This window comes from Arvicola amphibius, chromosome 9, assembly GCF_903992535.2.
Source record: "Arvicola amphibius chromosome 9, mArvAmp1.2, whole genome shotgun sequence".
Taxonomy (NCBI): Eukaryota; Metazoa; Chordata; class Mammalia; order Rodentia; family Cricetidae; genus Arvicola; species Arvicola amphibius.
Window position 1 is genome coordinate 94253101 of NC_052055.2, and position 72089 is coordinate 94325189.

Below are 72089 nucleotides of genomic sequence, written 5' to 3' on the forward strand. Positions count from 1 at the left end.
AGAATTCCTTTACATTTCCCACCTTGCACTTCCTCACTCTTTTTCAAGCCCCCCTCCCTGCCGTGTGGACCCCTGGTTATGCTGACCTTCCCTTTTGCCCCCTCTCAAACATCAATGGCTTCCTTCCTTCCTTCTCTTCTTCCCTCCCAGGCAGCTCTGAGAGTCACAGCTTGCCTGCCCTAAGGATTTCCTTGTAGGCTCTAATAAATCATGCCCAGGCCTTGTTATGAGTCTGCTCTTTGTCCTCAAGCTTCTGTTTGTGTCCATTCTTAAATTCTTTTGTTATCAAAACTAAGTACCCCAAGAGTAGAGCCCGACTTCCTAGGTATGGTATGGTGGCTTCGTTGAGACACCCCAGAATTTCCAGTAACACTTCTTTCCTGTCCCTTCTTTAACTGGCATCAAAATCAAACCCATTTTCCTGTACCCCTAGATAGCACCAGAAGCATGGGCCAGTCATGATTGTGCCTGCTGCTATGTGACTAGAAACATTGATGGAGGAGCAATGAGAATACTCTACTCAATATCCAGGGTTGTTTTCAGGATCTAAAGAAACTGTAGGCACGGTATGATCTGTAAAGTATAAAGGGCCTGATAGAAGGGGTGTCATTTTTAGGGTAGCCAAGATGATACCCTGTTTGGGTATCATCAGATTAGGGGTGAGAGGGTAGGCAGCAAGCTAGATTGTACCTCACGAGCACAGCAGGGACTAGCAGGGTGACACCTCCATATATATCATCAGGGTAGAGTTGTGTGTTGGCACCTGGAAGTGAGTTTGTCATGATGGGAGGAGTCTCAAGGGCCCACTTCAACTTATTATACTAAACGTCAGTTCTGGGCTATGTTGGAGGTCGTATGTAGTAGGTTAACTATGAGCTTCCACAGGACTGGGAGGCGTAGCGGGTAGACTCGGAAACAGCTCCAGTTCCTCTTGGAACAGCCTAGGCTGGCTAAGTTCCATCTTCCCCTCTTTGCCCCTTGAGAAGAGCCATCCCTTTGACTTCTTGCCCAGCCAGCTGGCTTTCTTTTCCTGCACTGTGACACTTAGAAATCTATTGTAATTAACTTCTGCCTAATTATCAGCCCAATTAGGAGTCTCTTTCCAGGCTCTTTTGTACCTGCCCAAGGTTAATTTATGTCTTAGTACATTTTCTGCAGCTATAATTAAATACCTAAAATTGGGTAATTTATAAAGAACAGAAGTTGATCTAGCTTACAGTTCTGTGGGCTGAGAGGTCCAAGAGCACAATACTGGCAGAAGGGCAAGCATGCATTTATGTGACAGAGCCCAAGAGAGTAAGGACACTCACCACCATGACATGGTTCTTGATCTGTCACTGGGGGTGAAACTCTAATAGCCTAATTGCCTTTGAAGGCCCCAGATTTTAATACTGTTACAAGTAAAACAAACACCAACATGAATTCTGGAGGGAGCATCGCAGTCACAGCAACTGGCACCTGGGAAATCAGAACTGTTCTTTTTTTTTTTTTTTACTTATTTTTATTTTATTTTAGTTACACAATATACATACATATGCACATATGGGCAAAGAGGCCTGTGGAGGCTTTAAGAGGATGTTGGGTCCTCTGGAATCAGAATTACAGGCAGTTGTGAGCACTCAATGTGGATGTTGGGATCCAAACTCAGGTCCTTCCTCCCAAAGAGGAATGTAGACTCTTAACCACAGACCCATCATCTCTCTAGCCAAGAACTGTGTCCTTGTCTTAATCATACTGACTATCTTTAAGTCAGCTCCTTCTTAGTGACCCGAGGTCATTGGGTAGAACCTGTGCTATAGAGTCCAGCAGGAACAGGAAGGAGAATTCCTTACATCTCGGTGCTCAGAGGGGATCTACCACATGGTTCTGTCTTTGAGTTATTGAAAGGGAATAAGTGTTTGAACCTGAACCATAGGCAGTTGGCATTTTTTTCATGGGGTGCTACTCCATCTCTACAGCCTACCAAGTCTTATTAGGACAGGGCCAAAGATACGCTGCTCGGTGGCACAGTTTCTATGTTCTGGATAATTATAATTTCAATGCCAACCTTCATCTAAACATTGAAACCTGGCCAAAGTGGACAAGTCAGAAGGAATCCTAAGGACTTACATCAAAAGCCAAAGTGAAAAAGGAAACAGACACAATCTGAGGCCAGAGTAAAGGAAGGAAATGGTCCTTACAGACTTCATGTTGAGGTGAAGAGTGTGCTATGAAGGACGGAAACCACAAGATGCCATCCAGAGACAGCCTGACATAGAGAATTAGAAGACCTAAATCTAAATTGTAGTTCCACTGGAACGCACAACAATTTCAAAGCTTTAAACTTGTGAATAACCTTTGATAAAAACAAAGTTCATAAAATTTATCTCAAGGAGTCTTCTGAGAATTAAGTAGGATACCCGCTTAACCCCCTCTTTGGCCGGTCCCTAAGTCAGGGCATGGAGTAACCCCTGCCAGGCTGTCCTTCTATGACATTGACTCTCCTAACAAATCTTTAACAAAAGACAAGTCTGTCTTGGTGTCCCTCTCGAAAACCAGAGACTTCTTAATGTAATTTTGCCATAATTTCTTCTCTCAGGTCTTCAGCTACAGTTCTCATTAGAACTTGAGCATATTTGAAATGACTCTTTGGAAATCTTTTCCCACAAAATCCAATGTGCAATCATAATATTCATTTTTCTTGTCTACTTGCCTGTTTCCTGTATGAGTTTTTGTTGTTGTTTTGTAGAAACTGCTTATTGCATGCTGTACTAACTCTACTGCTACCGCCCACAAACACACAAACACACACACTGTTTTTTTTTTTTCTTAATACTACTCATTTAGTGACTGGCTGAATTATTTTGGGGAGATCTATTCCTGTCACTGTCACTCAAGTATGACGCCCCTGATGCTGTTCTATAGAGGTTCAGGCTTGGGTATGTTCGTGGTCACTTTAGGATAATGATGATTAGTTAGATTTGGCAGAGCTCTCTTTATTTTCTTTACTACACCCAGCTGTTAGCTTCACTAATTGCCAGTTGCTTTCTCTATTGGATTCATCAATGCCCAGCACACAGATTGCTTCACAGGCTAATCGAATCAGCTTTAGGATCCTTTGAAAAGGCATTTCTTCCAGCCAGTTTTAGAAGTTAGCTCTTTCTCATTCTGTTTTGTGCTCTCTTGAAAGCAACTGATCCACAGCTGACCAATATATGCAGTAAATGCATCTTTCTCTCCCAGATGCCTTTTGCCAAAAACCTGTACCCTCAGTTCCGACATGGCTCTGTTGCCCAGGACATCAGCCTTTCTGGAAGTCTTTGCAGCTTCCCAATATATATATATATATATATATATATATATATATATACACATATATATATGTGTGTGTGTGTATGTATGTATGTATATGTATATATGTATACATATAATACATATATACGTGTATATATATGTATATATGTATATATATGATCAGGATATGTACATATATATACATATTCACACACATATATGTTCACACCCAGGCATACACACACACACACACACACACACACACACACACACACCCCTCCTGTTCATATTCTTAGTGAAATCTCCAAGCTACTGTTCTAGACCTGGGTGTTTTATGATACATTTTATGTTTTATGATACATTTCTGGGGATATATGAACAAACATCTACTCACCTCAGAGAACCAATAACAGACCAAAGTAAGAATACCACCAAAGTCCAACTTGGTAAATCACCAAGTTTTATTGGAGTTACTTGCTGGAGCAGAAATGACTGAAAGACAGTTGTGCCAACAAATGCCAGCAGGGGTGACAGTTCACCCCAGTTCGAACCCTGGGCACACTGTATGACTTGGAGGCAGTTCAGCAGGTCAGAATGTGTCTTCTAGGCAGCTCAGGTGGGTTGAGCCTCTTCTGGGTTTGTAGGCTGGCATCCGTCTCTTTGAGACAGCTTGACTGGTCTGGACATTTTCTAGGTGCTTCACCATCTCTGAGAACATCTCTCAGCACTCCTTACTGATTATATAACCTTCGTGAGGAGGGGGCAGGGTCTAGTGAATCTGATTGGTTTCAGGGACTTCATGAAGCTACTGTGTGTGTTGTGCATTTCCTGAGTTTACAGAGTTTCTCTGCAGGATGGACTATTTCACTTCCCTTTATAGTTGTCCTGTGTCTTAACAGCTTCCCTCCAAGATAAACTGTTTTATCTCAGAGGAAACTACTAGGCAGCTGAAGATAATGGCAAGTTTTTCCCTAAGAAAGCTTAAGTGGTTGAGCATCTGGTCTCATAGCTTCTTCAGAGGCCAACTTAGATCACTCTGTTTCCAGTCTTCCTTCTAATACCCGTATGTGCTTTTAAAGCTGTACACTATATACCCACTGAAAGAAGCATGGCAAACCTGACTCGGCAGGCCTTGCCCTTCCCCCACTCTCCCTGCCTTGCTCCCCCAAAGTCCATTCTCTTATTTGGCTACTTCTTCCTTTAGAGGCTGACTACCAAGTTCCAGCTATTAAAGTATTGAAATCCAGAGATCAAAAGACCCCTTTTGGCCACCTTAATTAGTATGCCCAATCAAAATTATCCAACTCATCCTATCACAGTTTGTCTTTCACCTTTATAAACTGCCATTGGCCTATGGTCCATGTCTGTCCCCTTCTCTATCCAGAGGCAGTCAGTCCTTTGTTCCTTGGGGACAAATATCCTTCCCCCCTCCCTCTTTCCTTTTCCTTCCCTCATCCTCTATCTCCTCTCTTTGTCACTGTTCCCCTGGTCCAAATAAATCTCCGTTGTGCTGAGAACTCGGTCTTTGGTGTTTTGTTCAGATACTGGTCCCTTCAGCATCTGTGAGAGGAGGAGGGGAGAGAGAGAGAGAGAGAGAGAGAGAGAGAGAGAGAGAGAGAGAGAGAGAGAGGCTTCTATAGATGAGTATTGCCTGAGTCACCACAGCACAAACTCAATATGAAGTATAAAGTATCGAGTTATACAAGTATAGAACTCAGTAAACATGAAGGATAGTATTCAGTAAGAAGATGGAAGCACACACCCTCCTATGTAGAAATCATGGCAGTGGAAAGCAAAACAAACGAGAATCTCCAACAGAGCCTGAAGAGTACATTTGAACTGACTGACAGAAAAGAGCATCTGAAGATGGAGAGGAAAAAAAAAATGAGTGAAGAAAAGAGGCCTCAGAGAAACAGGCCGCCATTAATTGTGCCAACATACATTCAATAACAGATGCAGAGGGCAGAGAACAAGCAGAGCAGAACGTGTATGTGAAGAGGTAAAGAAAGCAAACTGTCCAAATTTGATGAAAATCTTCCATGAATGAATCCAGGCAGCTCCCTGGACTATAAGTGGGATAAACACAAGGATGCCCGAGAATACACACATCATAGTAGAACTGCTGAAAACAAATGACGATGGGCAGGAAGTCCCGAAAGCAGCCGGAGAGAAAGAACTTGTCTCTTAACGGGAAATCAGAATAAGATTGACAGCTGACTCTTCAGCAAACCGTGGAAGCCAAAGATGGTAGGATAAGGGATTTATAAAGCTCAAAGGAGACCCAGATCAGCTGCCAGCCCCAAGTCCTGTATCCAAGGAAGCTAAGACCCAAGAATGCAGGATAAACAATGCTTAAGGTATTTACTGCTGTCAGACGTTTCCCACACTGTAAAGAAGCAGGGGGCCACCAGGAAAGGAAATCATGTCACTATAAAATATTTTATAAACACATGGTTTGCCTCCTTTATTTTCTTAGCTTTTTTTTTTTTAAAGTAGTTGTAAAAGATAGTGTAAGTGGGAGGTATCATTGAGTCCTCTGCAGCGTGCGGGAATACTCACAATAACACAGCCACTAATCTAATAACAGGTAGGTAGTGACAGGGTTAGGGATTGGGATCCTATTGATAACAGAGTTACTGCTACATAAAACAGCCAGTTTCTAACAAAACGGCCCGGAAATGCAATAAGAGGCAAGTTGAGCATAGGGGAGAAAATGATGCCAGGTCGATCAAATGCAGAGAAACATTTGGGGAGAACTATAAATGAAGAATAAAATATGAATACAATAGGACCCTTTCTCTTCTTTCTTTCCTTAACTTCTGGTCTGACTCTCAAGGCACTGCAAAAAAGTATCACAAACTAGGAGACATAAAGTCAGAAATCTCCCTTTCTGGAAGCTGAAGTCTGAAAGCCAGGTGCAACAGAGAGGTCCTTGCTTCTCTCTTAGCTTTTGGGACTTGGCAATTGTTGACAAGATTTTTTTTATTACAATATAATTTTAATTACTTGCATTTGAAAACGTAGATAACTCATAGGATTATAAAAGTGTCCCCAAATTGGTTTAAAGCAATGTAGAAATTTGTACAGGCCAATAACTGTAGGAAGAGTTAAAAAAAAAAAAGTCTTTCAAAAACTTACTCTTAGCCAATATTTTCAGGCCTATTTGATAGCTTAAGGTTTGTCTTCCTAGGTTTCTGGAGAATGATAACTCCAGGAACTGACAGTGAACCACATACCCTACGCTGTGACAAGACAGCCCTGTACGGCCTTTCTCACTTTCACACGCTGGTAAGGTTCAGTAGCAGCCTGCTGCACACGCTTCTGATTTTCTACTCCTTCTGCCAAGGCTCTTCCTGTCCGGGGGCGTGGCACTTCTATATCATTGTGCTGTTTCCCACAGAGCATGCTGCTTCTTGATTTATCACTAGGTTTGAGATTCCCCTCCTCCCATGTCCTTGGCTGTCCTTCTCCATCCATGATTTCCCTCCAGCGAAAAGAGGGAAAGAGGGACTTCCTCCCATGTCAGGGGCGGAGCTGCTCATCTTGGAGAGACACTCCTTGTTCCTGCTCAGGGTCCTTAAGTTGTGACATCAGTAGATCACGGGCACCCTGTGTATCACCAAGTATGTCTAGTTGGTATAAGCTGGGCTAGAGGGCCAGCCCCACCAGGCTACTCTGAACCTAGTTTTCTAATCTATCACTTTGCATGTTGTGACATTCCCCTCCCAACCCCCCGCTGCTCCTTCTTTCTGATGCTCTTGAACCTGGAGCATCCTCCAAAGAGTGCACATCCTCTGCCACACTTCTGGCTGTGCGTGGGGAACTGTCATCACCTCCTCTGGCCTCCTTCCATCTGTTGCCAATGGTTACTCAGAATCTACATCCATCTGATAATAAGCCTTCCTCTCTCGGCTTTGCCACCGGGCTGCTCGGTAGAGATAATTTTCTGTGATTGCTAGGGAATTATCTTTCTGGGCCATTGTCTGCGGGGCTCTTTCATCGTCGTGAGGTTCACTGTGACCCTTTTACCCAACAGTAGCTGCTGTCCTTATTTGTTATGTTGATGGGATAATGGGAGGTATTACTGAATTGGAAGGCAAGAAGGGAGAAAAATTGAAAGAAATAATGACAGCAGACGGAGGGAGATGGGAGGGTGTGTGCTCAGTCTTCTCTCATTATCCAATTTTCCCATCGGCTCGCTCCCGCCACCATCCCTGTACCCGACCCTCTGGTGCCCCTGGCCGTGCGTCACACATCTCAACAACTCAAATTGGGAGCTCACATCTGTGGATTAGTAAAAATAAGTCCTATGCTAGGATTTAAATACTAACCCAGGTAATACTATTACTGCTTGTTGGCTAACACAGCTGCCAGCTGGGCTCCTCTGGCTTGTTTTAAATCCTGGCCCTTCTCCTTCTTCTCCCTGTTCTGTGGAGCACTGGGTGCTCTCTAGCTCGAACTCTTGATTCTCCTGCCTCTGCCTCCCAAATGCCGGGCTTGCTGGTGTGTGCCATCGAACCCAGCTCAAAAGAAAACAGGACGTAGTTGATTTCAGAGTGCATGTTCTATTCCCAGAATATAGAAGCTCCTGTTAGAAACTCTTAGCGCTCCATGGCTCATGCGTTGAGCCTTGAAGAAGTTCGTGCTTAATGGTGGTATTGCTAGGAGTAAAACTGTCCTTTACTTATTGCACCTTTCTGACAGGGGAGCTGCTTTTGAAAACCCAATTGCACCCACTTATCATCCACAGAGTGGAGAAGAAAACCATTGAATCTATAGCCTTATGATTTACTAAGGCACCCAAGGTCTTTTGGTGATAGGAGATGGTTTATTCCTTCTTCTTTTTAAAATTTATGTATGTATTTATGTATGTGTGTATTTTTTCTTCTCTCATACATTACATCCTGACTGCAGTTCCCCCCTTCTTCTCCCAGGCCCCCCTCTCCTCTCCCCTGTTCCACTCCCCCTGTTTCCCTTCAGAAAAGAGCAGGAAGAATACTAGGAGAGACAACTAGAATCAGGGGGGCATTTAGGGGTATGAGGTAGAAACCTAGTGCAATGGAAACTCCCTTGAATCTATGGGGGTGACCCTTGCAAAGATTCATAGTGATGGGGGATAAGGAGCCTGCACCGGCCAACTTCTGTAACCAGTTGATGCTTCCATTGGAAGGACTGGAACACTAACCCAGCCACAAAACTTTCTACCTACAATTGTCCTGTCTGCAAGACGTGCTGGGGTAAAGGTAGCACAGAACGTGTGGGAGTGACCAACCAATGACTGGTCCAATTTGAGATCCATGCCAGGAAAGAAAGCCCATCCCTGACAGTGCCTGGAGGGCCAGGACCCAGAAGCTGGACAGTTCAAAGACCTAGGATAGACCCAAATATGATTGGCAAAAAATTCAATAAAATGATTCCTAATGATATTCTGTTATACTCACAGACAAGAGCCTAGTATAATCATCTTCAGAGTGGTTTCATCTAGCAACTGATGGGAGCAGATGGAGAGACCCACAGTTAGGTGGAGGTTGGGCAATCCTGCGGAAGAGAGGGAGGAAGGATTATAGGAGCCAGAGGAGTCAGGGACACTACAAGAACACAGCTCACAGAATCAACTAACCAGGATGCATAGGGACTCACGGAGCCTGAACTGACAATCAGGGAGCCTGTCCGGCTCTGATCTAGTTCCTCTGCATATATGTTATGGTTGTATAGCATATGTTCCTGTGGGACCCTTAATAGTGGAAGCAGGGTCTGTTTCTGACTCTTTGCCTGCTTTGGGGACCTTTTCCCTCCCACTGGGTTGGCTTGCCCAAGGTCCTAAGAGCATTTTTAGGTTGCGTCATTTGCTAAACACTGAAATTGAAGGGACTATCAATAGCTCTGCAGCACAGCATCTCCAGCTAGCAGGCGGTGTTGTTAGGCCTACAGCAGGGAGAAATGATTAGTCACTTGTCAAGGCAGGGAAAGAACGGAGAAACCACTGTCCTGCTGCGCGAGTCAGCTCCCGTTGCTATGACGATACCTGAAGAAGTGACCTTACTTCTTCAAACTAAAGCGCTGTGTTTGAAGCTTAAGAGGGTGGCAGTCCACAGCTGATTGGCAGTGTGGCTTTGGGGCTTACAATGAGGCATTCCATCACGGCAAAAATATATGGCTGTGCTGTCAGGAAAGAGGAAGAGGAGGGGTAGGAGGAGGAAGAAGAGGAGAGACTTACACAGAAAGGGAAGAGATAAGAAGAGACAGCATGGTAGAGAGAGAGGAGAGAGAGATAGGTATGAGGGAGATGGAGGAGAGACACACAGACATAGCCTTTCCCCAAATGGAATTAACAAATGGATGAAATGAAACAAAAATATGTTTCAAAAGCATTGACATAGCTAATTCATCATCTTAGCTCTGGAATGTTAATGGCTAGAAACAACACAATTTACCACCGTTGGTATGGTTTAAACCATCATCACCCAATTTTCTCCCAAAAGCCCCATCTCTGAACACTGCTGCATTGGACCCTGATGTCTAACCATGAGCCTTTGGGGTCATTTAAGATCTGCCTCTAATAGCCATTAGTCTCTGATGTAATAATCCCTTGGTGGTGCTTCTTAATTTCACAATTGTTCCTACACCACAATTTTGTCAGGGAAACACATTGATGCCCAAAGAAAGGGTGGAGGATTCTTCAAGCATCAAAGTTGACCAGTGGATGGATAAGGAGCCCCGTTGGAGGATGAAGGGAGCATCAATGTGATCACTTCTTTTACTGAGTGGCCTTTGGCAGACAGTTTTTAGAACTGTGTGGAGTTCACAGTACTTAGAGCATATAAAAAAAACCTGGGGAACACTGACCACCTAATATATGCACAGTATGCAGTGGCGCCAACTGTGTGGAGCAACCACTAGCCAATCTCTCAGCTCAGAACCTGTTGAAGGAGTTGATCTCAGTTCTTATTAGGGGTGCACTAGATCAGACAAAACCTGGTGGCCTTCTCTTACCTTTAGAGTCCCCCCGATCTATGCCTGTACAGCATCACCGAGAATCTCCCCCAGAAGGTCCCGAGACACATGCTGCGTGAACAAAACACACTTAAGATCCCAACACATTTTCATTTCAAAGCAGCTCATACCTTGGCTTCAGAACCATCTGGTGAAGGAGCAAGCAAGCAGGGAGGGGGAGTAGTTCTACCCTTACCTACTCTGCATGCATGTTGGAACCTAGGTCCTTTCTCAGTTCTCCTCATCATTCATTTCTCTTGTCCATACTGCTGGACCCACCAAGGTGCTTCCAGATCTTCACAAACCCAAGCAGCTGCTGTGGGGATTTTAAAATCACCTGTCATTAAGATTTGTAAAGGCAGAATCAGGTGACCTCTCTGTATGGGTGACCAAAATCTCTGGTGGTTCAGGCCGAGGGTTATTAGTGAATGCCATTCTAACGATGGGGAAAGCAAGAAAACAGTCTCTGTGGAGTACATAGGGTTTAAATGAGGGGGGAACACCTTTGCATTACACAAAGACAAAGGGCACACCCATTTTATATCTCCTTGCCATGAATGGAAGCTGTTGGCTTACTGTTATCATATACACATACAGTTACATACTCATGAAGATATTTAAAGACATCTTGATTTTTCTGTTTACTGCGTCCCCCCCCCCTTCTTATAGAGTAATTATCCACAACTTGAATAGAAAAATTGCTCGCTAGTGCAAAACACTTAATCATCTCTCGGTCCTGGCTGGGCAGCTTTTGTTGACATTGATAAATATGCAATTCCAGATGGGTACAGTGAGACTCTCACCCAAAACCCTAAGAAGATCCGTTCAGGCTGAGACAGGCTGGGGAAGGCTGAGCATCCCAAGACCGTCCTTCCCTAACAGAACAGCTGCTCTGAGTCCACAGCTTGTCTCTGTTCGCTTCAGAGCAAGATACGGCTGTTGTTCCTGGACTGTTCCGGCAGGGTTGTGAAAACACAGTAAAACCGTACAGAGACCGACGGTACCTGCCGCCATGCCTGACAAAATCCTGCAGGTGCTGCCTGCCTTTGGCTGGGGATTACCTGGTGAAAGGGGAAGCTTTCTGTTGTTTGCTTTAAGAATTTACAATCCGATAAAACAGGCGGAATTTCCACTCTCACAGCTCAGAGCCTTTTTGCAATCACTGGAAACTTGGCTTTCTTTCTATTTCTACCTTCCCTTAAGCAAAGAAATCCTAACCCCGCAGATCCCGGGCCTAATCTCAAACAGCGGCGTTTTCTGACATCCTTAGGGCTTTTCAGTAAGATCTTAAGTGATTTTTGCCAAAGCGAATGAGTTTACAAAGGGAGCCAGCTAAGGAAGAGCAGAGCCCCCTGGAGGAAAATGGGGGCATGCAGCTGGCATGCAGCTGGCATTAAGCCTTACAGGTTGTAAGGCTTAAGAATAAGAAGATGGAGTCCAAAATAACATACAGATTTGAGGTCCCCAATCACTTTTATTGAGTGCCCATATTTGGTTTGGTTCTTTATATGACCAGTGAGAACCAGCGGGAACACTGAACGTGTGACACTGTGTGTACTTAAACGGATCACAGCAGGTTATGCAGGCTTTATGGAAAGAAAGAGAGGGGTGTCAGTCTCTTGCCACAGAGCAGTTGTCCTTGTGTCTTTGCAGTCCTCCTCGCCTTTCTGTGGGATGGCTCTCAGCCTAAATAAATAAAATAAAATGCTTGGCTACCATATGCTAGCCCTTCATTCAAGCCCTAGCATCCCATACATAGAATAAAAGTCTGCGACCCAGCAGCTAGCATTACACAATAACCTATACCCCACTTGCCACACCAACCGCAGGAGAATCTGTGTGACAAGTTCCACAGACTGAGGTGTTTGACTCCAGAAAGAAGAGGTCTCCTGGAACCGGTTGTGGAACTCTCTAGCCAGAGAGAAGTTATTGAGTCATAGTTCTCAGGGCAGCCTGTCTGCTTCTATTTCCTTTCTATACTTATGAGATGTTCCTGATAGCCTGGGCCGAAATTCTAAGCAGGAAAATTGGGTAAGAGGCCATCCCCTTGAAATGGGGTCACTGGCCATGATCTCTTCTCTAAGAGATTCGGCGCTTTGCTTCATAATCATTTACATAATTATAAAACAATACCTTGATAGAATATCCTCCCGACAATATATGAGTTTGTATGGCTATGCGTGTGTAGATGAGGTTGGCCTTGACATTGTGGCATAGAAAGCATTGCTTAAGTATAGTTTTAAATTGAACTTTGAGGATTTTTAAGAAGACAGAAGTTAGACGTTAGTTAAGGATTACACATGAAAATTTATGAACTTGATCAGGACCTAAGAGTCACTCATTAACTATAAGTGACTTTTTGTACTTGTTTGGTGTCATAATTGATTCTTTGAACCCATTGTTTAGTAACTAAGATGTTATCTGTTTTGGTCATAATTGATTCTTTAAACCCACTGTTTAGAAAATGTAATACCTGATTGATTTTATGCTTTCCTGTGCCAAATGATTATGATAATTGTTCTTTGTAACTCCTTCAATGAACACATCTTTTAAGAATTGTAATACCTGTTCTTCTTGTATAAAAACCCGTTTGAGAGCAGCAAAATGCACTCAGATTCAAACTGCCTCTGTGTTTGTTTCTGTTTGTCGTCACCGAATCCTTACCCACCTAGTCTTTGAGAAACCATGTCCCAGAAAACCCCATCCCTGGCTGGGGTGGTCGGTGGCACCCACTCAAAGATTTGCAAATGAGATTCTCACAAAGATTCTCACAACCACGAGAACCACTGGAATAAAGCCGAACACTGGAAACACCTAAAATAGTTATCAAGAACTGGATGGAAAAACTAAATGTGATTTTCCCCTTGCATGAACACCTACCCATGTAAAGAAGTAACCAACTATCCATAGATGCACAACACGGGTGACCCTAAGAGACTATGGCTGTGAATAGAAGGAATCTAGTCTCAGAATTTGTAACCCTAGGTGCATGGCATTTCTGGAAAAGTCAAAAGTGCACAAATGGAAAGGGATGGGATTTTTTTTTCAGGGGACACTGATGTTCATGGGACTCAGATTTGGGTCACCTAGTACCTGGCTCCGCCCTCTGATCCAAAGCTAATTTCATCAGTTGTCTCGGGACAATCAGAATGCAATCAAAATATCACATGGCAGTCGGTCAGTGTTCCATGGCAACTTTTGTAAAGGAAAGCATTTAATTGGGGCTGACTTACAGTTTCAGAGGTTTAGTCCATCGTCACGGTGGAGAATGTGGTGGCACACAGGCAGACACGGTGCCAGAGGAGGAGCTGAGAATTCTACAACCAGATCTGCAGGTAGCAGGAAGAGAGAGCTACAGGGATTGGACTGAGCATTCGAAATCCCAAGGCCCACCCCCAGTGACACACTTCCTCCAACAAGGCCACATCTACTCCAACAAGGCCCCACCTCCTAATCCCTCCCAAGTAGCTCTACTTTCTAATAACCAAGCATTCAATTACATGAGCCTACGGGGATCATCCTTATTCAAACCTCTGCAGAACATTGTTGAAATGTTCACATGTAAACAGACATGGTCTGTTATTGTCTGTGAGTATACATATCCACGTGGGCTCTTGAGCAGTGTGACCTGACTCCAGTATTGGTATGAAGCTATTCAGTTTGAGTCAGGAACTGCAAATCTATTTATTATGTGCAAACCAAGGAGGAATGCAGACGGGAGAATCTCCTTGAGCTCCTAGATATTCAGCATGTTTTCTGCAAGGACCTTGAAGCATTGCCCATGAGTGTCTCACCCAGGCACTAAGAACTGCATTTATCTGACTTACGCATACAGATAAATATCCTTGCCAGGACAGTGTTACTGGTGGTTTGTGGACTATGGGGACTTTTAAAGTTAGACTGAATGCATTTCTGCATTGTGATATGGTTACAAGCCTATGGGGGCCAGGGAGTGGGATGTGGTGGTTTGAAATTGGCTCCCATAGGCTCATAGGAAGTAGCACTATTAGGGGGTATGAGGTATGGCCTAGGTATGAAGTTGATGTTGTTGGAGGAAGAGTGTCACTAGAGGGGGTGGGCTTTGAGGTCTCAGATGCTCAAACCAGGCCAGTGGCTCAGTCTCTTCCTGCTGTTTACAGATACATATGAAGAACTCTCAGCTCCTTCTCCAGCACTGTGTCTGCTTGCATGCTGGCATGTCTCTCACCTTGATGATAATGGACTAAACCTCTGAACTACAAGCCAGTCCCAATTCAATGTTTTCCTTTATACGAGTTGGCGTGGCCATGGTGTCTTCACAGCAAAAGAAACCCTCAGACAGTATTGGGATGGGCAGCCACACTTCCTTTCTTCTGCCCCGCACATTCAGGTTCCACATGGGGATATATACTTCTCCCTTCTTTGAAGCAGCTGGAGGAATTCATCCAGGTCTCAGTCTTAATTCCAGCCAAGACTGGCTGGAGAGGAGAGTCCTATGCCCTAATTTCCAAAGCAGTGTGATATGACGTTAAGCTGCCCAATGCTCACGTCAGCTTTTTAAAACATGCACAAAGATCCCAAAGTGTATATTAAACTCATTAGTTTAAGAAATGATGGAAGTGAAGGGTGTCTCTCATCTCTGCTGCTTTTCGAAGGAAAAGAGTAACACGTGAAAAAGGAGAGAATACCCAGTTAGAAAGTGGCAACTATCAGGCCAGAGATGGGGCTCAACAGTAAAGGTGCTCGTTGCCTAACCTGATCCCTTGAGTTCTGTTCCTGGAAGCCACACAGTGGGAGGTGAGACCCGGATCCTCTAATCACCACAGGCCCATGTGTGCACACAGGTGCACACACGCCGTATTGCACACCACACACCCATGTGCACACACAGGCACACACACTGCAGTGGTTTGGATCACCACACGCCCATGTGTATACACAGGTACACACACTGTGGTGGTTTGAATCACCACACACCATATGTGTACACCACACACCCATATGCACACACAGGCATACACACTGCAGTGGTTTGGAAGAGAAATGTACCCCACAGGCTCCTGTATTCGAACACTTGGTCCCAGTTGGTGTGTTATTTGGAGGTTATGGATCCTTTAGGAGGTGCATCCTTGCTGAGAAGTAAGTCACTGAGGGTGGGCTTTTGGGTTTATAGCCTCTTGGTCTCTCTTTTCACTTCAATGTTCAGCAGAGATGTGATCTCTAAGCCTTCTGCCCCTGCCACTGTGCCAAGGCTTCCCCTCCTCTGCCACGATGGACTCTATCTCTCTGAACTGTAAGCTAAAGCACACTCTTCCTTAAGCTGCTCTTCCTCATGGCATCGTTGTCACAGCAACAGAAAGTGACTAATACACACAACTAAGTGGATGAAAAAACTGACATTTTCCTCTAGGGGCTGGAGTTGTCATTTTACACCACATCCCCACCCTCAACTTAAAAGATAAAGAAGATAGAAAACAGAAGAGTTGTTTCTGAATTTGGGAGATGCAGTGAAGGTAGACGGGGCTTTGGTTCCCGGCTCAGGCTCCAGCTGAATGCTGGCAGCAGAGGAGAGAGGAGGGGAGCTCAATGTGTTACACACACCAATATAAAGGGAGTGCCAAGGGCGTCAAAACACCGGACTATATATGGCCATACCCGGTCATCTTAGTGTTTCTGGAAGCTACAGAAATAGAGTCTGGGTCTATTGTGGATCAATGTTAAGACTTAAATCCCCTTTCCTGCTAAAATTCACAAGTTGAAGCACCAATCCCCGAGGGGATGGTGTATGGAGATGGGGACCCCTGGGAGATAGATTAAGAAGATGTCATGATTGTGGGGTGAAGTGAGATGAGTATCCTTTGAAGTGTGGGGAGATCAGAGCACTCCCCTTCCTTCTGCCTTTTGAGAACAGCAAGGTAGCTGCCTGCAAGTCACCAAGAACAGGGTCAGTCTGCCCTTCATCTGGAACGTCCTAGCCTCCAGAACAATGAAAAACAAACTGCTCTGGTTAAGCCTCCCACGCTACGGTGATTTCTTTCAGAACCTCAGGCAGAACAAGAGAGAAATTGGCACCGAGATTGCTGCTGTATTAAATAGTTTAAAGTGGGGGAGCAGCTGCTGAAAGAGATAATCAAGGATGGAGTTCTGGGGTGCATTCAAGAAATATGGACATTAGAGGATGTTTTATGAGGGTTCAGAAAACAGAGGAGCTTCTGTCTTCTTAGAGACAGCTGTAGAGACAGCTTCTGTCTTCTTAGAGAATATGCCATATACACTGGGGCCTGGAGAGATGGCTCAGTGGCTAAAAGCATCTGCTACTCTTGCAGAGGACCTGGGTTCAGTTCCCTGTACCCACATGATGGCTCCAGTTCCATAGGGTCTGACATCCTCTTCTAGCCTTCATGGGCACCTATACATACATATGTGGGTGCACATACACACTCAAGAGCGCACACACACGTTTTAAAGAAAAAATCCAAAATAATAGTTGGAGAGAAAGTAGTGTAAGGGCCATTCTGGGTGGTCTCAGAGAGACATCAGGTACACACTGTTGAAAAGAGAACATTGTACAGAGTGGTAAAGAACCTGGTTGGAAGGTATCTGTGTTGGAGATTTTGGTGGCAGGCAGAACTTGCAAGTGAAGAAATCAAATAATTCGCTAAGATTTCTGGGCAGAGTCCCGGGGGAGCGGTGTTGACGAGGTATACTCTTAGGGATATTTTGACTTCTTTTTCATTTTTCCTTTTTGCTTTCTGATGATGTGAAATCAATGTGCATTCTGTGAAAATTGTATTTTGAAATTTGATCCTTTCCCCAGATTAGCCATTCGCAATGCTGAGCAGCAATAGTAGTGAGCTGCCAATCACAAGAGCCAACAACTGGCGACCTACAATGTGTTGTGTTGCTAAGCTACCATGCCAATGGGTTATGGTATTTGATGTATTTTGACTCATGGTATTTTCAGTTTACAATGACTCTATCAGGAAGTAACCATTGCAAACTGAGGGCCATCTGTGTGATAAAACGTTAGCCCAGAGAGGGGAGTTCAAGACTTAGCTACTAAGCAAAAGGGGACCAAAATAGGAAAGCTTTGGGCATTTTCAACCTGTCAGGTGGTAAAGAATGGGAGACTAAGTGGAGACAGAACCTAATGGTGTGGCTTCTCAGCCACGACATGAGACGAACGTGGGTGTGAACCATGGTCCTAAAATTGGTCATCTCTTCAGAAGCTGTGATGGCTATCATTGCCTGTCAACTTGACTCCATCTGGAACTAACTAAGCCCCAAGCAGCTAGGTACACCTGTGAGGGATTTTTCTTAATTAGATTATATGACGTGGGAAGACTCACTTTTAGCACGGATCTTTTGAGGTGGGAAGATCCGCCTATAATCTGGGCCACACCTTCTGCTGGCAGCCTAGAGAAAGGATGTGGAAGAAGGAAGCTTTTGCTCTTGGCCTGCTTGCTCTTTTGGCAAGTGTCCATTCCTTCGATGGCATCAGAGCCTACTTCTTCAGGATTCTGGTGTGTCCTGAAGATCAGCCGAGACATCCAGCCTCATGTAGTGAACAACTACTGGACCCTGCATTGGTAAGACAGCTACTGTTGGACAACTAGAATAGCTTCTAAGCCGTTCTAGTAACACACACACTCTCTAAGCCATTCTAGTAACACACACACACACACACACACACACAAACACACACATATTCTATCAGTTCTGTTTCTCTAGAGAACTCTGATGAATACAAGGGCCAGGAAGAGTGATAAGAGCATGTTAGCAAAACCCTGCCTGTTAGCCCCAAAGAAAAACGAGACAATCAGACAGAAGGGATGGGGGCAGGCTGCAGACACCTGGTATGCATTGAGAAAAACAGCGGCCCGTAGACTCTTTGGAGATGGGAACAGCTTCTCTTCCTACAGCCTCAAGGACAGCAGGTGAAGCTGCCAATAGCAGTGGGCAGGGGCAAGGTCTGGAAGAGTCTTTGGGGCAAGGCACCTTCCACAGCTTGAAGCTGAAGGGGAAGGACCAAGCCTGAGGGCTGACTGGTCGGCTCTGCAGAGACGTGAAGTGACTCTAACACCCAATGGTTCTAGTAGGTGCAGCTGCTGCTCCCACCCTGCAAGGACAGCTTTTGAGCTACGAGGCCCTTTGTCAGTTCAGGCAGGCTGATGAGAAGGCTGAGGCCAGGCTTGGCAGCGCAATGTCCGACCGTGCAGCAATGTGGGGAGCAGAGCAACCGAAGCCCCAGCTGAAATGAATTTGGCAGTGGTTCAAGGGATACAGGGCAAAGGACTGCCTCCTTGAATGAAGAAGAACACGATTTGTGACGGACCTTCCAAGACCTTGGGAGAAGGGTATCAGGCTGAGCCACTCTGGGGATGCTGGCTGTCTGGGATCAGGTGTGCAGAGCTGGCTTGTTCCCGACTAACTGTGGTAGAAATAGTTACTTGTTCAGCAAAGTATGTTAGGAAAATGACCAGTATGGCAGAAAGGAGGGAAAGAGGAAAATCAGATCAACCCAGTCAGCCACACGAGAGAAAATGCCACTTTAATCAGGACTACCTGAAAGGCCTTAACTTTACACTATCAACACCATTGCCACACACGCTATTAACACTGTTGCCTGTCAAAAGCAGGGACGAGGTTGACGATCAGCAGTTTAGGTCTGAAGTGATTTTTTATGAAGGCTGTGCTAAAACTTCATTTAAAACCAACCCAATGTTACATTCTTGGCATTTCGGTTGACCAGGAATGGCTGAGCCTCATTCCAGTCTGTGGCCCCATCCCTGGCCTTAGCTTGAAGTCGTCAGGGGTTATCTGTGGCCCCGGAGTCCCCTCTCCACTGGTCAGAATTGGCACATATTTTAAATTTTATTTTACTTTCACATTTACACGATTATGAAGACTTTCGGAGAAGAGGGCTGTGGCCTTTAGGAAAAGCTAGCACAGTTTCTCCCAACCCTGGGCACATGCGTGTGCCAGAGACTTCCTCGGGTAGACTGTCCAGTCATCTTTAGCAGCACTTGGCTGCTGGTTGGCAGCTGACATGGCTGACGTGGCTTTCTTCTTACTGGAGTTGGCCTCAAAGCCTGGAGGGCATGTTGCCAGACTGGCCTCACCCAAGATTTTATTGCTGTTGAATCTGATTATCCAACCTGTGGCCTTTCAGTCTGGAATGGTGGCGCTGTTAGAACCGGGGCTGTCGACATGCGCGGACATGGCAGTGTGTAGACAGCACTGGATTCTGCAGGCCAGGCATGGTGTGGCCCGCTTGTCGTCAGCAGCTGCCTGGATCTATCCACTGGAAATGCTTAGTCTTTCTCCCCTTTCAGGACAGTGAGGTTCACGGAGGAGACAGGTGGGAAAGTCCCTGCTGCTCACTCCAAGATAAAAGCAGGAGCCAAGACAAAGGCACCTGATTCTACAGCAGCCTCTGTTCCCAGGACCATCCAGTTCTTCCTTCCTTGTGCCAAGTTCCAAGTCCCCAAAGACATTCCTGAAACCTTCTTACTTTCCAGAAGGGAATCATCTCTTCTGCAGAATGAAGCAGGTGCTTGGAGTGTCAGAGGTCTTAAAAAAAAAATGAGCTAGCCTGGATCTTGAAGAGACTGCTCACGCTGTTCTGGAACTATCCCCACCAAATGTCACAGGGCCTCAAGCTCGAGGGGCATATATGATCTGTGTCTGTGGTTATAGTTGTCCCAAGGCGGAAGAAAAAGGTATCATTATGACAGATTTGCGTCTGCATGGGCTCCAGTAACTTCTGCAGCCATTAAGCATCTCCATCTCTCTTCAAAGTGCTGGGTCTGTACAATCCACAGGTCACGGGTGACAGCACCTGGCCACTGCTGAGCTGCCAGTGCCAATGACAATGTAACACTGAGTGGAACAGCTTCTAACACTGTCTCCTCTGGGTCTGCCTGCCAGTCTGCAAACAGTCTCTGCTAACCTCTCATGGAGTGATGGCTAGTGAGTGACCTTTTAATGACACAGGGTGGCGGGGGTGGTGGTGGTGGATGCGACACAGGGCCCTCAGAGCATCTCACATCCAAGCTAAGACAATCAGAGCCCAACGTCATCTGTTCACAGAACCACAGGGATGTTGAAGGGAGTTCCATTTCTGTGCTAAGACCTCCAACTAGTCAGCCCCTGACCTAGCAAGAATTCAAGGGTCTTATGCATTAATTTAGCAAAAAATCTGGCTTCTGATACCCAAAGAGCTTAAAGTCCCCTTCAAAGCGTGCGTAGAGGCGCCGGATGTCTCGTTTGCTGATGCCCAGGAAGTAGTGCTCCACTTTAGTTCTATTGTACAAGGTGATGCCTGGAGGGATCGTGGGGTACGACACCAGGTGGTCTATGCCAGCCTCTTTCAGGATATACGGGGCATCCTCCTCCAGGGTCTCGTGGTGTCCGATCACACTGTACTTTATCTCACAGGGTGCACAAAGTTCTACGTAGGTCACCCAGTGGATGATATGGTCCCCAAACTGAAGGTCTAACCATCTGCGGTTTGGGTCACCCAAGTAGCGCACAAAATCTTCAAACTGGATCCCCCGGGTCTCTGTCCGGTCCTTCCTGTACTTTCTAATAATGCCAGGGGCAATCTCATGCCTGTACCAAGGCTCAAAGCGTGGATTGTGAACAAACTTATCCTTAAAGGCGGAAATCAGTCTTTCGAAGGGATCTCTTACAATAAAAAACTTGAAGTATGTTTTCAATCTGAGGAAAAACAAATAAGAGACCAAACTGATGCTCTGGGGAGGTAGAGAAGGTAGAGGAAGGAACACCAAGCTGGGCCCTATGAAACGTGTCCCCCACACAGTGTGCACTCTGTACTGTGCACTGAATGTTGCTATCAACCCATTCTATAGGTGAGGAAATAGAGACTTAGAAACCCACACTGGCGCTGAAGAGATGGCTCAGTGGTTAAAAGCAGTGGCAGCTCTTCCAGAGGTCCTGAGTACAATCCTAACATCTGCAAGGTGGTTCACAGCCACCTATGAGTGGGATCTGGTGCCCTCTTCTGGCGTGCAGGTGTATATGCAGATAGAGCACCACAGACATAAAGTCTTAAAGAAAGAAAGGCAAAGCCAACTGCTCAAAGCACTGGCACTCACCTTCTGGGACTGATGTGAAACTGTTTCATTCGTCTGGCTCAATCAAAAGCTTTTACAAGTCACCAGGGCTAGAACTGTAGGTCAGTATCAATGGAGGCCAGAGACTGATTTTATGGGCACAGCTTTAAAGACTGCACCCCCAGCTGCCAGCGGCAATCAGCATAAGAGGAAAGAACGGGAAGAAGGAATAGGAAGCCAGGGAAGGATGCCTTCCAATAGGGAAGGCATCCTGAGCGAGCTGCCCAGGGTGGCTGCTGCAGAGCAGAGGCACCGGGTTGACAGGCTTGTGATGGTGCTGATGGTGACAAGGACAACCCTGTATCTGTGGCCAAACTACACTCACAGCATGCTTACCTGCAAGCCAGAAACTGTTGTCCCCGATTTGCCTATCTTAACTCAGGGACTCTCACAAAGCCCCATAGAGAAGTGCGTAGAGCCCAGAGGGACAGTCTACACCCAGGGTGATGTCTGACCAAAGTTTATGAAGACTGAGTTACCCAAGGAAAAGTTACACAATGAAAAACAAAGGGCTGACAAAGCCAGGCTCCACCTGACACTGAGGGGCAGCTCTTGAATTCTGGCCCCTTCAGTGTGGCTCTGTGAAGCCACTTTGGTGTGGGAAATCCTTCTGTGTATGTGTTACTTTTACTGGTTAATGAATAAAGAATCTGTCTTGACAGGGTAGAGTAGAGCTGGGGTCGGGGAGGGGACTAAACTGAATGCTGGGAGAAAGAAGATGGGGTCAGGAGACGCCATGTAGCTGCCAGAGGAGAAAGACACAAGCTGCCAGCTGGAGCCTTGCTGGTAGGCCATGAGACTCATGGTAAAATATAAAATAATAGAAATGGGTTTACCAAAGATATAAAAGCTAGCCAGCAATACGCTTAAGCTATTGGCCAAACAGTATTGCAAATAATATAGTTTCTGAGTGATTATTTCAGGCCTAAGCAGCCAGGAATGAACGAGCAGCCTCCCACAGCCCCACTTCACAGCTAAAATGGGAGAACATTCTCACTCATTAGCTGCTCACTCTACCGCTGCCACCATCAAGGGGGCTCGTCTCCTGCATCGCCTGTGATGGGACCTGCTCACGCGATGACCCCAGTGGGAAGTATGTGCAGAAGTGGGCATGGTGCCTCGGGAAAGTAATGTAGCAATTTCTTTATAATGTAGAAACAACCCTGTTTAGTAAGGAACCCATAAAACTTAACAAAATCCAAACACAAAGTACTGTCCACTTCTGGCAATAAGCTGATGCAAACTCTAATGGCCTTTGTGACAAGGTGGGGAAAGGTATTCTGAAATTCTTGGGAGGGCTGCTGAGCCGTAGTGAGCAGGGCACACTAAGGATATTGTTGGCCACTGCATGCCAAGACGAAACAGTTGGCCCTGTGGTCCTTTGAGCCGAGTGCATCCACACCACAAGTACAAACTGAGCCTGGGCTTTGCTGCAAAGGTTTTGGCCCTCCCTCGTCCCCTCTGAAGAAGCTGCCCTTACCGCTTCTGAATTCCTGTTTTGCTGAAGGAGGAGAGACGTGGAAGGCCATTTTTCTCGTGGTCATGGACCACATTTTCGGGGATCTCTTCAATGGAAGAAAATGCTCCTGGGGTAAACAAGAGAAGAAGGTGAGCATGAACTGGCTCAGTGTGGTTTTTAGGGGTGCCTTTCCATGTCATTTCAGGCCCCATAACCTCCCCAGCACACATGAGAAGTCCAACCCCTCCAGTGTCCATGTGTGCACCTTTGGATTCCAGCTGTTCCTGCTGGAGGGTCTAACAGAAAGAAAAGCAGCTGGTTTTCTTTCTTTCTTTCTTTCTTTCTTTCTTTCTTTCTTTCTTTCTTTCTTTCTTTCTTTCTTTTCTTCTTTCTTTCTTTCTTTCTTTCTTTCTTTCTTTTTTTCTTTCTTTCTTTTCTTATCCATCAGCTAACTGGTGTTTCTCACAGAATGCCACGGCAGCCCACATGACAAAAGGCAAAGACACTTGATGATGAAAAGCCCTGGCTAGAGTTTGGGGACCGGGGCAAGGAGGACATACTCGAAGAAGCAGGGGGACCAGGTTTTTGTAGGGGAGCTGGGGGCTGGGCAGACTTTTCTCTTCCCAATATAGACAAATGGAAACGGGGTGCTGGGACCCCGAGGGCTTAGCCAGCGTCTGTGAGCTGTAACATTTAGCCTTGTGCTGACTCTGTGTGCCAAGCTTTGAGTTCCCCCCACAAGGAGGAAACTCTCCTGGGTCACCATGCAAGAGGCACAGCCTTGACTCACTCCTTCGTTCCTCTCCCAACTACTTACGCCCTAGTACGGAGCACTGAGATGTGCCCCGGTCCAAAGGAAACGCCGTCTCCCCAGGTTCTGGCAGTCAGACAAAAGCCAGCCTTCCTGGGAACTTGTGTAGTACTTTCCCCACACTACCGAAAGGAGACATCTCCCTTATCACGGGCAGGACGGATGCCTAGCGTACCAAGGCACATGCTGGCCTCTAGGCTCCCTTAGCCTCACAAACGCCTGTTACACAGTTCAGAGCCCATGGTTCTTCTCACCTTTTCCCCTGCCCTGAACTTGTCCAGCTCACGGGTTTCCCTCCCGCAGCTACTCATTCTCCTTAGAACCCTGCTGTTTTGGCTATGCTCTCTCTCTCTCTCTGTCTCCCTCTCTTTGCCCCACTCCCCGGCCCCCATCATCAACTCTGCTCTGCCCCCGCCTCTCTCATGGCCAGGTCCGGTTTGCTGGTCATGTTTATCCTTCTATGTTTTCTGCTCTGGACCCTTCCAGATACTGCTGGCTGTTCTCTCTCATATCTACAATAAAACCTCACCCGTAGCCTTAGCATGGAGCAGTTACGTCATTAGTTTATACAAGGGGGATGTTGGAGGACCCAGAGCTTTGGATCCGTGCCTCGGCCCACTCACTGTCCAAGCACACTGGGTGCCAGCTGAGGATGGCCACTAGGAATTTCCAGCTTTCTATGACCTGGAAAGCACAACGGCTATGCTTTTCATTTTCGTTTTTTTTTTTCTTTTTTAGGAAATAAGATTATATAAACACATGTTGTTTTAAACATAAATAAACTGACTTTCTCTACTAAACAAAGTTATGAGTTGGATAATAAAAGCCTTCTTTAGATAAGTTCAGTTTTTATTCCCACGAACCATTTTAAGGGTATTGACGTCAAGAAGTGGGTTCTTTGTTTTCAATTTAAATAACCTGTAACTGATACATAAAACTGCAGCACACGATTCTGACAAACACAGCAAGTGTGTTGTGAGTCTTTCTTGTATGTTTTGTTGTCGGTTTGATTTGTAGCCTTGATCTCCCGTTCAAACACCCAGCACACTGGTCCATCACTTCAGGAGCACATTAACCTCAACGGTGCAGAAGATGAGGCCTTGCCCTTTTTGCCCTCCAGCTGATCTGGACAAAGGGCAAATGGCAGCAAACATGGGCTAGTGTTGCCAGGAGTAGGCTTGGGATCTATGGGTATGAGGCTGAACCACAGGAATCATTCCCCAGGTACCTGGGGTACGATTTTGGACCAGACGCCCCAATGCTGTGTGTTGGAACTCAGCCAGCTGGAGCTGAATTTGAACAGACAGAGCCGATAATTATTTTAGGTCGGTTTAGATGAATTGGGATTTAATAAACATGTGTCTACACAGAACAGTGAATCATCCAAACCATAGTGGATGAACTCATTTCTCTATGATTTAATTTGTTCCCAAGGGAACATCAGATTTTCTGAAGCAAGCTAACTTAATGCTTTATGTTTACAGAAGAAAACTAGGAGCAGTTTCTGTCTACCCAGCCAGCTTGGTCTCTTAGTGAAGCTGCCTGAGGCTCAGGGGGCTGGAGTCTCCTCCCAGGCTCTGGCTCTGGGCCCTTTGACTACAGAATACCTCAGAGAGTGTGGTGGCCTTGAAGTACTCAAAACACGTGCCACGAATAAGAAGGACTAATTGGGGGTGGTTAAACTTCATAAGCTATAGCTGCGAAAACCCAGGAAATCCTGCCCGTGGCTCTGTGATCCAAACATCCCAGTTAGAGCCACCAGAGGCTGGCTGGGAGTGTAGCCCAGCAGCAGAAGGCTTGCTTGCCTAGCACACACACAGCCCTGGGTTCCACGCCTAGCACTGTAAAAATAAAACAAAGTTAGCCCCACCCGCTTTTAAAGGGAACCTTCGGGAAGACTGTGGGTCTTTTCTGAAGAAACCATAGCCTCCATTGATGCCACCTTCCCCCTCCCCAGATGCCACACGCACCGTTTAGGACGATCAGCACTTTCTTCCACTGGGTGTTGCCCACTTTGGGCGTCTGACAGAAAAGAATCCTGTGCTTGTCACACACGAATATTCGATCGAGGACAAACTTTGAGACCTCAGTGTGTGAGAGGTTCCTCAGAGCCTCTTCCCGGCAGGCATTTCTGATGAGCTCCAGGCGTTGCAGATAAACCAGGGGCTGGTCAGGATGGCTATCCGAGAGCAGCTTCCCCGTTGGCTGCCAGAGAGAGGGACAGAGGAGGCACAGGATCGTGGGTATGAAGCAGGAGAGGACCTCTGAAGTCCCCTTCTCTTGCTTTCCTTCCATTTCTAGAGTGACAACTACCATCTCCTTCTCAGGCTCTTCCCAGCCCCTCGGCCACAGCCTTGCTGAGCTCTAAAGATGCACGGGGACAGGTGGCCAGGAAGACAGATGTCCACTTGGTCCCTGTGACTTCCCTAAAAGGCCTCCTTGATAAGTCAAGAAGATGAGAAAGCTGGAGGTCCAAGAGAAGAGGCTGTTTATGGGGCTCCCTCCCTCAGAGGAGTAGTCCTGGGCTCAGGCTCACCCCCATCTTCCATAGCTCTGAAGGTTAGCAGGACCATTTCCTCCACAGCGACTAAGGCTTGACTGGGTGTGTGACAGCTACAAGGTCTTATGAGGATACCCAAGAAAGTTTTAGCTGAGTGTATGCGCTTGTGTGCATGTGTGTACATGAGCACAGTCCCTGTGTGGGGAGAGGAGGGGTGTGGACTGTTAGAGCAGAGGAGCATGGATGGGAGAGAAGGAGCTGTACCAGTAACACATGGACCAGTGTTCAGGGACCCTTACTGATCACCACTTGGGTGTATGTGTGAGTGTGTAGGTGGTATTTTGGGGGGGGGGGTCTGCCCCTGTAGGAGGAGACTGCTCGTTTGTTTCCCGGCTGCCTGGACGCGAATAATCACATAGAAACTCTATTAAGTACAATACTGTTTGGCCAATAGCTTAGGCTTCTTACTAACTAACTCTTACATCTTAAATTAACACATTTTTGTTAATCTGTGTATCACCACGAGGTTGTGGCCTACCGGTAAAGTTCTGGCTGGCATCTGGCATCTTGATCACTCCGCCTACTTTCTCTCTATATCTCTGTTCAGATTCCCTGCCTGGCTTTACTCTGAGCCACTGGTCGAAACAGCTTCTTTAATAACCAATGGTAATAAAACATATTCATATTATAAAGAGGGGAACCCCACATCACTTCCCCTTTTCTTTCTAAATAAAAGAAGGTATGTGTTCTCTAAGAGGTATCTTGAAATAGCAAGGGACCACTATAGGGTAAACTCTTTTCCCCAGATGCAGCTTCTCAATGGGGCCCATGCCTTGAACTGCTTTGCAAATAGCCCACCTGCCCTTGCGGTATTCTCAAAACACATATTGAAATATTTTCTATTAAAGATGCCCTTGGGTTATCTCAGAAGAGCTTTGCAGACCTGACCTTTACTACATGGATGTCTTGCTGACAAGAAGCCACAACGGCCACCTGCTCTGGTTGGAACGTCTCTGTTCTTAACTGAGTTCTAATTAGCCTCGTCACACCGTGAACCAGGCAGCAACCTGCCCTTTTCCCTAGGCTAGTCCCGGGCTGACAAACATCTTTAGCAGTGGACACTTCATCCCTTCAGTCCTAATTGTGACCTTCCAGACCCAGCACGAGGATTGGCAAAGAGAGTGACTGTCCTGAGTATATCCCTGTCCCTGCACAGGGAACAAAGAGAATTGTGTGTGAAAGTGGCCCTGCAGAGGAATACATGCAGTCAGTACCCAGGCATCAAAGGACTCCACGAAAGCTGACTGCCTGGGTTGAGTCAATTATCTGCCGTGTCATCTGGGGGCCTCTTCCTTGTCATGGGTTCAGTTGCTCATTCATACAGTTTGGAGGCTGCTCCCATGTTTCCACTCATCCCCAAATTCCACTCTGAGACAGAAACCTTTTCATATCCTCAGTTTCTTCCTGACCCTATTCAACACAGTCCTTCTCCCAGCGAAGGCAAGACTCCATCCGTCAGGAAGGGGTTCAGCACAAGCAACACTTACAGAGGACCCGTGGTGAGGGACGCAGCATAGAGGACCACTGGCCTCACTGAAGCCAAGCTAATGAATGGAAACACAAGAGAAAAAGCCAAGGGACTCCGGCTTGAATGACCTTTGGTATCCCTTATCCAAATGCTCAGAGACAGAAATGCATCGGATTTGGACTTTTTTTGGATTCTGGAATATTTCCATCCACACAAAAAAAATAGATATCGCAGGGACTCCTGTCCAAACCTGAAATTCATTTATGTTTTATATACACCTGAAAATAATTTTATACAATTTGGGGAATTGAGTCCAGGGCCTTTTATGCATTAGGGAGGAGAGTAGCATTAAGCAATAACCTTAGCAATAGAGAATATTTTAAATAATTCGATGCATAAAACAAAGCTCCATGGCATGGAAATTTCCAGTGACACTATTTTGGTGCTCAATTTCAGATTGGGTAGTTTTCATATACTTGATTTTCAGATTAGGAATTTTCACCCTGCACTATAAATCTGGCTGCAATGGCATAGTAGGAACCTACGAGAGATGCTGGGGGAAGCTGCTGCCATGTGACAGGGCCACTGTGCAGTGTACCCTCAGGAAAGTAGTGTCCTGCCCGGTCAGAGGGACAGGACTTGTACTCACCTTCGTATCCTCAGGAAAATGCTTCTCTCCTCTGAGCTTCCCTGCTTCTGGCATGGTTGTCAGGGAAACAAACTCCTGTTTGGCACTATATCCTAGAAGACAAATGATTCAGATATATTCTCACAGAGCACCGAACATGAAATTAGTGGGATAGAATGCCACCTCCGGGAAAGGCTCCACACACCCAGCCATTGCTTCTGGCAAAGGCAACCCAACTGGGGGGATCAGTCAGTTTAAGAAAGGAACATGGAGCAAGTGAACCTCAACCAATAGAATGAGTCATTACCTAATCCTCACACCTTTTTCCAGAAAAGAACTAGGAGACTTAACGGTAAAATACAAAGCCACGAAACTTAAAAGAACAAACAGGACAAAAAAAAATCCTTAGAACACTTAACTTCATCAAAGCTAAAAACCTATACTTTATAAAAGCCCATTTGAAGAGGAAAAGACAAGCTGCAGGCAGGGAGAAAGCATTTATAAGCCTCCCACTCAGAAGACACAAAGAAATCAACAGGTCCAGCACTTAAGAAACTATAAACAAGCTGATCTGCAAAGGAGCACGCCATGCAGAGACACCTCACCGAGGATGCTCACCATCACTGACCACAGAAATCAGAATCACAGGAAGAGAGGGCCACAGACCCATCAGAATATGTGAGAAAGAACAGTGACCACACCAAAGGCTGGAATGCGGAGAAATCTGGTCATGGAGACAAAGCTGCAGAAATGAAATATGGACTAGCTACTCTGAAAAAGGGTCTAGTAATTCTCTTAGAAAAAAAAACCAATATGGTAACAAGACCCAGTAATTGTGTTTCCTAGCATTTATTATAGGGAAGTAAACATTTATGTGCAAACAAAAACCCACAGACAAATATTTACAGCTTCACTTGTTATATCTTCAAACTGGAAATGGCCCACCTGCCCTTCAACAGGTAAGTGGCTAACACACAGGGATACACCCACAGCGGAATACAACTGAGCAATAAAAAAGGCAAAATAATCACTGATAAAGCTACAAACACACGGATGAACACTCTAGGGAGTCATGTGCGTGTTGAAAAGTCAGAAGGTCACATGCTACAGGGCAATGTTGGAATGTCACAACTGTACAGAGGCTCAGGAGCTGAGGCTAAGGAAGGGGGATGTGGATGTGACTAGAAAGGACAACACAGCCAGGCACCAAAGGGTGACATGATGAACCCTCACAGTGACAGAGGTGTTCTGCACCTGGGCCGTATCTGTGCCGGTATCCCGACTACTGTGTGGCTCTGTAAACGGTTACCTTGTGAGGACAAGAATCTCTCTATCCCATGCTATTTCTTTTTCTTTAAAAAAAAAAAAAAACCCAAAAACTTACGTATGTTATTCCAAAAACTTACGTATGTTATTCTGCCTGAATGTATGTCTGTGTATCATGTGTGTTCCTGGTGCCTAAGGCGGCCCAAAAAGGGGGCACTGATACCCTGGAATTGGAGTTACAGGTGGCTGTGGGTTGCCATGGAAGTGACAGCAATCAAACCTGGGTCCAAGAGCAGCCATTGCTCTTAACCCGCTGAGTTAGCTCCCCAGTCCCTCAGTGGTCTTTCTTACAATTGTGTGCCACTCCTTGGTGACCACCAGACCATGCCCTCACCCAAATTAATTTACAAACAGAAAAACAAAAACGAAACTCCAGCAGTCAGGCCAGAGTTTCCATGTTCCTGTCAGCAGTCACGTGACTGTAAGTCAGCCCAGAGGGCGGTTTACAAGCCACTCAGCAGAGATAACTTGAAATAAACAGATTTTGCTGAAATCTTGACATAATTGTAGAATCTGGACATAATCTATCACTTTCTGAAAACAAACATGCTTTCAATGTCTCACAGAAACATAAATATACAATAAAAGCACACAAAATATATAAAAGTGTTACTTCTCTTAATAAAAATGTCCCCTGTCTTGGTTCAGTGATGCCTACATGTTGCCAGCTTTGCTATAGCCCCAGGTCACCCCAGTCAAGCAATTCTTTTAAATTTATTACTTTTATCTTTATTTGATTTTACTTTGTATGGATGGATTTTTTTTTGCCTACCTATGTATCTGTACCACATATGTGTGTGGTACCCAAGGATGCCAGAAGAATTGGTGTTACAGACAGGTGTGAGCTGTCATGTGGGTGTTGGGAATTGAACCTGGATCCCCTAGAAGAGCAGCCAGTGCTCTTCATTGCAGCGCTGCGGTAACCTCACCCAGTCAGGCTGCTGAACAGCTGCCTCCCTGCAGCACACAGCATCTGCCAAGCTGCTTTGGTGCTCCTCTGCACAATGAGAAAGAAGGCACCCTACTGCGTCCTAATACAGCTCTGCTCCCACACCTCAGTTACTGGGCTCTACTACAATCCCTGCTTCATGAACCCCACAGCCATCCTCCTCTTTGTCTACATTTGTGTAAAAGTGCAAACCTGGCTGGAAGCTACACGCACAAGCTGTTCTGAGCCTGCCGAGGGATATTGGCGGCCAAAGTCGTGTAGCCACCCGCCCCATTGCTCCTAGCTGCACTGCAGGGGTGTTGACACCTACACTGACTTGTCCAACCCCCACAGATTCAACCTGTCACTTCTGAGTGTTGACATGCTAAATGGATTTGCGAAACCCATGTTTCCTTTTGCTCTGAGTAGAGGAACATGTGCTCTGAATGCCGAATAACTGACTTGCCCCTGGCTTCCGGAAAACAACCTATTTCCCATGCTCAGAGCACACAGAAGGCCATGGCCACTGAGGAGCCTCTCAGCCTCCAGCCCCAGCTTGCCTGTCAGTCACGATCCTAGTGTGAACATTTTCATGATTTGAGGCCCCTGGATTCTCTCTCCAGCTAACCCAACCCAACCTGACTACAGACAGAGAAAGCAGAATGGCCTAGTTTTTGCTTTCTGTCCTTCTGCTGGAGGGGCGTTCTCTTCGGAAGCTGCCAGCACTGCTGCTGGGACCAGAGGTCAGTCCCTCTCTCTATTCTGCCCCTCAGAAGCAAGTCTCCAGCCTCAGGGTGAAGGGTTGTGATCCCTGAGGCATGTTTGCGCATCTTCATGTCTAAGATTATGTTTGCTAACAGTCATAGTGATGGCTGTTTCTAGGTTTGAACAAGATGTCTACAATTGTGAATGGAGTACCACTTTGCTTCGCCTTTCTAAAAGTGGTCACAACTGTCCTCTAGCTGCCTTCTGTGCTCTGTAATGATGCTGCCTCCTGTCTCTTAGCCCAGCCACAAACCCAAGCTATGGGCGGCAGACAGACATAATCCAAAGTCATGGGGTCTGCACTTCAGCCACTTAGAAGCAACCTGAGGGGTTGCAATCAGGCCTAAGACTGAAAGAGCAAGTCTAACAGATTAAAAAAAAAATGTGTACAAATATTGCAGACAAACTCCAGCATTGCTTATTATTTCAAATCTTGACAAATCATGCCACTAAATACTTATCACTGGGTTGGATTTATTTCCCTTGAAACAATCTGGTTATTAACACCTGATTCTTGTTCAGTAGAAATGATATTTCCTAAGGATAGATCATTGCAAAAAATATCAATATGGCTTCTCTGCTGAGCTGACAGAAACCATGGTAGCATCAAAAGTAGCAAGCATGGATGCGTAGCAGGTCAGGAGAGGCAGGGCAGGTGGTGGCCAGGGAAATCATGATGGGAAGGTCGGCATGAAGAAAACACATACACAGTGTGGCCGGGATGCCACACGAGGGATCCAGCTCCAGGAGAAGAGAGCCAGCGGGAAACAATAACTCAAGGGCAGCCAGCCGCGTTACTGTGTTCCCTGAACACCAGAACCAAGGGCCAGCCAATAAGCATAGGAACTTCACTCTGGGGACCACTGGGCTGTAAGTTACCTCCTCGCAATGACACTCATGTGGGACCCTTGGTTCAAAAGCCAAACAGCCCATAGCCAGGAGTTCACAGACACCTCTGAGGGTTCCCAGAGACTGAGAGGTCTCCTCTAAAGGGGGGTCACCGAGGGACCCAGGGCGGAAGACAAGAGATGTCTGCAGCACCCCCCAGCCCAGGGTCCTCTTTGATGTCTTGGGTGGGCACTGTGTACTTAACTTCCAGACTCTTCATCCAGGGCTCATCACTCAGACTGGCAAGACATCGCACATGTAAGTTTACTCAGAATTAAGATTGAAGAACGAACCGGATGAACAACGATGTTTGTGATCTGACCAGATACTTTGAAGACAACATACCCTCTGAGCCATGACATGGAACTTGTATTTTAAGTTCCATGATAGCCAAGGATCCTTGTGATACCTTAGTTTATACAACATACTATGGCGTGAGGGCATTTTACCCTGAACTTCATGCTGGGGTAAGCAGAAGCTAACTGTGCCCTGCCTCTGAAGGCACGCAAGAGTAGGCTATATGACAACTCCAATGTCAGAGTGTAGAGGAGTTGCCTATCATTAGTCTTAGGGCAGAGCTGTTTTGTGAGCTAGAGTTTTTGTCCCAGTTAAAATCTTGAAGGTGAGGCCAGCAAGGTGGTGTCTTAGTTAGGGTTCCTGTTTCTGTGAAGAGACACCATGACCACAGCAACTCTTAAAAAAAGAAAACATTTAATTAATTCCACATTAATACTGTGAAATATTAATTTAAGATGTGTTGCATTCATTTATGCTGTAGAACATTTGTTTAATGAATCAAGGATGTGCTGAATTCTTTTATGCTGCGTTTGTTCAACTCTGTGAAAGTATGTTACTTTGTCTGTCTAACCTTTGATTGGTTGAATAAAGAGCTGAATGGCCAATAGCAAGGCAGGAGAAAGGATAGGCAGGGCTGGCAGGCAGAGAGAATAAATAGGAGGAGAAATCTGGGAGAAAAAAAAAGATCAAGGAGAGAGAAAAGGAGGAGAGGAGGACTCTAGGGCCCAGCCACCCAACTACAGAGCAAGCCACAGAACTGAGTAAGAAGTAAAGAAAGGTATACAGAAATAGAGAAAGGAAAAAGCCCGTGGGCATAAGATAGATGGGATGATTTATGTTAAGAAAAGCTGGCTAGAAACAAGCCAAGCTAAGGCTGGGCATTTATAAGAAAGAATAAGATTCCGGTGTGGTTTATTTGGGAGCTGGGTGGTGGGCTCCTCAAAGAGCAAAAGACTAAAACAACCAACAACATTACCATTCAGAGGTTAAGTCCATTATCATCATGGTAGGACACGGCAGGCAGACATGGTGCTGGCGTAGCTGAGAGGCCCACATCTTGCAGGCAGCAGGAAGTTGACTGTGAAACTGAGCAAAGCCCGCCTCCACAGTGACATGCTTCCTCCAACAAGGCCTACCGACTCCAACAAAGCCACACCTCCCAAAGTGCCACCTCCTTTGGGGGCCGGTTCCTTTCAAATCACCACAGGTGGCCTGGTGGGTAATGGTGCCAGCTGCCAGGCTTGATGACCTGAGCTCAATCCCTGGGACTCATACGATGGAAAAAGAGAACCACCCCCACAAGCTGTCCTCTGACCTCTACTAAGGAAGGCTCATAAGTTTCCTTCTTGGCTTTTTAATTTCAATGTCTCTTAAATTTTTGCAGTTCAGGTCTCTGCCCTTCTGAGAGCAGTGAGCATAAGCCCTGCTACCTCCCAGGACAGAGAAACTGCCTTTACCAGAGTTCTTTAAAAGCGCCTGTCAGAGAACATTAAAATGCAAGAGTGTGTTTTTTAATTTTTATTTTTGCTTTGCTTTGTTTTATTTATTTTGTTTTTGTTTTTCTTTTGAGATGGGGCCTCCTGTGTGCTCTACCTGGTCTCTAACTCACAGGCTGAGTCCCCAGCACGAGCTTCCAGAGAATGGAAGGTGTGTGTCACCAGGCTTAACTATGACTGACAGACGTCTCACTGAGATATAGTATATACTGTCCTGGTTTTTAAAGCAAACTAAACCACAGACAATTTAATCGCGTGAGTCTCCCTGCCGTGCCTGTGCCTTCCTTACTAAGAGACAATATCTAGGGATCAGAAATCACATGTTCTTCTTGGTGTTTTAGCTGTTCCACATTTGGGGCTGGTTCCCATCTCAGAAATCTGACTTTTATCTGTGCCATCAGAGAAGGTCACAGAACGTGGCAGCTGACTATGAAATGCCTCCAGGATGAAAACAAACCTCTGCCTGCACGAGAGATCACCACACTGACTGCTGTCATCGCTAAAATCTCCAAACCCTGACACTGAGGTTGCTGCTCAGACTCCCACCTTGCTCTAAGATTTGAAGCTCACTCTCCTGATGGAGCCCCTGCTCCCAAGCACCACGTGATGGCTCTGGATGTCCAATACAGCGAGCGTAATACCCCTGCCCCGGGCTGTGCAAACCTCGCCAGCTTTCTCCCAGGGATTTCAGGAAGACAATGATAGGACTTGCGATGACAGGCAGGTGGTGCCTGATGTTAAGGGCCTGTAATTGTCCCTGAGTGCAAACCATATGGGCTAACTTTGGGGTTTCCTTCTTCTCCCATATCCCCCATATCTGCTTCCAGTTTTGTCTCTCTGCTGGTAAAGTGAGACAGAGAGGATGGAGAATTATGGGATGTTAGATGCCCATAAAATAGCTAGGCCCATAACCAGGGTTCTTGGTGATATAAAAGAAGCCTATAGCCAAGTGTCAAACAGTAGTTTGACACAGTGATACAGGTTAGTTCAGGTCAGCACAGCCACCAGATGGAAGAGGTGAACTCTGCTGGTAGAGACGCACCTCTAATGAGCTGTGTGCTGCAGAAGGCGGCACACAACTGTGCTCAGCTCCCGGGAACGGCTTCTCTGGCCAATCTATAGCACTAATGAGCTGTCCCCACATGAACCATGGTCCCTCCTCTCCTGGGCTCCTCCACTTGGCCCAGAAAAAGTGGCACAGAACCGAAGTGCAATATCTCACAATTCCCTGCACATGGCAGCCCGCCTTTACTAACCAGACCCTCAGCTGGTACCGTCAGAGCAGGGAGTGCATCCGTGTTGTAAGAGGACATTGAAGTGTAGGTTAACTAATGGCAAGAACATGAAGCAGCTTGCCTGAGAGCAAACCTAGCCCTGTGCTATCTTCCTCCAACTAGTAAAGGGCGATGAGATCCTACAATGCAGCCTCACAACACACATTTAAACAACCCTCCTGCCAGGGTTTCTCAGGATGCAAAGCAGAGCCTGTGACATTCCTCGCTGCCAGGAGCTCAGAGGTGCGACAGGAAGGAAGCATCTCTATCCCAAAGGTGCTACAGTGACTCAGCCACCCAGAAAGAACCTCTTCAGGAGGGCCTCGGCATGGCCATCTTCCCACCCCTCCTCTCTCTGGTTTCTGTTATATGAAGACGTTGGAAGCCCACGTGTAGCCTTTGGTCAGGACTGCGGTCCTTTATGCTTGGTGACTGAGCACAGAGATGCAGGAGAACTCCATTTGCCATAAACCCATTCTGCCACGAAGCATACCTACCATCTGGGTCTTTAAAAGTCAATGTGATGAACTTGCTGGCCACCATGAACATGAAAATCACCCAAAAGCATGCAGCCAGCAGCAGCCACTGGTGGTGCATGTTGTCAAACGGGAGCCATTCAATGATCCTTCCTGGAAGACACAAGTGAGATGCCTTTGTCACTTGAAGCAAAAAAAGTCACACTGGTGATTTCAATTAACAGAACCAAAATCATTAAGAACACTTCTACTTTGCTACAGTGAGTATTCTGACTTGACATTTAATTTAACATTTCATATTTAATGAATATTACTGAAGGGTCCATCTTATAATTAAGTCAACTTTCAACACCCGGTGGAGGGGAACGACAATGAGCAACTATCATTCTGAAACCCAGGAGACTGTGCTACTGAGGATCTGCCTCCTGATTCCTGTCTCCCAGGTTAATGTCACAAGAAGCTCCTGGGAGGGCCCAGAAGGAGGACTGCCAAGGACCGGACCAGATCTTTGTTGGGCAATTCCTGGAGTATGGACACCATGCTGAGGCCATCACAAGACGCTGTGTTTAAAAACGCTGACTGGTGGACAAGATATATCCACAGCGTGAGACTCTTAAGAAAAAAAAAAAAATAAAAAACCAATCATCTGTCCTTCCATGACCTCAAGTCATTTGCCTTCAAGGACCTATGTAGAACTTGGGGGACGGTGCTCTTCATGTTATCACTGAGAGTGATGTAGGGCACATCTTTCGGTCCTCAGCCTATCACAGAAGTCGCTCTGTCGCAAGGATGCACAGGGAACCAGGAAAACACCATCAATCCTCAGCAGGAGGGACACACAAGTATGTTCCAGTCAAGTGGCACTTCTTGAAGCAGGATTAGACCATGCAAAGAGATCAAACTGGGCTGCTTTGCACCAGCTGACGGAGGTCAGCCATCAATATAGACAAGAGAAATGGTCTCCAGTCTGCTGCCGCTAACAGTGGGTGATTTCAGAAGTTGCTTCCTAGCCCTGCCTGGTCACAGCTCAGCCAAGACCCAGAAAATAATAACCCTCCTTATTCCCCAAATGCTGTATTCTGGAGCATCATGGGAACCGGGCATCTGAGACCCAATTCCTTCCACGGCACCCAGTGAGTGGATCTCTGACATCCCTGCCTGCATACGGTTTGCCACCTCCCACGCAGCATGTACCTTCCCAGGGTATCTTGTAGTACTCTCAGGGACACACATGTGCAGTCCAGTGTGTTTTCACTGGGGTCTCCAAGTATGGTTGCAAAATTATATGAAAATATAGGATCTCAGTTTAGTTTCAATTTCACATAAATACATTTATAGAATCTACTCAAGCAAAATCTCTATTTTTTTTTCTGTGCTTACATATTGGGTCTAGTGTTTCCTGTATGTCCCCGGGGAAGGTTGCCAGGGTAAATATGTAGAAATGTGATATACCTTGTTAAGTTTCTAGGAAACAACACATAAATTTTAGATATGTCTTAAATGTCACATGGGACACACCTGGAGTGAAAAACCATTTGCCGCTTCTGAAACTTAGATTTCACTGAGTGGTTGCGGTTTACCTGTTAGAAGACATGTCAAATCCCTCAAGTACCTGAGGTAGGCTGTCCCAAGTCTCCCAAAAGTTTCATTCTCTCATCCTTTCTCAATAGGGTGGCTCAGGGCAATGAGGATTTCTAATCTCAGTCTGTATCTGACTTCAGGCTGCCTCTCAGGCCAACTGCTCTAGGCCTCAACCTCCATAGTCCACCTCAGACATGAGGCCTTCATCCTCCCAGGGCCTACACAAGATGAGTCTATGCCAACAAAGAACTAGTACATACTGTAGGCTAGATCACCCCAAGGCTTTCCCTGAGGCCCAGAATTATGGAGACAGAAAGTAGCCCCGTCTCTAAACCAGGAACATGCTTGGCAGAGCCAGAAATGGCCTGGCGCCAGGGCCTTGGGGGAGCTATGGCTCTGGATTTTGAGAACCTTTTTTCACCCTAAGGGGCTATTGGTTATCAGTCCCCAGATTGCTGCATCCTTCTCTCTGACATCCTCGAGGTACCCTGTGTTCCCCTTTGTGCAACACTGATTAACTTCCTGCTGGCTTTGTCCCATGATGGCTTTTTGCTGACTCCGTTCCATTTTGCTCCCTAAAATAGTATATAAGATGCTGTACTTCTTAATAAGCTTGCTTGGCATAAGACACAGCCTTTACAGGAACCTTTGACCCCTGCTGTCTTTATCTTTCTCATCTCCTAGCCCTCCCACGTAGGACCCTGTCTGTCACTGAAGAATGACCTACTGGTTCAGGTCAAGCACCCACTTCCTACTATAGGCCCTAGTAAACCAGGTTGGCCAACTCCTTGTTACCTTTTCCAGATTCTTCTGTGTCCTACTGTGGTGGCCAGAAATGAATATAGCAGTGTAGTGTGTCCCAAGGAGTCGGGGAAGGAGGGTAGAGATGCCATTTCAGATGATTTCCTGCTTTTCCCTCCTACAGATAGGCAAGGGCTAGGCTGTGCTAGATCCTTCGGTCCCAAGTTCATTCAACTTGTCCTCAGGACAATGACACTTGGAGGAGGTGTGGCCAAGGGTTGAATACGAGTATCCTGCTGAGAAATCCTGCAGCAGAGAGGCCGGTGGGATAGCAGAGGAGTAAAGAGGCCAGGCTGAGTCTCGGGGAGCTGGGTCCAGTGCAGAACAAAGAGGCCCTTGTGCTGAATGGCCCACTCTCTCCTGAGCTATGTACGGTGAGTGAAGACACACAGATGAGGGCTGAACTGCACACCCCCCCGCCCCAGATTTGCTCACTCTGCACAGCAGGTGATAGGCGACCCCCGGGTACTGCCCACTCTGGTACCCGCTCTGTTCATTTCCCATGGACTGTCTGGGCATTCTGGTCCCTGAGCACCCCTGTGCCTGGCTTCGGGCTCTGAGGGGTTTTATATTAATGAATATAATTCTCAGTGGGAACTGGTCTTCTAAGAGGATCTGATTTGGTGTACTCACAGGACCCACCCACCTCTACAGGAAGCTGGAAGGGATAGATAAAGAGTTCTCTGAAACATGGAGCTTCACAGACACTGCAGGAAGCCTGGTGTTCCTGGGAGAAGTCAGGTTGGAAAGTCCAGTCATGCTTGCTCTGCAGCTGCCTTAAACCAGGGAATCCCAGGCGTTCTTGGCTGGGCTGGCACCAGGGCATGTCTATCCTCCTCGCTGGTGGCTGCAGACTTGCTGTCTGGGCCCCAAATTTCTCGTTTCTATGGATAAAACTACCACCTGCGCATGTGCCAAGGTGTTGAGATTCCCGCAGAAGAGTCTGCCTGGGTATCGCAACAGCCACACAGCTTATAGTAACACTTAGTGTGCTCTTTAGTTTCCAAAAGTTTAATAATTTTCAAGGCAATGATGTGTGTAAAATGTTCTCAGAGCTGATATTTAGACGGTCCCTTTCTTTCCCAGCCCAGCTACTGTGCAGGCGTTGGGGAGGGAGAGAAGTAATTACAAGGCTCCTACCTCCTTCCTACCACTTTCCAGTTCATTTCCTGAGCTTCTTAATATTCAAGGGTCTCCTGTGGGACACGAGGACCTAAAAAGTTCACGTGCAGAAACGCAAGCCTCTGTTCAAACTGGTCCTCTGAAAAAGAACAGGAGTGCCGAGTCTTTGCCAGTGTCTCAAGACTAGCCCAGGCTAGACGGCTGCTAACCCATGACCCCACATCCTGCTATGGACTCTTCACCACCGGTGTTCAAGGTGCTCCCCATACCAAGAGGAGAGGAAGGGCCAGCTTCCCTCATCACTGCCCCGTTGGTGTCCCAACATTGGTTTCTCTCAATGACTGCCCTGGGCTTTTGCTAAGCACTGCCTGCTGCCCCTCCAGGTATGTGAGCCTATGCCAACCGATTAACATGCCAAGAATCTGAACAGCGCCTCATGCACACAGACCCTAGGATGCCTATTTTTCCATCTTTCTAAAGCGGGGTGCCACCTTGAAGACTCAATGGAGTCCAGCCTCTACATGAGAGACGATATCAATTTATTAGCCAACATCTGATGCCAGGAAACGTCAAGAGCTCTTAGAACATCAGTGCTGCTGAACTCAGATTGTATTTTCTAAGTCAGCCTATGTGCAAGTTCTTGAATTACCACCTAACTTAAAAGGTGCTGCTGTGTTGAAGAGATGGCTCGGTGGTCAAGAGCTTTGGCTGTTCCTCCAGAAGACCCGAGTTTGGCTTCCAACACCCAAGTCTGACAGCTCACAACTGCCCGTACAACCCCAGCTCCTGGAGATCCTACCAAAGTCCTCTTCTGGCCTCTACAAAAACCTGCACTCCTATACTCATACGGGGACCCAAACATATATGTAAATCAAAATAAAGCCAATCTTTAAAAATGCTGATGAAAGAGTTAATGAATCATGCTGGAGTCCAAGAACTTTAAACTTAAAACACTATACTAAAAGGTAAGTCTATTGGATAGACATATATCGTCACTACGCAGGAAAGGGAGTTACAGGACTGGTGTCTGATCCTATTTGTTAATAAAAAATAATATGCACACACATGGTACTTGAGAATGTGACAATGTGCATGTGCACACCCATAATGCTCTGAGTAGTACTCCGAGAAGATGGAGAGATGGTCACTTTTACTTTAGACATATTTATATTTTAAACGTGATTCTTCTACTGCACATAGCCTTCTCACAATAAAATGAATAAATATCAAAGAATGCTACCAACACCCACGTACCCTGACGCTTTTAGCTGCTGCTTAATTTCTTTCTACTTGGCTACTGTTAGCCAGAGTTTCTTTACCATGTGCAGTTTGGGGAAAGGAGGTAAGGATTTTTCTAGCCAGGAAAAACTGATGAGTTAGCCAGTGTGCCAATGGGCACTGGAACACTGAGCAAATACATATTTTCCTTCCTTGGTTAATTCTTGTTTGCTTTAAAAAAATAAATAATTAAGCATGAACTGCAGAGAATAATATAGCAAACACCCTTTCCAAACACTCCACTGTGGCTTTGTTGAATGTGGGCTTTCTTTAAAGGAAGCAAGGTTGTAGGCACGGCTGGAGCACCTCCCTCCACTTGTCTGGACTGTTGTATTTTAATCATATCTGACAGATGAAGCTGCTACTTTTTCCCTATGACAGGATAGTCTGGGGCAGGGGTGTGGGCAGTTAAATCAGGCTTGCAAAGAAGACTGCATGGCCTGTGCTGCTCACCAGACAGGCACACCACAGCTGGTAAAACCAGGGAAGGGGAGACACAATATTTAAGCATTTAGCTTCCCTGCTCATGGCCTATAGTGAGAAAATATAGCGGTTAACACATGCATATGGGCAAAAGGTGTAAACCAAGGGAAGGCGGTTAAAGCATGAACCAGACCTTGGCTTCCAAGCTGCATACAATGTGAGTTGACCAGTGAAACTGTAGCCTGGTCCTCTCGTGAAACACTCATTCCTCTTGGCTCCTATGTTACTCCGCTCTATAACATCGGACCCTCAGAAGGGAGGAGGCTAGGAAGTTCCCAGGGAAAGAAAAATCACACTGATGTTAAATGTTCTGATTTAAAACTTCAAGGCAGGGCTGGAGAGATGGTTCAGCTGTTAAGAGCACTTGCTACTCCTTCAGAGGACCAGAGTTTAGTTCCCAACACCCATGTTGGACAGCTCCCAACCACCCATAACTCCAACTTCAAGGGATCCAACGCCATCTTCCTTCTTCTGTAGGCACCTCCACCTGCACATGCATGCACACAGAAACATGCGTACCCATGAACAATAAATCTTACAAAACAATAAACTTCAGTGATTGTGGGGAGCTAGATGACAGGTCTCCAGGCAAATGGTCTTGGCCGATCTTCAGCATGCTAAATATTCATTTACTTCCCAGCTCTCTGTGTGACCTGACATCCTTGTGACTATGTGATAAAACCAGTTAGAATGTATGAACAGATCTCTAGCTTCCACCAGCTAGAAGGCTAGGAATGCCACCAGATAATATCTGAGGCCTAGGCTGCCCTACATTGCTGTAGCCCACATACCCGATGTTAATGTGTTTGAAAACTGAGTGGTTTTCTTTGTTGTGTTATTATGAAACTTGATGAAATTGTTACTAGTTTGGTATTTGAATCCACGTTCCCAGGCCATGGTCATTCACATTCATCCCCAAAATAATTCCTTATTTCTTTTTGACAGTGGATTTATTTTCTTTATTTTTAGCATGGATATATACTCGTGTGTGTGTGTGTGTGTGTGTGTGTGTGTGCGTGTGTGTGTGTGCATGTTCTTTGATCCAGTAGAGTAGGTGTTAGAAATACAACGGTCTCACTTGTCCTTATACAGTCTCAAGTCTAATAAACCAATAGGAACCAGAAAAGTGGTACATGGGCTACTGGAGGGAGAAAACGCAAGAGGCCATGACCTGGGCAAATGGGGCAGGGAAAGCCCTAGCCTGAGGAGGTAGGAGGACGGTTCCATGCCAGGGAGCTTGCTGGTGAGTACCGAAGGAAAAGGAAGGCCCTTGTGGTTCAGGATACAGTCGAGGCAGAGCAAATGTGGCTCAGAAAATACCAGTCCCAACAGAGTTGTTTTTAATTTTTGATATAAATTTCAAGGATTTTAAATTTCGATGTAAATTTCAAAGATGCAAAGAGCCAATATCCACTCAACAATGGTCCCTTTCCATTTAGGAAGGAGCATCCTAAACAGCCCAAGCCAACCTGGCTAAGTACTTGGTCTACATCTCTATCCCTAGAACCCAGAGTGAAGGGCTGGGGAGGGAGCTCAGTCAAGGGCTCATTGCAGGAGGACCTGTGTCTGAACCCACATAGAAAAGCTAAGCATGGCACAGTTTCGCAAGCCCTGTGCTGGGGAGACGGGGACAGCAGGGTTCCTGAGCACACTGGTTAGCCATCCTAACCTAGTCAGTGGGCTCTCAGAAAAACAAGGTAGGAGCTGGAGAGATGGCTCATCACTTGATGCTCTTGTAGAGGAGTCAGGTTCGGTTCCCAGTAGGCACACACATCCAGGGGCTTACAACTGCCTACAACTGAGCTATACTCAAGTTCTAGGGGGCACCTTAGCCCTCTCCTAGTTGCCTCAGTCACTGAATACCCATGGTGTATATACAGACACACAGGCACAACACACACACACACACACACACACACACACACACACAAATAAAATAAAATCATGGTTCATGGTGCCTGAGAAATGACATGTAAAGTTCACCTCTGGCCTCAATATATATGTGCACACACACACACACGCACACACACACGCATGCTCCTCCTCCATACACCAGTGAGGGAGCTAGGAAGACCCACAGTATACAGTAATGGAGGGCTTTGATGACTCCTGGAGAGAGGCGTGTCTAGCTAGCCAACACGTGATTCCCTTGGTGATTACAGCAGCGTCTATCTAATGAGACCGGCTTCATGTTGAGGCCAGTCGTTGTTGGTCTTGACTGCACGTTAGAATCACTACAGAGATCTCGAGAATCAGCGATGCCCTGGGTCACACGCCTATGGAGGTGACACCAAAGCAGGTTTCCGAGCTCTGTACAACCCTCTCATAAGCACCTAGGAAAGGAAAGTGCTGGTCCAGCCACTCTCCACTCTACCCAGCCTCCTCAAACTTCAGTGTTCCCATCAGCCCTGTCCCCACTTCCCCTCTCCCTAGGATCTAGTCAAAATGCAGATTCTTGGCACATTCCAGAGTAATAGGTGCTCTCCTTCCCTTTAAAGAGGACTGGCTGCAAAATCTTATGGAGCCACAGCAGTCCGATGATACTCTGAATTACATGTGCTCTCGATAGACAGCTGGGAAAAATCTGATTAGAACCTAAGACCGTCTTCCATCAGCATCTCTGTTCCACTCTTCTCTGGCTCTCCCATCTATAGAGAACTCGACTCTGTAGAGCTAAGATTTCCTACCCACGGGAAAAGAAACCCCATGACAATGTGCCCTATTTTCTAAACAAAAAGCACCCCAGAGTCTCACTTCTCTGAGCCTCTGCACTGTGCCCCTAAATATAAATCTTCTCCATGGGGCTTGCCACCACGCCAGGGTGTTAAGGTCCAGGCTCACAATGTCCATCTGCAAGGGGGCTGGAAGCTGGCATGCAGTCCTTCCTCCAGGGTTCCATGAAAGGCCACCGCTTTCCGGTAACCAGGTGATAAATAGCCTTTAAAAAGCCTGACATTCTCCGTAATTAACTCCCCATTGTTCAAGGAGCCAATGCAACCCCACTATGCCACCTCCAGCTAATAGTGGGGGCAGAGCTGAGTGTACCCATACCTCTCCGGTCACAGTATGCTCCTGCACACAGAGCCTCAGCCCCCAGGAGCTGGCGTATCCGTCTTCAGCGCTTTCTTCTTTTCAGTCACTAAGTGGCACTTACACATGTCAAGATGCCAACATCTGATTCCAAGTCAGAGGGTGGGCTCTGAGAACCCACAGGCAGAACTGGAGACTAGATGGAGAAGCAAGGAAGGGGAAAAAATACAGCAAGACCCACAAGAACTCCAAGTCTCTCTTCTCTTTCTCTAAAGAGAGGCAGCATGCATATGAACATCTGCAATTACTAATGACAGTCACAGGGCAGATACTGTCTTTGGTGCAACCCTCCCCTCTCCTGCATTTGAAAAGAGGGATGCCTATAGATTCACTTTTCTCAGCTCTCCGTGCTTTTCCCCTGTTGAAGCACGAAGCCTCTCCTGCTCTGTGATCAAATCTAATCCCATCCTTCACTCAGCTTTTAATATGCTCACACTGGTTTAGGAAAAGGCTCCGAAAAAAGTCCCATGGCACACAAGCCCAATCAACTCTGTTTAAACAGGCTTTAGCCATTCAGTCACTCAGTAATAGTCGCCAAGTGCTGATCTGAGCCCCTGAGAACACAGCGACTCACATAATGTAGTAATGTAACCTGCTCCATTCCTGAATGCTAACAGAGAGACTGACTTGCTAGGTGAAAGATCTGTGCTTAGCAACAGAGCGAGATAAGAGCAGGGAGACTGGGGCCTCCAGGACAGAAGGTGGGTTTGGCAGAGCGCTTGCCTGCCACGCTGCTCAACACTGGAAATGACCACTTGCCACCCACCAGCATGGCGATGTCTTTCCAGTATCCCCAACTGCTAAGTGGCTATGGGCCACAGCCGGGGAACTGGAGCAGGTAGGTGCCTTACAGTAAATATGCTGGCTGCATCATTCAAGAGTGGGGCAAAGGGACAGACACATAAATGCGGGGAGGGGGAGCAAGCACTCCCTGGAGAGACTAGAACGAAGCATGTCATTCTCACTGCAGGACTCTTCAGGCAGCACGACATAGAAAGGCCAGATCCTGGGCTCCATTAGTCCTATAAGGTGGGAGGCGACAGTTCATCTCTTCAGCTGAGATGAGACTCTTGTTTCTAGAATGCTAACGGTTGATTTGTCTTTTTCTTTCTGCCACAGTCCACTAGTCCTGAATGTATATCCTCAAAGATTGAGGGGAAAATTTTGCAGTTAAATAAGATGTGTATTTTAAGAAGTTATGGATGACCCAGAATTTTTTTCTTTTTCTTTTTTTTTTTTTTTTGTTTTTCAGTTTAAAAGACATTAAGTTACTTTTCAGCAGACTATTGTTTGCCCACAAATACCAGCGCCTACCTCCAAACTTGAATATGTTTCTATCGCCCAATTGATTGGCTCCTTTCCACAAGCTGGTAGGACTCTGAGGACTTTTGGCGCATGCTGTCAGCGTTTTTCACTTAGCAGGGGCTGGCTTGCCATACACTGTAGGTCCTGCTCAATGTAGCCTCCCTGCTTAAGCATTTGCGTGACTTCCACATGGTGGAAGGAAAGAACTGATTTACCTCCACGTGCTGTATGCTCTCTCTGTCTCTCTCTCTGTCTCTGTCTCTCTCTCTCTCTGTCTCTGTCTCTCACTCTGTCTCTCTCCCCCCCCACACACTATATATACATATATATATATATCACACACTAGCGCACATACACTATATACTAGCACACACACTATACACACATATACACTTGTGTGTGAAAAATAAATATAAAAACATGCACAAATTATAAACACTAAAAAGAACACTCCACCCACCCTCCCAACAAGAACCCTGAACGTTTTTATACCAAGACTTTATAAATCAGCTCCTTATTTACAATGAGTTGAACAAAATACCTGGAAGAAAATGACTGAAATTGTATATTTGAATATATAATTTGATATAATAAAGATTATTTTTTTATTAAAACCAAAACTGGTGAAAAGGGGAATGGAGCAACTCAGGACGCGCTGAATAAGCCACAGTCTAGGGTCTGGAATTCTGAAAGCTCCAGGGAGGCCATTGTCCCTGGTGCAACATGAGCAAGAGGGGTTAGAGGAGGGCCTGAGGAGCAGAGCCGCTGAGGGCCCTCTGGGCTGAGGCGGAAGCTCTGGTCCTCAGCCTATCACACAGACCTCAGGCTTCAGAGATACAGTGTTCACTTCTGTAACACTTCCAGACCCGAAGGAAGCGTCCTTTGGTAATAACAAGGAGCGGTCACCCCTAGAAGGACACTGGGGAGAAGAGGACCAGAGCCCAAGGCTAGTACGATGTGGGTATCATCTGTCTGTCATACTTTTTGTTTCTGAATTGTAAGGTAGCAACAGATTTATTAAATTACAGCTTAATAAAGCACAGCTCAACGTATGAACCTGTTCTATGGAGTTATACTACAGATCATGGAGCCTTCAAATTCATAGCGTACGTTTCTCTGGATCCGAGTTCAGAAATTTTCTTTGTCTTCTCTGCGGCAGTCCTTCCAACCCTGCTTTAGAAGGTTGGGTTGCCCTTGTTGAGCAGGATGAAAACACATCCTAATTCTGTCCAGCGACAAATCCAACACCGGTCAACACAGAAGCCATGAGTGATGGAGTATCATGAACACCTGCACAGGACAGCTGTGGGGGATCCCCCCCAACCTGGGCACCAACTCAGTGCTAGCTGCAGAGTGTGTGTGTGTGCCCTTAGTATATTTAAGGAGACATTTCTAATTATGCATGCACATATTCATCATCAGATGCTTAAGTTCCCTAAAATCTCTACAAAAGCGAGACAGGAAGCCCTACGGATATTGAATAGCAATGATCTTAAATACCTGATGGGCTCACATTTTCCATCACGAACCATCTGGGGCCTGGGGTTGAAGGTGTCACATTCCCATGCTGTTCTTGCCCTGCTTGAGGTTCGTGGCTCCTCTTGTCCTGTGTAGGATGATTTAAAATAACAGTGAGAATTCAAGGCCACCCTTAGCTGCAGAGTTTGAAGCCAGACTGGGCTACATAAAACCCCATCTCAAAACAAAAAGACCAAAACTAAAACAAAGTAACAAAACCACCACTGAAAGTTAGGTGAATTTTCTTAATATAACTCAGTTTCTACTGGAAACAGTCACTTGGGAGTATTCAACTGTATTTTGTATAACAGGTCCCTCACAGAAAGCAGGTAGCATCTGAATTTTTTTAATAAACAAGAATATATTTAAAGTATGCCAAGAGAGCTAGCTATTTAAAAGCCACCCTGTGATTTAGTATGAAAAGTAAAATTATTAATGAAATATTTTTATCAAAAAACAATCCAATTCCATTGTCTAATTTGTTTAACACTGGATAAATAATTTTTATACAGCACCATCCATTATTCCAATGACAGACACAGTCTGGGCTCCAGATTCCTTCAGGCTTTAGTACCTGACAGATTCTAGACAAAAAGCATTTGATAAATGAATAACAGGTTAAAAGTCAACCTCCAGGGATTAGAGAGATCACAAATTTAAGAGGGTTGTTAGCAAAATAAGCAAAAAAAATTGCCTTTATTCTAAAAAAATTCTCAATGTTAAAATTAAAGGCATCTCATGTCACATATCTTGAACAATTTAGATGGTGTGAGGAGAAAACAGACTGGATTGCGAGACCATAAGGTCTCTCATAGTCCTCTCTCCCTGCTATAACCCTGGCTTTCTCATAGTTTTTTATTGTATAATCTCTTCAAGCTTTAAAAAAATGACCTGATTATTGCTGAAAATGGCCCAGAATATTTACAAATTCTTTCAGACTTCAGTTTTACAAGAACCCCTATTTTCGTTTTTGGGAAGTAGAGACTTTCTCAGGTATTTCCCTAAGATTCTGTTCTTTGGGGGTCAAGAACAAACATGCAAAGATGTTTCTTTTCATCCTGAAATTCCAATTCTGCTTCAAGATGTACTATGTCCTAATTATCCAGGGGACGCAAGGTAGAAAGCCATTTTCTCTTTGTGTCTCTTCTTTTTAACCCACTCACCTAAAAAAGATGAAGTCCTGGCTGGTGATCAGCAAGCCAGAACGAAGCTGAGCTCCCTCATTTTAACAATGCCTCAAGCCATTCCCCACCCTGACAATTCGAACAGACCAATGCAATGACCCAACTCCTTGTGGCCCAGAGCCTCTGTCTGGTGAGGACAAATTTTTTTAGATAATCCAGCTGCTCAGGTAATCAGAACCGGGCTGAGCTACTTTGTATTCACCGCCCAGCCCTTTCCTGCCTGGAGTAGACTTAGAAAAAAAGCACCAGCCTTTGGAAAACCTGTTTCATGTTTCCAGCCAGAAAGTGCAGAAATTGATGTCTAGACCTCCAACTTCTGTCAGGCCTCTTGGTGGAGAAAGTCTGAGGTAGAGCACGCAGGACCTGCCGGCAGCGTTCCTCCAATTCCAGCGGGTCCTTCCTCTGGCGCCACAGGAGTCGCGCTCAACCGTGCGCTCACTCGGAAAAGCTGCACAGGTTTTCCCTCCCGTCCTCTTTTACCTCCCGCACGCTCCAGGGACCCAAGACGGAAAATGTTCTTCTCTTTTCACCCCCACCCCCACCCCAATTTACAAATGCAAATCCCCAGCCCAGGATGGCAGAGGTAGATGATGGACGGTACAAGTATTACTGATTCCATTCATCACTGCATCCCGCACAAGGACGTCGCCTCGTTGCATAATTAAGTGATGAAAGCTCTGCCCAGAAAGCTCTCCATCCAGGGACGTCTTTAAGTCGCCCCAGCACACGTCGAGGTAGCTCGTCAGGAAAAACCGATTCCTTCACCCTCCGGTCCACCCGGGATGGGGGTGGGGGACTGCACCTCAGAGAGACCCGCCAACCCAGGGTTTCCAGCTCACCCTCCGTACAGCCGGTACCCGCGCGCTCCTTCCCGGCTGCTGGCGCTCCGCTCCGGCCTCGCGGGGCCTGTGGGCGTCCCCGGTGTCCCGGAGGCCAGCCCCGCCCCAAGCCTTCGCGCCGCTACTCGCGGCGCGCGGAGTGCAGGGATGTAGCCACGCCGGAAGGAGGAAGCCGGGTGCGCGCTGGCTCCGGGGCGCGAGGCCGCCGCCCACCGTAGCTCCGGAGTGCGGGCCTGGCCCTGCGCGACGCCGCTCGCCCGCGCGCGTCGCCGCCGCCGCCGTGCTTGCGCGCGCGTCCGCGTCGCAGGAAGCTTGGAGGAGGCAGGCGCAGCCATCATCTCAGGCCCCCAGGTTCCCATTGGTTCCCAGCTACCCTCCTGTGGAGAAATTGAACAGATGCACCTACAGCACCGTGCCAGAAAACACCTCTGGGAAGGAAAACAGAATCCAAAATTTAGAAAAAGGTAACTAAAAAGGCAAACAAACAAAACCCCACATAAATAAATCAATAATCTTGAATTTTTTTAAAACTTGGTAAATGGTCTGATCACAAGACCTTTGGTACAGCACAGGTCTGTATTCTTCCTTAGTTTTTAAATTATGCTTCTTTTCTTACTTTTTTTTTTTTTTTTTTTTTTTTTTTTTTTGGTTTTTTGAAACAGGGTTTCTCTGTGTAGCTTTGGAGCCTGTCCTGGAACTCTCTCTGTAGACCAGGCTGGCCTCGAACTCACAGAGATCCGCCTGCCTCTGCCTCCTGAGTGCTGGGATGAAAGACATGTGCTACCACCCGGCTTCTGCTTTGTTTTTTGTTTGTTTGTTTGTTTGTGGGGTTTTTTTTGTTTTTTTATAGAGTATACCTCACAATGTAGCACAGACTGACTGGAACTCTCTATGAAGCTCAGGTTGGCCTGAGCATGAGGCAATCCTGTCCCTGCCTCCGGAGTATAGGGCAGAGTAAGTATCGGGCACCATACCTTCCTCTTTCCATAATTTCTTTTAATTATGTCTTTTTATTAGTTTAGTTTTGTGACTATGTGCATGTCCGTGGGTGTGTGGGTGTGCACTTGAGTCCGGAAGAGTACAGGCCCTTCCAACTAAAGTTAAGAGGGAGTTGTGAGTTACCCAATGCGGGTGCTCAGGTTCTCTGCTCTTAAACACTGTGCCATCTCTCCAGCCTCATCCGTGGTTTCTTAATTGACCTGATGAAAATTTTACTGGGTCTTATGAAAGCCTGCTTAAGAAGCCGGGACTCACTCATAAGTGGCTTTTAGACATAAAGCAAAGAAAACCACCCTACAAATCACAATTCCAGAGAACCTAGACAACAATGAGGACCCTAGGAGAGACATACATAGATCTAATCTACATGGGAAGTAGAAAAAGACAAGATCTCTTGAGTAAATTGGATACATGGGGACCTTGGGAGAGGGATGAAGAGGAGGAGAGAGGCAAAGAGGGGAGCAGAGAAAAATGTAGAACTCAATAAAAAATCAGTTAATAAAGAGAAAGAAGAAGAAGAAGAAGAAGAAGAAGAAGAAGAAGAAGAAGAAGAAGAAGAAGAAGAAGAAGAAGAAGAAGAAGAAGCAGAAGCAGAAGCAGGGCTGGCTGGCTGGCTAGCTAGGCATGGCAGCACACACCTTTAATCCCAGCACTAGGGAGGCAGGCAGACAGGCAGGTAAATACTTGAGTTCAAAGCCAAACCGGCATACAGAGCAAGTCCCAGTACAGCCAGAGCAGCACAGAAAAACCCTGTCAAAAAAAGGGGGGGGGCGGGGTTAGTACAGTCCTGATGCCACTGGTGGCATCAGGTTTCTGGGTTTATTATTTCACTCAGAACCAAGCTGGTTTGAAATAACCTTTACCAGCTGGGCATTTAAGTAGTCCCACTTGTCCTTGTGATGGAGAGGAAGGTAGGGTAGCCTCCCACCCACCTCCCCTAACCCTCTCACCCCTGTAGATAAGGTTAAGAGGCTTCTGCAGGAAAACCTTTACGAAGTGGCAGGGCTGGTTTCTCGGTAAACTCATCTCAGAAGGAGTCGTCTGCAGACTAGCAGAAGGTCTCCCCATGAACTACACAAACAGCGACCACGGAGAGTAGACCCCTATGATCTGCGACATTGGCTCAAGAGCTGTAGGTTTAGCTCGGAGCCTGTTCTTCTGCCCCCAGGCACAGGCCTGGGCTCTGAGTACTGGACTGAGCTTTCTCTGTAGATTTAACTCAGAAGCTGTGAACTTTAAAAGGCCCAATTGATTAAAGATTATGACTGACCATTGACTGTCGTGACAATGGCTGCCCAGGAGCCCTTGCCCCCTCATGCTCAGGTTCTTAAGCCGCTTTCCTCCTCCCTAAATCCCTCCCTCATCTCACCACCACCCCCACTTTCTTCCTCCACACCTCCCCTTGAAATGGCTTCCTCCAGCTGGCCTCCCAGCAGCAGGCTTTCCTTGAGCCTGCTCTTTCTCTCCCCCACCTTATCCTCCCCAGCCAGATTCCCCCCACATCCATTCTCTTCAGGTAGACAGAAGTCTTTCAGCTGACCCAGTCGGGCTTAATTGCTGGGTCTAAAAGGGGGTCTCACTTTTGAATCTCCTCCCTCATAGGGAGCTGCTTCTCTACCCCACCAAAGATTTGCCAGCTTTTCATCTGCTTCCCTTGCTTGTCATTCTTTGCAATGTTAAGACAGTGAATCCGGGATCCACTGGCTCAGAATGACTTGGGTGGCTGTTGAGTTTCTGGGACCTTAATCCTTTGAGTTAAGCCAGCCTGAACCAAGAAGTCAGCTCTGTCTCATTAAAAGATGCCAGTGAAAAAGTCTGCTGGATATTATGGACCTGTAGGCTGAAGATGGATGCCCCAGTGTTACAGAAGAATTTTGGGAGACTGTTGAGGCAACAAGATGTCTCTGTCTATTCTAGAATTTTGGAAGTTGATTACAATGCACTTCCTGTTTACTTAGGTAATTTTATGTACTTCTGTGATCTTTGAAGAGTTGAAGACAAATAGGTATAGTTCTCTTTAGTTATGATATAAGATAAGTTAAATATGCAATTTTAGATTCACAAAGATAGGATAAATAACAGAGTATTTTCCTTAATTTGCCCAAATGTAAATAAACTAAATATTGTAACTCTAAAAAGAAAAAAAAAAAAGATGCCAGTGAGACTTGTGCTCCTGTTTGATTCAGGACACTCTCTGACCATCTGGAGTGGCACCATGGGCTCACCATTGCTACTGCGGTTGCAGCTCCATACTGTCCTGTCGTGAGTTACTAGTTCCCATAGTTTAGCTAACAGATCCTTCTAAAGACAAGGATGGAACGCCCGGGAGAATACGGGTGCTCTAGAGCCTTTAAATCCCCTTCCCAGGTCAGAGGCTGGAGAAACCGTTTGTTTCTTCCCTTTCCCAATACATTCTTTCCCGGGATCATCTCTAAAGTGTTTTCACAGGATCTGTAATGACAAGATGATTTTTATTTGTTATACATAGAGTATGATATGCCTTGTTCACTGTCAAGCAATCAATCTAGGAGTGGGGGAGAAACCCGGTCAGTTGAGAGTTCACCCCTCTGCACCATATTCTTGCAGTAAAAACCAAATGAGAATGTCCTTTAGGAAGCAGTAATATCTCTTGTGATCTATGGGGCTGTAGTGTCATTTTTTTTTTCCTGTGATAAAAATGTCTAATAAAAAACAACTTAGGGGAGCCTCCTGCTAGCACCAGCAGATGGATTCTCAAATGGTGACCCTATTGCTGCCACATCTGCAAAGGAGCCCAGACCAGCTAGAGCGCTTCCCAGTCCCTGTGGAGAACAGGCTATAGCAGTAGCCAATCAGATAATCTATTCAAATGACTAGGGTCCACCCTTGAAGAAGCTGATATAATGAATGAAGAGCTGAGGAATAGTCTTCCCCAGAGTCCCCCAGTGGATACCCTTACCATGTATCCAGAGCCAAGTTCCTCACACCTGCAACAGCTCCGGTGTGGACACCTAAGGCAACATCTGCCTGCCATCCTCGGAGATAAGTGGTCTGACCTGTAGGATGTCATTTTGCTCTCAATCCAGAGCACACTAAGTGAACCCAACATTTATAGCCCCTTGAATATACAGAGGAGGTACCTGCAAGAAATCTACTCAAAACACATCTCCAGCTAAGAGCCCTGGCCCAAGCTGTTCAGCCTCTCTTTTGTGCCATCATTTTATTTTTTGCTTAGATGGTCATTCCTTCTCTTGACTTATATATATATAATTCTTTTTTATTTTTATTTTTTATTTTTTGGTTTTTTGAGATAGGGTTTCTCTGCAGCTTTAGAGCCTGTCCTGGAGCTAGCTCTTGTAGACCAGGCTGGCCTCGAACTCACAGAGATCCGCCTGCCTCTGCCTCCCAAGTGCTGGGATTAAAGGCGTGCGCCACCACCGCCCGGCTTTTATATATGTAATTCTGTATCTCAAACTGTCTTTTTAAAAATTAAGTCTCCAAAAGTCCTTATCAGTGTAGAGTAAATAAATACATTCTGACTGGTTTTGTACAAAAAAAAAAAAAAAAAAAAAAAAAAAAAAAAAAACAATTCAGAGGAGTGTTGTGGTTTGAATGGTCCCTCAAATGTTTGAATCATTGGTAGAACTATTTGGAAGGGATTAAGAGGTATAGCTTTGTTGGAAGAAATGTGTCACTGGGGGGTTGGCTTTGGCGGTTTCAAAAAGCCCACACCATTCTTAATTCTCTCTCTCTGTCTTGTACTTGTGGGTCAGATGTGAGCTCTCAGCTATTGTTCGAATGTCATGCCTGCCTGACTGCTGCCATGTTCCTGGCCATGATGGTCATGAACTCTAACCATCTGGAACTATTCTACAAGTGATCTGATCATGATGTTTTATCATGGCAAAAGAAAAGGGCTTTAATGATGACCATTGTGAAGGGGCGGAATGCATCATGGTCAGAGAAATACGAGGTCAGTTGGCCATGTTGCATCAGCGGTCTGGAAGCAGAGTGGGGATGAGGTCATGAATGTTTACTTGTCTTTTGACAAGTAAGAAGACAAATTTTCATTGTCTTCTTTATGCTTACACAGTTCAGGACCCGAACCGAGAGAACAGTGCAGCTTGCAACGGGTGCATCTTTGCCCCTTGATGAACACTATTGAGACCATCCTCTACAGACATACCCTCAAGCCTACCTGGTCTAGATATTCCTCACTGAGACTATCTTCCCAGGTGATTCTAGATTCTGTGCTGCTGACATAAAATAGCCATCACAGACAGGAAGCACACAGAAGCAGTCCTAGGGCGTGGCAAAGGGTGGAGGCTGTCCAGCCAGCGATGCTTTGCAATGTAAATAACTCTTTTGGAGCTGGAATTTGAGCCCAGGGCATCATGCAGTCACCCCCTCTCTTTTTTTACTCAAAAGACAAATGATTCATAAATTGTAGCTACTGAATGTTGTAGGAGGCCGTTAGTTTATTTCCCGGCCGCCCAGCAGCTCAGACCTGAAATAATCATACAGAAACCATATTATTTAAATCACTGCTTGGCCAATCACTTAAGTGTATTGTTAGGTAGCTCTTACATCTAGAATTAACCCATCTCCATTATTTTATATTTTTCCACAAGGCTCGTGGCCTACCGTAAAGGTTTCAGTATGTCTATCTCTAGCAGTGGTTCCATGGCTTCTCCCTGACTCTGCCTTCTTTCTCCCAGCATTCAGTTTAGTTTTCCCCACCTACCTAAGTTCTGCCCGATCAACAGGCCAAGGCAGTTTCTTTATTCACCAATGGTATTCACAGCATATGGAGGGGAATCCCACATCAATTGAATCTGAGAAATTGACACCCCTTTCTTCCCCAAAATGAATGAAATGAGCTCGTTACTTCAAAGGAAATGTGTGACAATATTTTTACCAAAAATAAAATTTAGTATTTTTTTATAAATAGTATTTCAGAATTTTGGAATACTTTCATTCAACATTGTGAATTTAATAACATTCCAAAATTTAAAGATTTTTTTTCTGATGAGACTGGTAGTATTACATCTACAATTCTTTAAAAAATGTTATATAATGATAGAACAATGGACTTTACCTGCTTTCTGATCTAGAGATCCTAATTCCCTTTGGACCTCCAGGGAAACGGGAATGCCTTTTGGTCTACTTAGACAACTCTTAGACAGGTTCAAAAGAAGCTGGTTTCCAGAACTATCTAGAATAGAAGATAGTGACTGTGGGCCCTATCTTTTGGGACTCGGGGAGGGACTGAAGACTGCATTAATAACAGATGGAGCCTCTTAAGGAACCTGCATGAGAACCTCTAAGCAACTGGCTTCAGAGTTTCCAGGCTGCCGAGCACATCTAAGAGCTGAGGAGTTGCCTGGAGAAGGCACAGAAGCTTGGTGTTCCTCCCTCCAAGCTTGTCCCATGCATCCATCATCTCTACTTGATGGTTATTGAGTTACAATGAGTCCACTATAGTTAGTAAACCGTTTTACTGAGTTCTTTGAGTTGTTCTAGCAAGTTGTCAAACGTGGGGTTGTGGTATGATTTGAATAGGAAGTGCTCAGGATAGTCTCAAAAGGCGTTGGTCCCCAGCTGGTGGTGCTAGTTTGAGAAGTAGTGGAAATTTGGGGAGGTGTGGTTTTGCTGAAGGAAGTGGGTTACTGACATAAAAGTAAAAGCAATCTTGTGAGACCAAAATATCAACCTGAACTGTTGAACCTTGGTCCCAGATAGTTAGTTCATGCTCACATTGCTTTGGAGGATACCCATCAGTGTCTCGGGAATCAGAAGATGAGTTGTGTTAGGAAACACCCTACACTGATGATCTGTTGTCACAGAGTACAAATATACTCACTGATAGACATTTGGTTTCCATGGTGCACTAATGTCTAAGGAGCTGGACCTGCTGAGTGTTAATACCAGGGATAAACAGCCCAAATTACCTAGAAATAATAAAACACTTCTCTTTTTGTCGTTCTTGTCTATGTGAAGAATTTCCTTCATATTTCTGGACTAAAATAACATGTTCTAACATACGACATGCAGAGGGAAATGTATAAATCCATCTGTTTAGTAATGTTAACCACTAAAGAGATTTGCAAAATTGTAATCAATGAAAATATAGCTATTTTCTTTAATATGAATTATTTGTAGTAATGGGCATAATGGGGATATTTATTTTAAAGTGATTTAATAGCTATTTTAATCTTGCAGCTTTGATTTCTAATACTCTTAAGCATCTGTGGACATAAGTGAGATTATTAAGAGCTTTGAGGCATCCTTGAACATTTTCAAGTGTGTAAATGGGTCTTTAGATCATAATATTTGGGAACTGCTGTTCTGAAAGAAACCTCAATTCTTTATTGTAAAAGAAAAAAAAGTCTGTCCTGGATTTTTTAATCATGCATGCAAATCCAAAGTTGGAGATAACTGGTTTGGGGTGGTACTGGGGAATTCACTGGTGAATTTGTGGTTGCCTGCAGAAGACCTGTACAAGATCATGATAGCTGAACTTTCAGCATGAAGAGGGAGGCCCTATTGGCAGTTGCTAGCTGCTGGTAGAGGAGAAGCCATTCTTCATTGAGGGGGCATGTCCCTGGTAGGGGGCGTGCCCCTGGCAGGGGGCGTGTCCCCTGGTAGGAGGCGTGGCCACTGGTAGGAGCATGGCCACTGGTAGGTTACCCCTGCTTCGGTGGATGCTCTCCTACACCATGCACATATGGGATGGACTTAGTGGTTCATTAAACAAAAATACAAGTCATGAAGTCTGGAGGGGAACCTGGTGGTAGAGAATTGGGAGAAGCTGGAAGAGAGAATAGAGGGTAGATAGGATCGTATTTCATTGTGTTTGCACATGAAGTTCTCAAAGAATAAATTTGAAAAAAAAAAGGAAATAGCTAACAACTAATATTTTTTTAATGTTGGGGAAAGGCAATGCCATGACTCATCGCACTATTTTAAATTTTTCTTTTATTTATTCTTCCACACTTTCATAAGGATGGACATTTGCTCTTTGAGCAGTTACCCCCATCCATCTTTCATCAAGTCCCTTCTTCTCAAGTCCCCCTCCTACTTTCCTGTCTTTGTGTGAGTTTGTGCTCACTGTGTTTTATTAGGAAATGTGAACAAACCTAAATCAATCAAACAAACAAATACAAAAACAAACAAAACACGCTACTGGATTAAAAGTCGGGAAATTCAGGGTCTATGTCATTGAACCATAAGAAATTGCTGAAATTCTGCTTCTGGATATGACCTGGCTATGGCATTAATAAGCCCACACCCCGGTTCACCAGCAGTGGTGGATGTTATTTACTTGGGCCAGGGCAAAGTCCCAGTGTCTGCAACACTATGATCCCTTTCTACAGGAAAGCACAAACGGCCTTTAACACACAGGCCTCTGGGGAAATAACTGACACCTTAAATCAAATGCCAGCGGAGTGTTAAGTAACCCGCTAATTCTGCCTAGCTCCCTTTTGCCTCATCTGTGAATCAGAGCAACTATCTATAGAGCATCTCATTCTGAAGCAGCATCTGAGTATGACTTGCCCTCCAGACGACAGAGCTCTCTGCCATGTGATAAGCCAACTCTGCAAAAGTCATAAACACACAGAGACTGAACAGCACACTTGCAAGTAACCAAAGAGTCAAAACAGAATTCACAAGTGAAATTGGGAAATGCTTTCAAGAGAATGAAAATGAAAGCACAAAAGAGGCCCAAACCAGAATGCACTGAAGTCGTGTTCAGGTCCTACAGAGTGGCTGAAATTATTTATTAGTTCTAATATTTTTTTCCATGAAGATCTTGGCACTTCCCACATGAAGTATTATATCCTCTGCAAACAGAGAGTTTCACTTCTGACTTTAATGTGAATGACTTCTCTTCCCTTTTCTTGCCTACCTGTCCTCGCTAGCACCCCAGGAAAATGATGACAAAAGCTGATGAAATTGATGTGGGAATGACAGTACAGGCCTAGCATTCCAACAACTCAGGAGACTGAGACCAGAGTCACCAGTTCAAGGCCTGCCTGGGCTGCATAGTGCTTCAGAAACTAGTCAGATCTCATTTAAGGTTCAGCAGTGGATTTTAGGTGAGTGGCTTTTAGGTCAGTTAGTTTTTAGGTTTAGTGGATTTTGAAACCACAAATCATAAGATAAAAACACAAACAGACTTCATTCAAAGTTTAGAGTGTTTTTTTCTCCAAGGTGTGTCTTCATCTGTTTTCTGATGCTATAACTACATATTACAGGTTGGGTAATGCATGAAGAACAGGCACTTATTTGCGTTACAATTCTAGATCCTAAGAAAATGCCAAGGGCACGGGGCTGGCATCTGCCTGCTTTGCATCTAACAAGGACCTTCTTGCTGTGCCACAACACAGTAGAGAGGCTCCCCGGCATGCTAGAAAGGAGGGAGCTCACTCTTATAACAAAAATTGATCTCTCAGGGACACGTTCATCCACAGTGGATTTATTTATGGGTGTGTAGGTTATTTATTTATTTATTTATTATTTGGTTTTTCGAGACAGGGTTTCTCTGCAGCTTTAGAGCCTGTCCTGGAGCTAGCTCTTGTAGACCAGGCTGGTCTTAAACTCACAGAGATCCTCCTGCTTCTGCCTCCCGAGTGCTGGGATTAAAGGCGTGCGCCACCACCGCCCGGCTGTGTAGGTTATTATTGACTTGTTCATATGCAATGGATTCATGTATAGATATTTAGGTTATTATTGACCTATTCATCCACAGTGGATTCATGTATGGGTGTTAGGTTATTATTGACCTTCCAGTCACTTCTTTATGGACCCAACCCCAAATATTATTAACATATGACTTTCGGGATTAAGGTCCTAAGCTACAGCAAAAGGTGAAGAGATAAACCAAAGAGAAAACATTTTCTATCATCTATTTTCTACCTACCGATCTACTTATCTACTACCTGCCTATCTCATATAGAAAGACACATAAGAAAGAACTATGTGATAGGTTTCTGTGGTTATGAAAGAAATAGGTGACAAAAGCAGCATTAAAGGAAGAATGATTTCCTTTGGTTATTGCTTTCAGAGGCTTATGTCATGGTCATTTGGCTTTGTGGTTTCTGGGCCTGTGATAAGGTGAAACATTACGACAAAGAGAGTGTATTGAGTTAATCTCAGTCAAGAGAGGGTGGGGAGGAAAGAGGGGGAGAGAGAGAGTGCTGGAGAAAGAGAATGTGTGGAAGAGAATGAGAGAGTGAGCAGAAAAGAGAAAGAACAAGGGGAAGAATTACAGAGGGAGAGGGGAATTGGAAACAAGGGCCAGAATAAAGTATGTCCTCAAGGCCACGGTCCCTCTTCCTCCAGCTGCGCATCCACCTCCTAAGAGCTGCTGACCCCTCCACAGACTGGCAACTAAGCCCTTATCACATGACCTTTGGAGGACATTTGAGATCCAGACCATGGCAGACTAATACCTAAATTATCTGCAGATTTTTTAAATTTGATAATAAAAATGCAGATAGCCTAATTTAAATGTGGGCAGAAGTTCTGCCTAGACATTTGTTCAGCTGTATAAATACCCAATAAGCCATGAAAAGACGGTCATCATCATTATTAGCAGGGAAATGAAAATCAAAGTCTTAATGAGCTATCATTTCACATCCACTAAAATGACTATAAAAATCATAGAAACAACTATTAGCAAATTGTGGGAAAAAAAGCTTTATGTATTGCTGGTGAGAATGTACAATGGTCGTTGTTTTAGAAAACTAATTGTGTTTTCATGACACTAAAAAGAGAGTTACCAAAACTCCAGCAAATCGCTTCTTCCAGAATATGCTTAAAATACTCAAGAGAAATAAAAGCGTGTCTGTGTACGAATGCACGGACGCTCACATAATTATGCGCAGTACTCAAGGAAACAATCCAAATGCCCATCAAACAATGGATGCTTTTTAGAAGTAATATACCCGTATAATAGAATGTCTTTCTGCATCCAAGAAGAATGAAGCACTGATGCATCCTATAACGAATGTGAGCCTTAAATATTGTGCTAATTAGCTGGGCGGTGGTGGCGCACGCCTTTAATCCCAGCACTAGGGAGGCAGAGGCAGGCGGATCTCTGTGAGTTCGAGGCCAGCCTGGTCTACAAGAGCTAGTTCCAGGACAGGCTCTAAAAAAGCTGCAGAGAAACCCTGTCTCGAAAAACCAAAAAAAAAAAAAAAATTGTGCTAATTGAGAAAAACAGCCACAAAGGAGCGCATATTTTATGTGTCTGTATGAAATGTCGAGAGGAAGAAAAAAATCTATAGAGACAGGAAATATGAGTGTCCACGAGGGCCAGAAATCAGCAACAGTTATTAATGATATGGCAATAAAAGCTACATTATTTTGTTTTATCACCTGCTTAGGACTAGCTTTATTTTGCAAAATTTCCCCTCAGGAAACTGTTCTTGATTTTTTTCCCCTTTGCTCATAAAAATTCTAAAATCACAACAAACAAAACCCTGTTAAGTGACTGAGATCTTTACTGGAGGCAGATGCTTCAGAGAGGGGAACATGCACATAAAGCATCGGTCCCAAGATGTTCTCACAGTGATCTGTCATTGGTTTCTTAAAGCCGGAACACCTGCTGAATCGTAAATACTATCAAAGTATGAACCAAGATTTTTTTATACTGTTACCCAATTAAAAGAAAAATAATGAATTTATCTAAAAGCCCAAGTGTGGCACAAGAGACAATGGCCATTTCTCCAGACTGAAGAGAAAGGAAAGCAACATCTAGGGGTCTTGATGCATACATGACTTGAGCAGGTGGGCTTCTTGCCTACTTCCTCACTGCACTTCTCTGCCAGTTGGCTCCAGCTCTCAGCCTGTCACAGACCAGAGTTAGCTAGGGGAGTCTCCGCTGGGGCATTGTCTCCATCAGATTGGCCTGTGAGTATTTCTGTGGCACATTTTCTTGGTTGCTAATGTGTTGTAGGAGGACACAACCCACTATGGGCGGTACCATTCCCAGGCAGGTGGTCCTGGGCTAGATAAGAAAGCTAGCTAAAGAGAAGCCCTAACTTCAGGAGCAAGCCAGTGAGTAGCCTTCTTCTATAATACCTGCCTCGAGTTCCTGTCCTGTCTCCCTCAATGGTGGACTGTGAACCTGGAAGTGTAAGCTGAAATAAACTTCCTCCTCCCCGAGTTGCTTTTGGCCATGGTGTTTATCGCAGCAACAGAAAGCAAACCAAGGCAGCCCCCTTTCTCTCCACATAGAAACCTCTCATGTCCCTGAATTCACAAAGGGTAGCTTTGAGGAAACAGAATCTCCATCCTCAGTGACCCTTAAATAAGCTCGTGTTTCTTACTTCCTGTCTCCTCTCCAGAACGTTGGCTTTCAAGCAGCGAGCAGTCCAAGTCCTGGTCTGATAGAAGCAATAGGCATAGTGTTTCCTTGGGGGACAATGGAAATATTCTGTAATGATTATTTAAAGGTCTATGAACACACTGTAATTACAACTTTGAGTGGGTGTGTTTTGTGATATATGAACTTGTGCTAATATATGTGTATGTAAAATGATTTAAAGAAATACTTTCTCTTTTAATTTTATCAGTTGAGTTGTCTGAGCTATGGGAATCCCAAGATGGCTTGTAAAATATCAGTCCCGTGTGTTTCTGTGGCAGTGTTTATGGAAGAGGTCAACCTTTGCATCAGTAGTTGAGAGAGAAGGCCTGCACTCACCAGAGCTGAGAAAGTCATCAAATGTGTTGAGGGCAGGGATGGGATGGACATATGGAGGAAGGGTGGACTCTCTTTGCTCTTGAACTATGAGCATCTGTCTTCTCATTGGACATTAGAGCTATGAGTCTTTACTCTTTGGACCTGTGATAAGTTTTATCCCCATGTTTTGCAATTGTCTAGCAAATGTCAGGACTTCTTAGCATCCACAGTTGCTTACTTAGGTCAATTCTGAAAAACCTTTCTCTGACTCTTACCGCTATCTCTCTCTCTCTCTCTCTCTCTCTCTCTCTCTCTCTCTCTCTCTCTCTCTCTCTCTCTCTCTCTCTCTCTCACACACACACACACACACACCTACATCCTCTTAGCTCTCTGTTTTTAGTGAACAGAATTGTAGATGGAAAGAGTGCTCAGACTTCAGGAGCTGTGGTTCCCATGCTGGCTCAGCTGGGGATTCTGCTACATCACCTAACTTATGGGACCCAGTTTTCTAATAGGAAATGGATCTGCTATTTTGAACAACTGTTGTGTTCTCTTTTGGCTCTACGTTGTCTGCTCTTCTGTGTGAGCTGGATGTGAAACTGCAGTCACTGTAAGTTTACACATTTATATTTATGTAAGAAGAGGAGCATATCAAACAAGGAAAACATAGAAGCATTTGTTTAAGAAGAAAATAACAAGAAACGAGTGCACTGATTTTGCATATGTGGCATTTATATATGTGACATATAGTTAGGTAATTAATATCTCTCTAGTTGATTGAAAATATAATTACTATTTTCCTATAATCATGGAAGACTAGAACCTTCCTTTTCTGTCCCTTAGTTTGTAAGAAGAATGAAAATCAAGATAACATTACAAGAGCAAGGTGTAGTGTTATAACCCTATAATCTGGCACTTGGGAGGCAGGGGCAAGAACATTGTGAGCTCCAGGTTAGCCTGCACTACATAGGGAGACTCTATTTCAAACAAAGAAAAAAGAGAGATAAAGTTTATACATATATATAGTGTGTGTGTGTGTGTGTGTGTGTGTGTGTGTGTGTGTGAAATGAAGTGTGTTGCTCAGAATGCAACAGTGGGTTCATTTCTTATGGCAAAGTATTTCTGGGTTGACATTTTGAAAAATTGGTTCTATTTCTTTTCTAATATTGAGTTCATATAGCTTGGAAAAATGGAACCCTCACAGATAAGGCCTATTAATAATAAAGCGTGCACAGACTGTAAGTAGCAAGCCCTGCTGTCTCATGGCCGAACATTCTTTTAGGGCTGATGTCAGAAAGGCTCTGCATGGAATGGAAAGCTAGAACTCACCACGAGCATGCTCTGTTTTCCTTCCCACCAAGACGCGCCCCGGTGAAAATGCTATCCGTGAGGAGCCGTCAGGAAACCACCTTGAGTGTGCGAAGCAAATGTGCATCTCTGAGTTCTGTCCCCCGCTGGACTTTACTCTAGCAGGTTCTGGTTAGGACTGGACACACAAAGATAAAAACAAACCTCCCTCAGTGAGTCCAATAAGAGCAGCATTTGGAACGCTGGCTCAGTCATGGCTCTGTGTTACTGCAGGCTCCCAGTACTAGGCATCCCTATCTGTAAAACGCTATATTAATTTAAGAACAGCCATTATGGGGACAAAACAGAGAAATTCTGCAATAATTGTTCTGTAACACTTTTTGCTCAGTGAAGACAGTCTTCATAAATCCCCTGCAGTTCCATTATTCCTCGTTGTCAGGGTCACATTCAGTTCTCGGCTAAGCCCTCTTGGTTTCCAGTCTAAAGACTTCCCCAATTCCCTGGCAGTAACACAGAGTGTCTTAGAAACAACTGCCATTAGTAACCCGGGTGCACGTCCCTGTCTGCTTGAGAGCTCTCAGGGTGAGAGACTCCGAAACGCACAAACGAATAGTGGCATTTCATCTGTATTTCTCTCTTTGAATGCAAACATTTTGATTTTCCCAAACTCCCTCTTCATTGGATCACTTTGCTGGGTGCTGAAAATGCTTCTGAAAGTCAGCTGGAGAATTTTGATGGCATAGTCCCGTTTATTGGAACAGACCATTTCAAATTATACACTGATTGTAATAACCTGCCCTCATTTGAGACATTCTGTGGTAGACGAGGTTTGCTGGTTACTCCTGCTCTTCAACTGCTTTGATTGGAACAACCAAAGACAGCTTTTCAATGCTGCATTGCCGTCTGTAAGCCTTTCCCTTGGTAATGAAAAGCAGAATCCAAGTTCCAGGTAGAATTCAGCCACCCTTGGGCCCCGCAGGTCATTTCCTTGATGAAGTGACAGTGGGGAGAGAGACGCCTCGCACGCATGAGCGAGTGGGCATATGTGCAGGCGATGGTAATTACATCCCAGCCGCTCTTCCTCCTGGTGGCTGACGGATTTATTTTGCTATTAATTTTAAGAAGCAGAGATGGGCCTCGGCGATACCCTCATTCATTATGAATCAAGGTGAAGAATGCCTTTCGAGACACACTACGCCGAGCCCTCTATTGAAAGCACTCAGCCAAAGGCACTGATCAACAACTTTCTTCATTCAGAGGCAGTTATCAGATGCTTCATGCCAGGCATTGTTTGAGGTGCTGGAGATCAGGGGTCAATAGCAATAACGGCGACAGTAGCAGCATGTGCCTCTATAGCGCATATGACATGCAGGCTGTGCTTCTTCAGCCTACACATGACATCGGTTGAGAACTAGATTTAATGCTCCGCTGCCATCATTTAAAATGATAGAAAGACACTGACTAGAAAATAGTGCCTCTTTTCCATTAAATGCAGCAACCCTTTCATAAGCGATTACCGTGCACACACAGACCCATGCATCCATGCACACTGAGTCGCAATATAATATGTGTTTCCTACAGTGTGGGTCTAAACATCTTTCAAACCAATGATGTGGATTATTATTACAGGGAACAGTAGATGCACTCTTGAGGACATTTTTAACTCTTCTCAGACCAAATGCTCTTGGGCTACAGGGCCTCTCGCTCCCGGTGATCAGACCATGCCCTCTGCTGCAGCTCTCTGGCATAGAGAGTTGATGGATGAAGTGTGCTGTGTCCTTGCAGACTGCCTCCCTTATGGAGGTAAGCCTAGCTATCCCCAATACCAGGGGTCAAGACAACTGTTAGACTTTTACATTTATCCAGTGACTTCCTACCTTATGACTTCTGGTGTGCAGGCAAGGTCACATAGTATGACCACCTCAACCCCTCTCTGCTCCAAAAAACTAGAAGAACAAGAAACCCTCTCTAGCCTCTAGAATTGAAGGATGTCTCCCTTTGGTACCCAGTCATGTGTTCCCTGATCGCTGGCTCTCCTAATGAAGCTCTTATTTGTAATAAAAGATTCTGTCTCTCTCTTCAGGGTCTCATCACGCTGTCATGAATATAATGCTATACTCTCCTTCCAAAAAAGCTTATCTGATGATAATTAATGCTACTCACCAAACTTTTCTACCAAAGTCATTAAAATGTATTGTATTTATAGCAATGTATACCTTATAAGAGTAGAAATTATAGATCAATATTTCTTAAAAATACAGGAAAATATTAGGAAAATAATGGCAAATGAAACCCTGTAGTACATAAAAATGATAATTCAACATGAACAAATGCACATTACATTGGAGGAATACAATACAGATTTCATTTATATATATAAATATATGTATATACATATTTAGACAGGGTTTCTCTGTGTAACAGAATCCTGGAATTCCTGGAACTAGCTTTGTAGACCAGACTGGCCTTGAATTCAGAGATCTGCCTGCCTCTGCCCCATGTGATGGAATTAAAGGCGTGTGCCACCATGCCCAGGTGGAATTAATATTTCTAATATTTAAAAAGAAACTCACATAGTCAAGTTGAGAAAGATTAACCCTACAAGCTTACCCCTTGTCATTCTGACATTGAAACACATCACTTTTAAACCATAACTTTTCTCCCTTGGTCCCCAAACTCATGGCCATTTCCTGGTGCAAGAGTCATTTAGAGTCTCCTAAGACTTAATTCCAACACTGTTGAAAGGTCTAAGTTCAAATCCATTCTCAGACTCAAGGTAATCTCTTAACTGTGGTCACCTGTAGTATAGTTGTAGATTTCTAATATACAATAGCCGAGTATTATAAATATTAATATTTCCAATGGGGGGACAGGACCAAAGCAAGACCTAAACACAACAGAGTCAACAGCAAATGTTTCAGCTACACATGGGCTTTTGGGGCTCTTGGTGGTATCGTCTGGGCTCCAGTGGGTTTGGACAGACCCACCCTTACAGTTCTGTTGCCTCTGGCACATGAGATCTCTTTTTCTCTGGCTCAGTTCCTGCCACTTTCTTCAACGAGTCTCCCCAGGTTCTAGGCATCTTCCATATCCCTGGGTCTTCATTCACCTTTCCAGCTTCACACAGAGCCTGCTTAGGAAATTCATTCAGTGAGTTCAATCCTCGTACATGTTTCCTGGCCTCAGCAGCTTCCTGGAACTTTGGTGCAAGCCTCTGTGAACCCCTCACTTTTGAGTCTTTCACATTTGTAAAAACTAGTTCTACATGAATGGTGACAAGTTATCCTGTCACAGCCACGGGGTCTCTGTATTATTTCATGGCTGAACTTAGGTAACACTGCTCAAGAAGGATGCCCTAGAGTCTCTGTTCAAATACTTTTCATTTAGTATTTTAAAGAATATCCACCTATCTATCTATCTATCTATCTATCTATCATCTATCTATCTATCTAGATATAGATATAGGTGTGCATTATTTTAAAAATTATTTCTTTTATTTTTAAGATTATAATATACTTACATAAATTTTCCCTTCCTTTTCCTCCTTCCTTCAAACGCTCCCATATGCCCTTCCTTACTCTGTTTCAAATTCCTGGCCTTTTTTTTATTAGTTGCTGTTTTAGACACACACACACACCCCTCTTAAATCCATGAGTATCAAGCTGCTCAGTCTATATAATGTTCTAAGCATATAGTTTTGGGGGCTGACAATTTGGTATTGGATGACCAATTGGTGCATGTTTTTCTGGTAAAGACTTCCTCTCTCAGTATTTCTTTGTTTCATGTTGTTCTTTGTGTAGATTTGAGGTCTCTGGGTTTTCCTCCACCCACGTCAGCTTATCTATTGCTATCCTTGTTCAGCTCATGTTTGGCAATCATATTGGTGAAACCTTATGGGTGTAACTTCTGACATTCCTAAGAGACACCATAGCTTAGCAAACTCCATGTTCCTCTGGCTCTTACAATCATCCTACCCATGAAACCCCACTTCGGCAATGATCTCTGAGATTTAGGTCAAAACCCCCAACAGTAGACATGAAAAACCCTCTTTTGAATGGTTGTCAGGGTTGTGCAAGTGACTCTCCAAACTTTACAAGTTATTGCTGCTGTCCTTGGTTGTCCCCTAGAGGTAGGTAAGTCTCGATTGTGAAAGACACCATGTACTCTGGACACAGGGCCCAGAGGACCTTAAGCTGGAACTGATTGGAAAACCTCCTCCCTGAGGACTTGATTTCATGGTACCAGAAGGCACCATGCAAGCTTCCAACCAAAAGCTGACGATGCCTGTGAACCATATCAACGATGAGAAAGGCACTGTAATCCTAAGACTGCAACAGTGGCCACGCAGACCTTGTTAGTGACCAACAGCTCTCTAGTTGAACTTAAGACCTGCTCAACAAGAAGAAATCACGCCTCGTACTGGAAACCTAGCCAATCTCCCTGGGCTAGTGAAGCTATGGGTCCTGCAGGAGAACCTACAACCGCTGCTCTTCTAAACCAAAGTACTACCTAACTACATTCTGAATAATTTCCCTTATACCCATAGATAAATGAAGTCCCCACTCCCCATCAAGGGAACTTCTCTTTACAACAGACAAAGGCCACTGTAGAGAACCACAACCAATCACAATGTGTAACTGTGGAACCCAGTCTCAATAGATACGTTAAATGATTTCTTTTCATTGATGGATGTTTTTCAAATGGGTCTGCATTTTTATAAGGCAGAACTTTCATTGGGTCAGGTCTTGTCCTAAGGGTACCTTCTCTCTTGTCCCAGTGCAACGTTCCTTGTTTTCCGTCAATGACAATAATCTCTCTAATAGTTGATGTTGAGCTGTCCTTAGAGTCCTGTCTCCAACTTTATCTAGGTTCAGGTACCTTTATTCATTGTGCTACATGAATGCTTTTTAATCTTTTGGCTCCACACTCTGCTCTCTCTTGATGTAAATCTTCATAACAAAGTGAGCAATAACGATTCCATAGCCTGAATGTGATTCAAGCTTGGAACTTCCTCTGTCAAACAAATTAGTCTGTGCCTTTTGAATTCAGCCTCACCCAAGTTTTCAAAACACGGCCAGATTCTTTGCTAGAGTGTAACATGAATGGCCTCTGGTCCAACCCCTGGTGTGGTCCTTATTCCCCACAAGCTCACGAGCTCAGACTACATTGCCTGTGTTTCTCTTCTGATCTCCCACCGTCCTCACTCCTGACCTCTGTGTACATATCCTAGGGTGTTTTAGCCTATGGCTCCAAATTTTTCTAAATCCCTCCTACAAACCAGTTCTGAAGGTCTAAATATCAGCTAGAGAGGTGGATCAGTGGTTAGGAGCACTAGCTAGTGGCTCTTCCAATTCAATCCAATTTCCAACACCCTCATGGCAGCTCACAGCTGTCTACAATTCCAGTTCCAGTAGAAACAGAGCCCTCTCAGGTCTCTTTGGGCACCAGGTATACACATGCTACACAAACAGGCAGGCAAAACACTAACACATATTAAATATAAATAAATAAATCTGAAAAGTTAAGTGACAGGGCTGCACTAAGTTGTCCAGGCTGGCCTTGAACTTGTGAACCTCTTGCACTATTCTTCCAAGAGCTGGGGTTACTGGCTTAGTTTTATTTTTGCTCTTTTTCTGAGGAAGAGGCTTTGCTAATTTCTATACAATATTTCCATTTTTCAATATTTGCATTTAAACTCTAAATTTCTAAATACGACTTTGGATGTGCCTAACTTTTGACATGTAAGGGCAACATTTGGTGCTCGCTATTTTTTCTCTTCCTTTTCTTATGAAATTTGAAGTCAGCAGCATAATTTCACATATCAAAGCACTGTTGTAACACACAAGGCATGAAAGAAAACCTCATTAGAATTAGAAAGCCTCAAGAAATGTAGCAAAATTCAAAAGAAGATTAAAAACGAAAGGAAATTGGAATTTTTGAAATGAAGAGAAAATAAGACATATAATGCAAGAACAAATAAGCAATAGCTGGAAATGAAAGAAGTAAAAAAAAATCAGAAGTAATCAGAAAGAAAAACGGTAAATATTGAAGATAACAGTCAAAGACATTCTGGTAAAGCTACTGGATTTTAATAGAAAAGAAAAGTATTTTATTTAAGCACCTAAGGCAAAGTGTTCATGGCTTCTAAAGGAGATAAAATTAGATTATTATATGATGTTTTGCATCAGTACTTCATTCTATAAGAAGATAGGAAAACCGTGTTATTCCTGGACAGACTTGAAGTCAGCTCTCACTGTAAACACCGCTTGTCCATCAACTCTCCCAGTGAATGGGCTTTCTCTAGACCTTGTGACTGGCAGAGTCTCTCACAGTCTGGACTTTACCAATTGCCCCTTGTGATTCAGCCACCATAATCTGTATCCTTTGTCTTTTCTGATATTTGGCAACTGGTCCAGACTGGGTTAGAATTGATTTCCTTTTTTAAAAAATTGTTTTAAAGATTTATTTACTTATTACGTATACAACATTCTGCCTCGATGTATGCCCGCATGCCAGATCTCAGTACAGATGGTTGTGAGCCACCATGTGGTTGCTGGGAATTGAACTCGGGACCTCTGGAAGAGCAGCCAATGTTCTTAACCTCTGAGCCATCTCTCCAGCCCTTAAAATATTTTTTATGGTTTATTTAACTTTATTTTATGTGCATTGGTGTGAAGGTGTCAGATCCCCCGCAACTGGATCTTAAGACAGTTGTGAGCTGCTATGTGGCGTTGGGAGTTGAACTCAGGACCTCTGGAAGAACAGCCAGTGCTCTTAACCACTGAGCCATCTCTCCAGCCCCTAGAATTGATTTCAAGTCCTTTGGGAAGATTCTGGACTGTGTTTGGTCTTGGCAAGTGTTGATTTCTGTTTCTCTTTCGAGATCGTATGAAACACTGATATTTAATTACATACGACAGTTCTTTGAGTTTTAAAATAGGATGCTAAAGTTCCAATATTACTTGTCCTGGGTGCTCTAGAAATAGAGCTCTCAATAGAGCTTGCATTGATGAAAGAGGGGTTTCATTAGACCAGTCCTTGCCACCACAGACAGCATTTGAGAAGGCTTGTAGCCTCTTAGTCGAGAAAGCCAGAAGCCTCAGGGAGAACAGCACAGCTCTAGTGTGAACTGAAGGCAGGACCAGTCAGGCTCCTGGTGGGGTTCAGCACATGGAATTCAGTAGAAATGAAGCTCTGTTGTCTTATCTTGGCTGTGACTCATTTTGGCTGACTCTTGTCCTTTTGTAGTTTTTAAGAACACTCTCATTGTCTGGTGTTGTAACCTGTATATTTCCTATCTCATAGCTGGAGTCTTATCTCCAAGGAGTGCTTTCCCCTCTTCCATAATAAGTGATAATCGGGGACTACTATTTTTTGTAAACTTATAGCCAATGAATTGCTCATTGTAGTGTTACCTTTTACTTCAAGCTAAGGGGAAATATATGGGGAATATGGGTATATATTTCAAAAATACTCTTTATTTTTAACATGTATTATTGTTGTGTGCACACATGCTGTGTGTGTGTGTGTGTGTGTGTGTGAATGGGTGACTTGTGGGGGTCAAATAGAGGTCACAGGGCTTGCATAGCAACCACTTACACCTGGTGAACAGCCTCACCAACCTGTAGTAGGAAGAATGCCTGTACATTTCCCGGCCACCCAGACTCCCAAAATAATCACACAGAAACTATATTATTTGTAATACTGTTTGGAAAACAGATCAAGCATATTTTTGGCTATTTCATATCTTAACTTAACCCATCTCCATTAATCTATGTATCGCCATGGGACTGTGGCTTACCCAGTAAATTCCGGCATCTGACTCCGGTGGGGCTACATGGCTTCTCCCTGACTCCACCTTCTTTCTCTCAGCATTCAGTTTAGTTTTCCCTGCCTAGCTCTGTTCTGCCCTGCTCTACTAAAGGCTCAAAGCAGTTTCTTTATTAAGCAATGGTATTCACAACATACAGAGGGGAATCCCACACTTAAACCTAGTGAGCAATCTCACCAACCCTCGTAAATAGATTCTGATTCTTTCCATTTTAATTTAGAACTAGGAGTTTTATTAACTCCTAGTTAATGACATCTTGATTTCCTTCCTCCTGCATGGAGAACTGTGAGTGTAGTCTTCAACTAGAAATATGTATGAGAAAGCTCTGGAGAAACCCCAACAGAGCAATTGGGAGTCAGGATAGTAGTAACTCTTGGCATGTAGGCAGGCTGTTATTAGTCTGGGGCTCAGGGAGGGAATCTGGGATGGCTACCAAAATTCTTTATGACTTTTGTCTCATGGTAATCCGTTATACTCTATTTTTATTAGTGAGGTTCTCCATTTTAATTTATATTAGAGTGGTAAAGAAATAATACAGTGGTCAACACATACAGAAATTTAATTAAACAGGTGAATAATGTGTGGATATATAATATACTTATTAATTCTAGGGCTGTTCATCCCCTAAGCTTTTCTGGGGGGGGCTATCGTTGCTCTTTCAGAGGGTCTGCATTGGGCTCCCAACACCCATATGACAGCTCAGTTCACAATCTCCTTTAACTACAGTTCAGGGGATGCAATGGCCTCTTCTGGCCTCTGCAGGTACCAGGCATGCACAGTGTGCACATACATACATGCAGGAGCTCACACATTCACATAGTTAACTTTTTAAAAAATATTTTATAGAAGATTTTTTAGATAAGCAACAATATCTGAACATGGGGACAGTTTTATTTTCCCGCTCCAAACTGTATGTGTGTCTTATTTCTGACTGATGACTTTTTGCTCTGGCATAACTTATAACATGGTGTTAAATAAAAGTAGTAGGCAACAGACATCCCTGTGGTGTTCCAGACCCAGGGGGAAATTGTCCAGACTTCCATTATTCAGTGTAGGGTTGGTTGTGAGGCTTCTGTAGAAGTTTGTTCATAAGTTAGAGAAGTTCCCTTTTTTTTCTATTTTTCTGAATTTTTAAAAACTTGGTTTGCCACCAGTTAGTGTTCAGTTTGGTTAAACGTTTTGATACATTGATTGATGAAATTTATAGATTTTCTTATTCAGCCTTCTTCAGTGGGTTACATTGAATAATCTTTCAATTTTGAACCAGTCTTGTGTATTTGGGGCAAATTAACTAATTTATTTATTTGCCATCTATCTGTCTCT

The 72089-nt window shown here is 44.9% G+C and overlaps 1 protein-coding gene across 1 annotated transcript; it reads right to left on the reverse strand.

The window, feature by feature from the left end:
- Positions 1 to 19100: 19100 nt before the first annotated feature.
- On the reverse strand, positions 19101 to 49077 carry Chst10 (carbohydrate sulfotransferase 10). The gene is made up of 7 exons (XM_038343280.1): positions 48961 to 49077; positions 46920 to 47025; positions 35781 to 35912; positions 28331 to 28422; positions 25624 to 25858; positions 22864 to 22969; positions 19101 to 20967 (listed from the first exon to the last, which is right to left on the reverse strand). Exons 2-7 carry the CDS (start codon positions 46939 to 46941, stop codon positions 20430 to 20432), a joined length of 1125 nt encoding a protein of 374 aa, XP_038199208.1. The 5' UTR covers positions 46942 to 47025; positions 48961 to 49077; the 3' UTR covers positions 19101 to 20429.
- Between the last annotated feature and the right edge of the window lie 23012 nt (positions 49078 to 72089).

Bases quoted from the DNA above. Each gene is read 5' to 3' on its own strand.
- Chst10 (XM_038343280.1), bottom strand. From the start codon at position 46,941: ATGGAAAATGTGAGCCCATCAG. The intron at 25,859-28,330 runs GTGAGTACAAGT...TCTCTCTGGCAG, and splicing joins ATTTTCCTGAGGATACGAAG to CCAACGGGGAAGCTGCTCTC. The intron at 20,968-22,863 runs GTAAGGGCAGCT...GTTTTTCCTCAG, and splicing joins AAAACAGGAATTCAGAAGCG to ATTGAAAACATACTTCAAGT.